This window comes from Perognathus longimembris, chromosome 2 (assembly GCF_023159225.1).
Source record: "Perognathus longimembris pacificus isolate PPM17 chromosome 2, ASM2315922v1, whole genome shotgun sequence".
Lineage (NCBI taxonomy): Eukaryota > Metazoa > Chordata > Mammalia > Rodentia > Heteromyidae > Perognathus > Perognathus longimembris.
Genome location: NC_063162.1, coordinates 59,264,423 through 59,336,511, shown reverse-complemented (window position 1 = coordinate 59,336,511; position 72,089 = coordinate 59,264,423).

Genomic DNA, 72,089 nt, shown 5'->3' with positions numbered 1-72,089 from the left:
GAGTGATGGCCTTGCTACCCTAAGAATCATTTTCTACAAAATCAGGACCTGGAGGTGAAGTCCTAGGGTGGCTGGGCCAGGCGGTGGGGAGGAAAGAGGGATTTCCTGTGGGGGTGGGCCAGATCTTCAGCACATGGCAGAATAGGTCAGAGAGGGACATAGACAGAGTTATCTAGGGAGCTCTGGATCCTAGAAACTTGTCTGGAATTCTGAGACCCAATAGACTCAAATGTGCAGAATGAGGTTTTCCAGGGAGTCACCAGATCTGAGCACAGTCTGTACCCCGGATGCCTGATGGTAGGGCAGGCTTGTGCTGTGCACTGGGCCTTTCCTATCAGGTCCCCCCTACTAGGAAACTGATGAAGCATTCGTGTGTGTGTGTGTGTGTGTGTGTGTGTGTGTGTGTAAACACATGCGCAAGAGCGCAAGCACATGTGTACATGTGCTCAGGCTAGCATTGGGGCTTAAATTCCCTTTACATTTTTGCTCAAGGCTGGCACTCTACCACAGCTCCATCTTGGAGATAAGAATTTCACAGACTTTCCTGTCTACACTAGCTTTGAACTGCAATCCTCAGGTGTCAGCCTCCTGAGTAACCAGGTTTACAGGTGTGAGCCCTCAATACCCAGATGGTCTCACGTTCATGTTGTCTTGCACAATAGAATGAGGAGGTTCACACTCATGAAGCTGATTCTTGGGGACACAGCAGGGACACCTACCTGTAACTCCTGCCCATCATGCTTGCTGCGAGCTGGCTCTCCCATCCTTCAGCTCAATCTTTCTTGATATATCTCTCCTTATAAATTAACATATAACCTGCGGACATAGTGGCAAACCCAATTGACTTGTATTTCTCAGCTATTGCATTTTGCAGCCAGTGAGAATTCATGGAAATCCACTTAATGAGGGAAATGACTACAGGCAAGTACTAATGACCGCCGCATAGCAGCTACAGCTCATGTCCAAATGCATCTTGTTAAACTCACTGGGTCACATCCCTAGTGAATAAAGCCAAGGTGACTGAGACACATGGGGGGAGGGGAAGAAAGGAGGAGGAGAAGAAAGATCGCTCTTTGGGGGTAATAACGTAGAGGAGGGCTCAATTTTATGAAGCTTTTTTATCAGCTATTCAGCTACTGCTTCAGATGCAAACACACATGCACACCCACACACAAACTTACATATTCACAGCTCTGCAACTCACTCAAATACATGCTTGTAGACACATTCTCAAAGATACACACAGAGGGATTTGCTTTCGACATCCACCCAAAGTATTCATGCTCTGGATGTCTCCATGGCTCTGCCTTTGTTTTTCCTGCCTTATGCTTCCTGTTCCTGCCACACTAAGCTAACACCATGTCTCTAATTGATGATATTATTTATTACCTATCTGACACATTTTTTCTCCCCAAAATATTTATGAAAATACAAAGTTCTAAGTATAGTCTAAGCCAAGCACCAGTGGCTCATGCTTAGAATCCTAGTTACTCAGGAGGGTGAGATTTGAGGATTATAGTTCTAGGCCAGCCCAAGCAGGAAAGTCTGAGAGACTCTTATTACCAAGCAACTGCCAAAAAGCTGGAAGTGGAGGTGTGGCTTAAAAGGTAGAGTGCTATCCTTGACTGAAAAGCTATGGAGAGCACCAAGGCCCTGGTTTCCAGCCTTAGTGCCATCAAACACACACACACACACACACACACACATACACACACACACACACACACAGAGTATAGTAAAATACATATATGTCTGCTCTCTATACAGATCCAATCATCATTTACATTTGGTCATATTTTCATACACCATCTATCTATTCATTAATGTTTAGTGAACCAGTTGTACACATCAAACCTCTTTACGTTAAACAACTCAGCTTACATGGACATTTTCTCCATGTAACTGTCACATTCATTATCATACCTAAGAACAGCACTGCAATAGCTCATTTACAAAGTTCCCTAGCTATTCCAAAGTGATTTTTTTTTCAAATTTTTATTATCAATCTGATGTACAGAGAGGTTACAGTTTCATACGTTAGGCATTGGATACATTTCTTGTACTATTTTTTACCTTGTCCCTCATACCCCCTCCCCCCTCCCCCTTACCCTTTCCCCCCTGAGGTGTTCAGTTCACTTACACCAAACAGTTTTGCAAGTATTGCTTTTGTAGTTGTTTTTCTTTTTAAAAAAAAAATAATAATGTGATTGGATTCCACGTTGCATTCTCTCTCTGTCTCTCTGTCTCTCTGTCTGTCTGTCTGTCTGTCTCTCTCTCTCTCTGTCTGTCTGTCAGTACTGGCGCTTGAACTCAGGATCTCTCACTCAACTTTTCTCCCTCAAGGCTAGTGTTCTACAACTTGAACCACATCTCCAATTCCAGCTTTTTGCTGGTTAATCAGATTTGTCTGCCCTGGGCTCGCTTTGAATCTCAGTTCTCTGATTTCAATCTCCAGATTAGCTGAAATTACAGGCATGAGCCACAAGTGCCCGACTTGGCTCATGTTTTCAATCCCTTTTATAGGCAGATGGATGTAAGTGATGAGTGAGTGATACTGTTGAAGAACTTTCTAGAATGCCTGTTGTGATTTCACTTGTCACTTTGAAAAGGTACATGCAAACATAAAGGTGATGTTTTCATGTGCTAGACATTGTAGAAGTAGTAGCCCCCTGTGCTGGTCTGCCTGGGCTATCTGGAGTTGAGAAAAAGAGGAGGAACCAGGGCCGAGTTCCCTGTGGGGCAGTGAGCACTGGCCATGTGAAGCTTAGTCAGGCAGTGGAGCCCAGCCAGGGTCCGGCCAGTGTCTGGGCGGATAGAGGCTGGAGGGAGGACCAGGGTGGTGATCATGCTTGGCCAGGCTCCTGCTGGCCACTCTGCAGGTTCAGAAAATGGACTTCTCAGGGTACCTGGAATTTACCAGACATAAGGGATTGGCGTCAAATAAACAAGCTCTTGAGATACAGATAACAACAATAATAAAGATGTGCTCCCAAGCCAATGAGAACTCCTTTGCGCCAAGGAGAGGGCTAAGCACTCCGTGTGAATTATCACCCTTCATACTCTCCACAGCCACATGGGGTGGATACTATTTTTATCCTCATTGTACAGACGGGGACATGTCCCATGAGATTGCTAGTCAGCTGCCCAAGTTCATAGCTAGTACATGATGAACCATTATTGAAACCTGGCCCGTCTCACCGGACCCTGAGCTCCTTGTCCCAGCATTCTGTTTCTCATTAATTGTTACCATAAATGTTCAGGCCAAATCCTCAGAGAGTCATCCTCTGGTTTATCTTTAAGCACTCTGCAAGTCATTCATCAGCAAACCTCACGAGTTTTACATTGAAAATCTATTCTCCCCATGTTCACTTATTGCCATCTTCCAAACTACCACTCTAACCACCAGAATGAACTAAGTTGGCTACAGAGACAAATAGCTCTCAACAAATAGCTTTCCTACATCAGTGAGGAATTCTGATCTGTGTTATTCTCTTTCAGATAGACACCTTGACACATTTTTAAAAAATGTGATGTCACCATAAAAGGAATAAATACAGCCAAGGCATCAGTATTAGTTCATGCCTGTAATCCTAGCTTCTGAAACTGAGAGAATAGTAGTTCAAGATCAGCCCTGGCAGAGAGTTTATGATAGCCCCTTCTCAACCCATAGCTGAGCACAGTGACAAGTGGGAGGCTGAGTCTAGGAGGCCAATGAGATTCCGTCTTCACAGAGGGAAGGTGGATACAGTGGTGTACACTGGAAAGGCTAGCCATGTTGGGATGCTTAGAGTGGATGGACCATGGTTCAAGTGTGCACCTAGTGGGGTGCACAACCCTATCTCAAAAATAACCAGTAAAAAACAAGGATGGAGGTGTGGCTCTGGGATAGATCACCAGACTAGCAAGCCTGAGGCCTTGAGTTCAAACCCCAGGATGGAAGGAAGGAAGGAAGGAAGGAAGGAAGGAAGGAAGGAAGGAAGGAAGGAAGGAAGAAGACAGAGAGAAAATTATATACTAGCTCAGAGGTCTCTACTTGTTATAATTTCTTAGCTGACACAAATCATTTGGCCACATCTAAATTCACAGTGGTGGGAAGACCTGAAGATGTAGATGAGAAACTGCAGCCACGTTGGGCCAGGTAAACTCTGCTAACTCATTCTCTCTACCTTTTACCTTGTGGGCATCTCAATCCAAGTTGACCACAGTGCCCCCTCCTCTAAGGGGAGGACATTTAGGCCTCATCTCTAAAGAGAACAAAATAGTGTTCAAAATTACCTTATATTTGAAGGATGTAATTTCTACATTTGAGGTCAGGGACAATAGTGCTAGTATTCTGCTCTGTGTGTGTATGTGTGTGTGTATTTGTGTGTGGGGGTGTGGGGGTGTGTGAATATTTCCAGCATTCTGGTCATCTCTGTGAGGCAAATTCTGAATATCCCTTCAATCCTGAAGGACCATCTTCTGTAACTTTGAAGCTAAATAGAGTTTCTGAAAAGGAAGTTACAGCCAATTGAGAAATCTCAGTGGAGCGTGAAGAGCAGAGGGCTCCGGGTAGAGGGGGTGCTTCGGGGCCTGGCTGATCAGGAGTCTCTCAGCTCCAGGGAGGCCACACAGGCCACAGGTGAGGCTGCCTGGCACCGTGTGTGCTGGAGACCACAGCTCAGAAAATGCTAGCCTTTTTGCTCCTCCTTGCTGTAAGTACAATTCCTCTTGATCAATGTAGGTGAATACACTAAGGAAGATTTGGAAAAACAAAAACACAGATTTTACTTAGCAAAGATGCTGGGGAGGGGTGGGCAGGAATGGCAGTGGGTCAAAACAAGTGATGGCTGGGTGGGGGCCATGGAGGAGGGTGTGTCCCCCTTCTTCTCTGAACTCAGTAACTCCTTGGCTCCTCCCTATGTTTCCTGAATGTGCTAAAAGAGCTGGGGCCTGATACCTCCTAGCTTGGCCCTCTGCCATTTATATTCTTGGCTGTCTGCTCCATGCTGTTGCTCTAGGCCCTTCTGAAGGAGTCAAGACTCCCTCTGCCCCACCTCAAATGACCTCCCTGGTCTCTCATTGACAGAGTCCCAGCTGGGCTTATTTGTACTTCAGGCCATTTGCAATTGACACTGTGGATCATCTTTCCTCCTCCTACATGGGCCTATCCTGTGTCTAACCAGAAGGCCTTCCAATAGTTTTTCAGAGACTGGAACTTTTAGTCTTTCTGCTTTGGGTCATACTCATTCCACCTGCTTCCAGATTGGAACCGTCCTCCCTGCCCTATTCTTTATTACCTTTCCCATGCTGCTGCTCCTAGTTCCTGTGAGCCCCACAGCCAGCATTAGTACCTCCACCTGAGAAGTCTGCTTGGTGCTCCTTGAGAGCTCTGTAGAGAAGGACTTGTCTGGGTCACTGTTGCTCCTCTGCTCTGTGCCACTCCTTCAAGATGCCTGGGGCAGAGGAAGGACTAATCACTGTTTATCCTATGACTACATGCTCTGAGATGAGAGATGGGGTCTCTAAGTTAAGGAGACATGAATAATGGTTAAGGATCAGGTATGGTCTTTCCTTAAGGCCTGGCATCATGGAGGTGAGGGTGAAAGTCAACAGGGTAGACTGAAACATGGCCATGATTGGGGTAAATGATTGGAGTTACTAACAAGGGCTAGTGAGAGGATCATCTGGATTCCTGTGCCAAGCTTGCTGTATATGGCTGAGCAGTGATGTTTACTGGAAATCCAGGGGAGCTCATGAATATTCATATCTCTTGCAATGGTATGAGCTGCAGAGTGGAAGGTGAAGGTACAATCTGGCCTGGGGGGTAAGGTGAGCACAGCCTTTGATGGAAGCAGGAATAGGAACCTGCCTCTGTCCCCAGGGGGATCTTTTATATCCCCACTAGTGGGCTTGTGACTGGACACTCATTTGGGCCACCTGTGCCACCTGTTGGCAAAATGGCTATGTGATAGCACATGACCATCCTCCTCTGTATGTCTGTGAGGCCTGCTCCTTGCCTGGGCCAGTGTAGCAGGCTCTCTTCTTTGTCCTGTATCTAGGCCCTCAGCCACGCCAGATTCATCCTCATCACACATATGCCCAGCCCCAGACACATGGGGATCCTCCCTCTCTGCACCCGCCCTCTCAAGGGGGCTGAGAGCAGAAGCCCCTGTGGTTTGTTTGTTCCCTGGAAATCTTCCTCAGACACCATTCTGAGGAGGTCCCAGGCAGCTGGCAGGCTGCCTGGCTCCTTTCCCTAGTGCAGGCTGCCACTCTGCCAAGCACCTAGCCCACTGGGGTTTGGGAAGAAAGGCCCAGCAGGTCCCTGGAGTCTCTCAAAGGCTGCCGCTCCCATTCACTAGCCGAACACAATGCTTTCATCCTTCAAGTCCTATTGAACTTCAGGGGCTGCTGTATAGTGGGAAGAAAAGAATGGTCACTAAAATCACCACAGGGGTGGCACAGAAGGGAATGGATGGATGAGCAGAGCTTTGGAAACCAGGTGTGGGGTGGGGTGGGCCAGGGCAGGGGCGGGGTCCACTGCCTCTGTTGGTTGGGCCTAGTATCATCCACTACTCCTGCTCCGGAAGGCGCATTGTCGGCACTCCGCCCCCTGGTGGGAAGGGAGGCAAACAGCAGAAGGGACCTGCAAGAGCCAGGTAAAGGTCAGGGGAGAGAAATATCACCACGTGGCAAAGTCAATCTACATCAGGGTAGAGCCTGAGTAAGGGCATCACGACACAGTTGTGGCAGAAGAGAGCTCGCGGTTCCACTACAAGTCGAATGGAGTCCTCTCTATTCTTTTAGGTGTTACAGAAGATTGACTCAGACTCATACTTGCTACACAGGCACTCTAAAATTTAAGCCATATTCCCAGTCCTTTTGCTTTTTAGTTTGCTTTTCAATTGGGGTCTCATGTTTCTGCCTGGATTGATCTTGAACTGTTATCCTCCTATCTCTGCCTTCTGAGTAGGTGGAATTGCAGACCTATGCTCCTGAGCCCAGCTTCCTCTTGTTCTTCTCTACCACAGCCACATTCTGTTATAGCAACTTAGGGTCCGCCCGTGATCATCTCAACTCACGCAACTGCCCACCTCACATCAGACTCCTAAGTCTATCATTGGCATCTTTGTCTACTCAGCTTTCTCCCACTTCTCCTCATTTCTCGGCACATCTATCAAGAGCTTCCCTAGCTTTCCTGGCCTCTGGATCTTTCTCTGTACATGGATCTCCCATGTGGCTTGCAGAAAGTTCTCTCCAAGTAGGGGGCTGCTCACATGTCCCTGTACTTCACTCCCCTGGGCTCCTGCCTGCCAGTTACAGATGACCCTGTTCCTTAACTTGGTGGCTTTTCAGCTCCAGACTCATTGTGACAAACTTCTCCCCATTCTGGGATTGCACTGTGCCCCTTACAGCTTTTCATCCTGTGCACAAGCTGTTTCCTGTTTCTGGAATATTCTTCTTCTCTTTTGACTTGAGCAAAGGCTGCGGTGTTGGGGAAGAGGTCTGGTTCTCCCGCAGAGCTTGGGCTGGATCTTGCTCTCCAGCAAGCCCCAGACTCCGTCATGTGCAAAGCCCCTGGAAGATATGAGCTTTGTGCTGGATTCCATCCATCACTGGTCAGTTTCATTCCATTCTGACGACTGGAACATGATAATTAGATTAGATCAAAAGATAGTCTTCATTTATATGGAACAGTCACATCATGTACTTGTTTTAAATAAAATGCATTTCCAGGTTTTTCATAGGATGTACATTTTCTTTTTGCTTGATAATTTTCTTTATTTGTATGTGCCAGTACTGGGACTTGAACTCAGGGCCTGGACACTGTGCCTGAGCTTTTTCTACTCAAGATTGATGCCCTGCCACTTGAGCCACAGCTCAACTTCCTGCTTTTTGGTAGTCAATTGGAGCTGAGGGTCTCATGGACTTTCTTGTCTGGACAGGATCTAGATCACTAAGATATAGATCTGAGGATCCTAGCTAGGATTGTAGATGTGAGCCACCAGCTCCCAGCTTTGCTGGATAATTTTCTATTCTGCTTGTGTTCATAAATGTAGATTATATGTAGGTATGTCTCTTTACCTTGGTAAGTCTTGAACTTCTTTTTCTTTAAGAAAAGAATAACAACACTATCATCATAAGATTTGGGTGGATAAAGCCAGTAAATATATGGAGATACTTAGGGCAGGCCAGCATTTGTTGTCCTATCCTCTTGTCCTACATCACCGAGGCTTCTTTGCTTTGACATACAGCATGGTCACTGGCTCCTGGCTGACACTCTGGCCTGTTTACATGCACATATTGTATTCATTTATTTTTCTTCGGCAAAGCATATACTTCTGTTCCAGTATTGCCTCAGTAGAGCAAGGATGTATATGTATTTCACTGTAACAGGGTAATGAAGCAAAAAATAAAGACTTCATCACCTCACTGTCTTTCTGGGCAATTTCTCTCCTTCCTTTGCTCCTTCGGATGGAGGATGTGGGGACATCAATGCCAGCTGCCTGCCTCCCACTGGGGAGACAGTGCAGCTTTCTGAGTGTTTCCAGCTGGGCTAGTTGAGACAGCCAAAGTTATTCTCCAACTTGTCACCAGAGATTCTTGAGTGAACTTATTTCCCCTTTGTGATAGAACTGTGGCATCTTCCACAGCTCTCAGCTAATGACTGAGATTCAGCAACTCCAGGCAATCTTAGAGAGAAAATGGGGGAGGACCCTTACCCCCTACCCCAGGTCATGGGAAGGGTGGAAGGTTAACGGTCTGGGAGGTTCACTAGGAAATGATTTCTTTGGGTACTGAGTGGCTGGTGTCTCTGTTCATTCAGGGAGGAAGTGCCCTTTTGTGGCCAATGCATAATTTTCTCATGGGCCTAAATAACCATCCTGCCAGGGTGAAGAGCCAGCCCTTAGGAAGCCACATACAAGAAGTGCCAGGGCCCTGGAAAAGGAGGTACTGTAGCCACAAAAGTAGACAGAAAACAAGTGGCTGGGAGCACCAGTGTCCCCCACCTTTGCTGCCAGCTACATCTTCTGCTTCTAACTCCTTGTTGTAGTCAGGATTTTAGTCTGTGTGTGAGGTTTTGTCTGTAGCATGTGTTGCTGTTTGGAGGTGGTGGAACCTTTAAGAGGCAGGGCCTAGTAGGAGGAAGTTCGGGAATTGGGGAGTGTACCCTTGCAGGGGATATTGGGATCGGGTCTATTCCTGTTTCTCTTTGTTTCTTAACCACTACAGGGTGAGCAGCTTTGCTCTATCACATGCTCCTGCCATGATTTTCTGCCCAACTATCCACAGACCCCAAAGTCATTTGACCAAACAACTATAGACTGAAATTTCAAAACTTAAGATCAGAAGCAGGCACCAGTGGCCTGCAATCCCAGCTACTCAGGAGGCTGAGATCCAAAGATCAAGGTTCAAAGCCAGCCCAAGCAGGAAAGTCCAGGAGACTCTTGTCTCCAACTAACCAGCAAGAAGCTAGAAGTGGAGCTACGGTTTAAATGGTAGAATACCAGCCTTGAACAACAACAAAGAAAATTAAAAAAACAAAAAACAAAAAACAGGAAAGCTTAGGGACAGTGCCCAGCCCCGAGTTCAAGCCCCAGAACTGGCACAAATATTTATTATGATAAGCAGAAAAAAAATCATTTTGTTGTTTTAAGTTGATTATTTCAGTTAATTTGTACCAATGACATAAAGCTGATTAAAACTTATCCCTAGATGTATCTCTGAGCCCCACTTCCATTTCGAAGGTTGGCAGGCTGTTGGCCTCTAAAGACTGTCACAGAGATTAAATGATTCACTGTGAAACAATGTACCTGGGACCTTGTAGACCCCAAGGGAATGGGATTGTTTCTCCCTCCTTGGGCATATACCAGCTGAGTAAGCAAGAGGCAGGCCTGAGGGAGACTCATACACTCAACCCTGATGGATTCTAGCAAGGTGAAAGAACTTCCATGAAGAACACTGCGACAAGGACAAGATTCCAGTAGTAGTAGAACAAGGGTTTGCGCCACAATAGCAGATCACAGATGCAGAATGGTGGACCATCACTGCACCTGAAATGCCTCCCATTTCCACCCATATCCCAGAAACTTCCAGGTCTCCAACACCAATGACTATATGTGTATTCAGGGACTTGCTGAGTATGCATTTTATACCTGTGGGTGATAATTAAAATAACATTTGTTAGAAAATGGCTCCTATAATTATCTACTTCTGCCTAGCAAACTAATCAGTTAATTACCCAGCAAATCTAATTTTGACATTTATATTCAGGGTGTGATTGTTATTCTCAAATAATCTCCTCTTCTGAGCATTTCAAGAAAGAAGGCTAATTGGATGCAGGCTAACTGGATGCAAGTGGAACCTTCTGCTCCCTGGTGTGGGGCCAAGCAAGGGGGATGTTTGTAGTTGATTTGGCCAGACTACCTGCCCAGAGAAAGGAGGGGCACCGGTCGTGGTCCTAAGGGGTGGCTCCAGCCCCCCGGTCCTGAGGACACATGTGTTTGTAGGACATGCAGTGTAGGCCCTGCCATTTGTCTTATGCACCCCCTGCCCTCTTCCTAGGAACAGCCTTTGTCCTCCGCATTTCTGTTTCCCCTTCTGAGGACACAAGATCTTGTCCCAGAAGAGGGATGATGAAGATCTAATGGAAACCAGAATTGGTGGGAAGAAACTCAGACAGCTTTCCAGCTCCTGTCTCCTTCTCAAGCAGAGACTGGAACTCCAGGCCAGGGAGCCCTGGGGGTGCTGGCTTCTTGGTGGGATGGGGTCTTCTCAGGTCAGATGGAGATGTTTAGATGAGAGAAGCTGTGAAGGAATGGGCCTGTGAGTTCCCACTTCCCTTGTTGGAGGGAGAGTGCTTCCAATCATCTCTCAAGTGTGGTGGCATCTAGTTAGAGAAACATTGGAGAGGGATCAGGAAAGCCTACAAAATGCCAGTGTTTGATTTCTCTAAGAGGAAGGATGGACTTAGGCAAAGTGAATACAGTACTCTGAAAGCTGCACTCCCACTAGAATGGAGAGCTCAACAGCAAAGCATTACAACTAGAGCTTCATGGATCCCTGCTTGTCATCTAAAAACTAGAGGATACTTCTGACCCTTGAGAGTCTCCCCATTCAGAAAGTGAGCTGAACTCAGACCCAAGACCCTCAATGAAGCTAAGAGAATGACCAATATGCTCTCTCTATCAGGGCCACACAGTGAGTCAGTTGCACCTGGCTTTGTAAATCTACAGCCCTATGCCCTATAGCTCCAGGAGAGAAGAGTTCTCAAGTTATTTTACCTATACAGTTTCAGAGCATATACAAGAACTGGACAAAGTTGTTCATGTCTTACTGTACTTGTTTCTGGGTGTGGATTTGTGTGTGTGCACGCTAGTACTAGGGCTTGCACTCAGGGTGTGGGTGCTGTCCCTGAGCTTTTATGCTCAAGGCAAGTGTTCTACTACTTGAGCTACAACTCTAATTCCAGACTTTTGGTGATTAATTGGAAAAATAAGAGTCTCATTTTGGCTTCCTGAGTAGCTAGGATTACAGATGTGAGCCACCAGCACCTGGCTGTCCATATCATTTTATAATTTAAAATTGTTTTATTTATAATTTAAAGAATGCAAATGTTCATCATGTGGACCTTTGAAAAAGTGTATTTTTTGCTTTTTACATAGCCCCCTTTCATATCAAGACACAGAACATTTACAATGCCTGGAAGTTTCCCCCATGTTCATATCTCCTCTTTATTCTGACTTTGATCTTCATGAGTTAATTTACCTGAACTCAATCCATATGGAATTGTACAGAATGTGCCTATTTTCTTCCTGTCCTTTTTTTTCACTCATGAAAATAGTAGTATGCATTAACAATTATCAGCAATGTTCATTTTGTTTTCTTTTAAAAACTGTTACATGGAAAAGATCACAATAGCCCAATAGTTATGCCCTTATGAACACATAAGATGATGCAAAGTGAAATGAACTCCACATTATGGAAACAAATGTTATATCATTGTTGTAATTATTTTTAGCATGACATGTGAAACTGTACCTTTTTGTTTGTTTCTCTCCTATTCCCTTTCGGTGATTGTACCTCCTCTATCACTGTATCTCATCTGAGTACCCTGGATACTGTATATACATGTATTAAAACTAGAGAAGGGAAAGGGAATATCAAAATCGAGAGACAAAGGATAAAAATACAAATGATACCAAAAGCAATACTTACAAAACCATTTGGTGTAAACCAACTGTACTATTGGGGGGGAAATGGAAAGGGGGAGGGAGAGGCAGGGGAAAATGAGGGAGGAGGAAACAAGTTGAATAAGAAATGTACTCACTGCCTTACATATGAAACTGTAACCCTTCTGTACTTCACTTTGACAATAAAGGGGAAAAATTGTTACATGGAACCCTTTGTAGGAAACACCACATGCATCTCTTCATTTTCTTGCTGAGAGCTGTCCATATTAAACACATGCAGAGTTTAGAACCAGTGAGGCATCTATATAAACATCCTTTAGCAGGAACAGGAAGGGACAGAGATAGTAGAAAGGGAGGGAGGGAGATTCCTAAAAGTTAGATGAAAAAGATATCAAAGATAATTCAGCATGGTGCCAATGACTCACACCTGTAATCTTAGCTACTCAGGAAGCTGAGACCTGAGGATTACAGTTTGAAGCCAGCAGGAAAATTCCATGAGACTCTTCTCATTAATTAGCCATCAAAAAGTTGCAAGTTTATTCTGTGTCCCAACTGGTAAAGAGCCATCCTTGAGTAAAAAAAGCTAAGAGAAAAAGCCGTGTGTGTGTGTGTGTGTGTGTGTGTGAGAGAGAGAGAGAGAGAGAGAGAGAGAGAGAGAGAGAGAGAGGATGCAAACCAAGAAAAAGAACATATTTTTCTAGCAAAGCTTGCAGAGCTCTTCATGGGTGCCAGGCTCTATGCTCTGCACTAATACACAGTTTCCTGACAGTCATTGTGCCCAGTGGTACTAGGTACCATCATGAACTCTATTCACACATAAGGTATAGATGCAGAGGAAAACTAACCTGTCCAAGAGAGAGACAGCTAGTAGTTCAAACTATGAAATTAAAACCTAGAATCCATTATTTTTAGCTGGCAGTGTATCCTGGACTCAATTCCCAGCACTGAAAAGCCAAATAGAAGAAAAAGAAAATTTTAAACTACCAAAAATCATATGAACAACATTCATTTGAAAGATAAACATATTTATTTATATGCTTTATAGGAAGAGCACAGAAAAGCAGCATTGGCCCACAAACATCTAGGTATACAAATGTAGGTATACACATAGATACATACACAGATACACACCCAAGTCAGGTAACAGTGTTGATGCCTTTTATCAAGCAAATCTTAAAGAAAATTGAATGAGACAAGAGTTGGCATTTATTAAACCAGTCACCATATTGTGAAAATTATGCATTATTATCCATGTATTTAAAAGGTAAAGTCACTTGGAAGGCTAAGTCCTGAAGATCAAGGTTTAATGACAGCCTGGGCAGGAAAGTCCATGAGACTCTTATCTCCAATTAATCACTAAAAAGCCAGAAGTGGAGTTGTAGCTCAACTGGGAGAGCACCAGCCCTGAGCAAAACAATCCTTAGGGTCAGTTCCCAAGCCCTGAGTTCAAGCCCCAGGACTGGCACTAAAAAAAATTTAAAAGGAAGTCATTATGAATATATGGAAGTGGTTACTGGTGCTTTTTATGTTTCAGAGGATGAATTTATCCTAATACTCTTATTTATTCACACGTGCATAGGTTTCTGTGTGTATACATATATATTTTATATGAGCATATATAACTATGTATATATGTATCTGGGTAGGTAGGCATGTAATGCAGAAAGATTTATTTTATTTTGGGTATTTTTTCCTAATTTATACCTTCAAATATTTAAAATAATTTCAAATACTAGAATCCTTAGATTTGAGCCTCCCGAGTAGCTGAAATTACAGGTGTGAGCTACCAGCTCCTAAATTCTCATTGCCCTTATTATCTTCTCTCTTCTATTTTATCTGCTTTTATGCATGTATTGATTATGTATCAATAGTGTTTCTTTAAAACAATACCAGGAAGCGGGAAATTGATTAGAGGAGGAAATATGGGAGAACCAATATCTTTCCAAGAGAAGTTCTCTAAAGTAAGGACAGAGAAAGAGCAGAAGTGTGGTTAATTAAGGAATAGTAAAACACAACTCTTCAGATAGAAAGTAGTTGAAGAAAAGATGGGGGAAAGAGCTAGGGAGCTTCCAATAGAGTACTGAAAGAAGAAATAAACCAATTGTAAGGAAGAATGAAGTAAGCCTCAGACTCTCTACCAGAACAAGGAGGAAAAGGTGTAAAATGCAGACAGGTTTTCAATGCTTTACAGAAAAATCACCATCGACTTCTAAAGCTGTCAGGCATGAGAATGGGAGGAAGAGCATCTCAGGCTTGTGAGGACTCATGCACCCTATCTGAAAAAAAGCACATCACATTCTAAAAGGATACATTCAGGTTTTTGTTTTAAAATTAGGAAACCGTAACGGCAGAAATTCTGAAAAGACCCCGGAGCAGCAGGCCCCCAGAGCAAATGCATTTGATCCAAATATGATTAAAAGCTAAAATATCTTATGGACATTATTTAGAAGGCAAGTGATCTCCTTGCCATCAAGAAAAATTAAAAGCAGTAAGATAGTCTAGACGAAACAAAATGCTCTAAAAATAGACATGGCACAAATATGAGACAAGTGAAAATTTGGCATAATCTTAGCAGTCACTGGAATTTAAGAAGTGAATCTATTTGAGTTTAAACCTTGAATAGAACTTAGTAGATGAGCAAACATCCACGAAAACACTCTCATCTCTATTTCTCTAATAAAATACATTAATGAACTGTAGGAAATTGCCATGAATTTTTTGTAGGTAAAAGAAGATTAAATATAAGGAAGTTCATATGACTTAACTGAATAATAGTCATTATCAAAAAACTCTATTCATTTTTTAAATTTTCAGAATCAACTTATAAATGAAACACAGAGGATACAATTGTAGTTTCAGAGCAACTATAAATGGTAAAAGCTTTGAAAATACATTAAGTCATGGTATATTTATGAAGTAGAAGAATGACATAGTTCAGAGCACAGTTATTTATTTGGTAATACTGATTATATTTAATGAATAAAGAAACAGAAAAATTACTATGAGATTAAAACAAATATATAAGTATACAAATATTGAGAGCTGCATTTTTTTCACTATATGGAGTTGCAAGTATAAGTTAAGATAAAGAAAATATTCCTGTTCCATTTTATGTGAGTTTGAAATATCATCATAAACTCATGATTTTATGTATATTCACCCATCCATCCATTCATCCTGCTAGGTCTTTCTGCTGAAAAGACAGTGTGCCAGCCATTTCCAGCCTATCCAGTAACCTAGATCTTGGTTTCTGCATACTGTCTGCTGCTAAAAGGTCAGCTCTTTGGAGAAATGGCTGCAGTTTCAGATCAGGGGAAGGAAGATTACAAGACCGGCCTAGAGGACCTTGTTATGTAAAAAAGTAAAAAAAAAAAAAATAGTGGAGATATGTCCAAAGATACAGAAGCCAACTTTCAGGGCATTTCATTGACCATATTTCATTGATATGATATTGATATTGATTGCATTGATATTTCATATCTCACTGACCACAATTTTAATCATTATGAATAACAGTGAAAAAATAAATCTATGAAGGTATGGTAATATGAGAGAGGTTGCTTATATCCACGAAAATATACAAGAATAACATTACTATGCAATTATCCTAAACCATGAAGAAACCTAATGTCATTGATAATAGAACAGATAAATAATTGTAGTCTACTTATATAATAAATTCTGTGTAGAAGTCATTCTCTGTAGTAATTCTCTGTAGTACCCTTCTGGTGGGTAGCTCCCCCCAGAGAGGAGACCCCTGCCAACATCTCATGTTAGCCAGGGTCTGTCCCCTCTTCTTTGCTCAGCTCTCCTGGATTCCCTGGTGAGTGGATCTCTGTCCTACACGATTATGGCTAGAACAGACCGACAATTCCACAGGTATCTCTTATCAACCAGGGTGGCTGCTCCTACGTTTTCCTCTATGTTGGAAACACTAATGCTCAGGCCTCTTTCCTGGCACTGATTTTAAATGGCCCAAGTGAGTCTGTGATTCAGCCAGAAGGAATGAATTATTAAAAAGGTACAAAAGTTGGAGATAAAGAGAGTTCAATTTTCCCAAACTCAACAGACAATGTCATATTGGACATGGCACTCTCTAATCCTGGCACAACACTGAGACAATGTCAACCACAACAATTTGGAATCTACCAATCTACAATGTAGACTCTACCAAGCTACCTTTCACCAATTTCAGTTCAACTTTCCATCATAACTAAGATTTGTTAATGTCATATGTTTAGTGACAATATCAATCAACAGCTAGTTATTTATTGAGTGTTTGCAATGTGTTAGCCACTGTTCAAATATTTTACATGTATTTGCTTCTCATGTCAAATCCGGTTTCAAATGAAGCCAGCCTCAGTAATAACTAACATTTGTGTTGGGTTGAATCATGTAAAATCCTTGCCATTTGAGCATTTTTTCTGTCCTACAAAACGGCAGTTTCACATGGTTCAGTCCAGTATCACATTGCATGGCCAGTGCCAGCCCTGTTAGTGTTGACTCAGTGAGTCTGGACAGAGGCCCAGGGGTCAGGCATAGGGGGGAGGGTCTAGGCCTATTCTGCAGCTAGAGAGCCTCAGCTACTAAAAATGAACATGGAGGTCTACAATTCTCATCCCACCACCTGAAAATGTTTATAGAAAAAAATCTGTACTAACAGGAAGTATATAGTTTCCTGGAAGGGGAAGGGAGAAGGGACTCTTCATTTCAGAGTATGGAGGGGGTAGTGCCTGAGGGCTATGGGAGCTCCCACTTAATGACTGATTTAGAATTTGCTCCAAAGGCAGGAAGGGCAGCACTTCACAAGGTTCCTGCAAGTGTTGACTGGGGTTGTCTTATCTATCCTGTGCTCTTGGGAAAGATGACTTTGTCTGAGCATCATGCTGACTCCTGAAGGAGAGGGCCACCCACCACAGAGCTCCAAGCTTTATGTCAGCTGTGGCTCTTAAGGAACATAGCCCCTGGATCAGGGGAGGTGGCCTTCAGTGGACATGTATGAGTGATGAACACAGGAAAGGGAGAGAGAGAGAGAGGCTGGGGAGTTGGCTGCCTACCCAGTATTCATTGTGCTCTGGTTTTGTTTTTCCTTTTGAGACAGGGGCTCACATGCTGGTCTTGAATTTATGATTCTCTTCTCTGTCTCTGGACTGCTAGGATTATAGGAATGGTGCCACATACCTGCTTTATTGCACTCTCTTTCTTAATAGCCACATCCTTATTTATTTATTTATTTATTCATTCATCCATTTATTTATTTATTGGCACAGTGATGTGCCCAGTTGAAAACTGCATCTTTCCATCTCTCTGTAAGCAGGAAGAGTACATGGAGACAGAAGTACTGGCTGCTGTGTGTGACTCTGGGAACACTTCTCACATGGCTTTGTCTTCTTATGAGGCATGCAGGCTAGGAGCTTTACCTACCAAACCTCCCTCCGTGGATCATCTCAACTAAAGCCTGGCTGGGTGCTTCAGTGTTGGACTTTTGGAAGGAAGGGTCGTCTCCTTCACATGCCTCTTGGTCAGTGGGCACCCAGAGTATCCTCCCCTTGTAGGGGTTCAGCCCTGAGGTCCTGCCTAGCGTCAGTCTGTTTGCCTGCTATGGGCCAGATGATTATACTACCTCAAATTTAGAAGTTTGAAGCAAATCCCTAGGGCGATGGCTTAGGAGTGGGGTCTCTGCAAGGTGATTTGTTTATGAGGTTGGGGTTATCATGAGTGGAATTACAAAGGAGTGTAGCATTCCATCTGCCAGTGGAGGACACAACAGCAAGTCCACGCATCTACTGGGGAGGAGGGCGGGGGGAGCCAGCCCTCCCTGGACACTGGGCCTGCCCATGCCTTGGTCTTGAACTTCTCAAACTCTAACACCAAAATAAATGAAATAAATATTGCTCATTTCTAGACCACTTAGTGCATTGCATTTTGTTACAGCAGCTCAAACTAAGACTTGACTCCAGTTCAAAGGCCACTGAGGAAATGCTCACTTTATTTACACCTCTGAAATAATATGATTGATTTCTTGTCTTTGGGACACATTTAGTCCCCTTGAGAACAAAGATGCTTCATAATAAGCAGATATCCCCTCTCCTGCACTAAATAGCCTTTTCTGCTTTCTACTCTGAACACCAATATGTCATTGCCAAGATGAGGAAGCAAAGCTGACAATGTCATCCTTGTCCTTTCCCCAAAGGTGATGTTTAGATTGATGGAGAACATAGTGTCATCTGTTCCCTCATTTTTACCTGTTCCCTCCCTCCCCTCTCCTCCCAGATCGAATGGTTCACTCTCCTCCGTGGCCTGTGTAGCCAGTGTGCTCCTTTGCTGCACTTTTTCACCATTTTCCTTCATTCTGTGCCCTCCCCCCACACTCCCCCGGATGTGCATGTAAATATACCTCATGTGAATAAGGTAAAGAATACAGAGTCATCGGCAAATGAAAAAACAAATTAAGAAAGAAGTCCTTTATATCTTTGGAGTTCATCTCAGTATATGTATTATTTTATATACATCTGAAGAGGCACTTGGGTCAGAATCACTTTGATTGTCTCCTAAGACTATCCTCTTTTGGTCTCACCTTATGTGAGTACCTGGAGTTCTGTATAATTTTGCATTTTAGATCTAACTTCCCCAGATCAGGGAGAACATGTGCTGTTTATCTGTCTAGTCTTGGCTTACCTCACTTAACATGATTTGTTCTAGTTCCATCCATTTCCCTGCAAATGACATTACTTTATTCCTTCTAATGGCTGTGTAAAATTCCATTGAATATAGGGACCACATTTTTTGGACCTGCTTATCTATAGTGGGACATCTGCTTTGTTTCCATATCTTGGCTATTGTGAAAAGTGCAGCAACGAACATGGATGTCAGCACAATTTTTAATATTATTTTCATGTTATAGGTAACAATGGTTCAATCCTTCATATTGACTATGCATCATAGGTTGATATATCCATGCATGCTATGGAAGTATAGCAATTCCATTTTCTGGAAAGCCAAAGTGTAATTTATAAGAAGCATTCTGGCATAGCATGAAGACATTGTAGTTGGCATGTTCTGGCTATGCAACCACAGACTCATCACCCGACCTCCCTGGACCTCAGCTTCCTCTTCTGTAGGACAGGAGTCATAATAGAACCTTCATTGTCTGGGTTTGCCAGTGTTTGATGGCAGATTTGACAAGTGCCACCACTGGGAGTATATCTTTTTACAAATCTGTTTGAACTATGGGTGAACTTTCTGTTGACTGTGGCCCCATGTGGAGCCATGATAGCTGAGATTTTCTCAGAGTCCGGCAGTGACAGATAATGGAAGCAGAGCTATAGTTCCTCCAGGGCAGCTGCCAGCAGGCAATGCCCTCTGCCATGATCACAGATTGACCAATTTCTCCCTAGGAGGAGAAGGTACAATTTTTAGACTGATCTCAGATCTCAGAGATGTTGCAGCTGGAAAATTGATTACCAAGTGAACAGGGAGTTTCATAAAGGTGATGGTGAAGTGATTCTAACAGGAAGGTGAACCCCAGATTCTCAACAGGAACTGAGAAAACAGGAAAGATGCTCAGACCCCTCTTGGGAAGGTAAGAGAAGGTGTTAGGGATTCAACCAAAAAGGCTCTTCCTCCTAGCAGAGTTGAGTCAGATAATCTTGCAGATGGAGAGGTTCTTCTCCAAGCCAGGGTCAGAGAGACCCTAGGGAAGATTATATTCCGCAAATATAGCCAAAGCTGTATGTCTAGTCCTGCAAAGTCACTAGCACTCTTCATTAACAAGTGGCATCAATGACCTCTTTCCTTGAACCAAGCTTTGACTAATAGAATATGGAGGACATGACACTATATAAAATTCATGGTTGGCTTGTAAAAAATGTCATGTTTCCTCCAAGTTCTCTGGAGTCACTGCTTTGTGAATCCAACAATCAAGCTGGGAGGAAGTCAAAGCAGCCTCTGGAGAGATTCACCCAAAAATGTATGCCAGGCTGCTGTCATTTGGGTCTGGAATGTCTTCAAATTTCCATGTGGTAAGGGCTTGGTCTCCAAATTGGCACTGTTGAAAGCTATGGAACCCTTAGAAAGTAGGACCATTGGGAAGAGTTTAGGACATTGGAAGATATCCTCCTGTGATTATGAAATACACCTCCACTCTTCTTCCATTTGCTTCCTGGCTATGACATGAGCTATTTGGATCTACCATGGGCTCCTGACCTTAAGCACATCAGATTTCCTAAAGCCTGGGGCCTATTGACCTTGAACTAAAATGCCCCAAATTGTGAGCCAAATAACCCTTTTCTATTTATAAACTAATGACCTCAAGTATTTCATTATAATCATGGAAATCTGGCTAACACACAGGCCCACAGCCCCAGCTGAACTACTGCCAATAGCCATCACCAATGAACTTTCACTGGAGTTATGGGGAATTTTGATTGCAGAAGTAGATAAAACACACAGCTTTTGAGGGAAGCAGTTCAAGTCGAAGCTAGGACAGAAGTGGGTCAAGATGGCAGGTTAGAAATTTCTTCCATTGGACTTCATAAATGAAGAGAGTCAGGGTAAGAAAGAAAGACTATATTATGAATAAAGAACATTGAGAACCATGATAGAAGGATAGGATATCTAAAACACATTAAGAAACAAGCAGCAGAGAAAAGTAGGAAACAGCTTGCAGCTTCAAACCCATCTTCCTGGAGGAAGGAGACACCGAAGCCACAATCACAAGGCTGTCAAGGTGGCCCTAGTGATAGTCCTGCAGAATCAGCTGTGGGATAGCCCCACACTTCCACAAGCCTTAAATAGCATCTGGGGGTTTGCTAAGCCACTCACCGGCCCAGCATTGCAAGCTAGGATTGAAGAAGAAAGACATTTTGTCACTCCCTCTACCTTGGAGTGCTATAGCTAGATAACATCTTGACAAGAGGTCTGTTGTTAAATATTGAGCTACTCTGGGGACCTGAAAATAAGAACCAATCATATAGTTTAGGAAGAATGAAAAACACTGCATAGTGTGTGTCTGAGTGAGAAACCTCCTCAGCAGGCTTGTGGTGAAAGGGAAGATCTGATAGGTGCCCCCTGAGAAGCAGGGACTCAGGTGGTAACAGACATGGTGGTGGTTGATCTCAAACTCTTTGATGACTAAATAGAAACCCATTATCCCAGGTTCACCCTGGAAACAGCTGAGTCTGTGGTGTGCAGGTCCCTTAGCCTCTTCTCCTGGCTGTGTGGGGTTAGCTACTGGGTGGAACTCAAAGGTCTGAATTCAGACCCTGTGGGTCACTCAGTTGTCTCAGCCTCTTCCTTGCACAGTGTGGTTAAATGATGGACCAAATCTGAAAGCACTAAGTCCCTCAGTTGTTCAGTGTAGAAGTCACAAATTTACAGAAGTCATCCAGATATAGGATGACCAAACTATTAAGAACCAAACAGATAAGACAGGAAAGAACCTCTCCATGTCATTTCAGAACAAGTAAAGAATATAGAAGGCAGAGAAAATGTGAAGTCATATATAAAGGCAAACTCATTGGAATAATAAACTTTCCCTGCATAAATCCCAAAGGCCAGGAGATTGTAGAGTTATATATTTCAAGCCCTAAAAGATTGAAAACAATGGCCAACCAAAATTACTCTATCTAGTAAAACTACTCTTCATAACTGGAGGAGAAATAAAAACCCTTCATGATCAATAAAAGCTAAAGGAATTTGTGACTACTCAACTAGCACCTCAGAAGATTCTTAAAGGAATCTTACACACAGAAGAAAATATCAAACACAACCATTCTTGGTAACCAGTAAGAAAACATCAGTAAGAAAAAATCTCACTTGATGAGTAGATAAGAAAAAGATGGTTAGCCAGGTCCTGGTGGTTCACACCTATCATTCTGGCTACTCATGAGGCTAAGATCTGAGGATTATGGTTTAAAACCATCCTGGGCAGAAATGTCTGTGAGACTCCTATCTCCAACTAAATAGCAAAAATTCAGGACTGGATAAGTAACTCAAATAGGAGAAAACCAGCCTTGAGTGAAAAAACAAAGCAAGAGAGTTCAAGCCCCTGTACTGCCACAGACTAATAGTAGTAATAGTCATCATCATCATAATAATAATAATTATAATAATAAAATATAATGATAATTAGGAAAGAATAAAACATTACAGAAACAACCAAATGTCAACAGTAAAAATTCAGGGAGATATCACATCAATAAACTAATAATACCCTTTGAGCTCTTTACAAAAAGAACAAGCTAGGCACTGGTGGCTCAAGAAGCTGAAATTTGAGGGTTGTGATTCAAGACAGTCCAGACAGGAAAATTCATGAGACTCTTATCTCCAGTAAACTAGCCCCCCCCCCCCCGCAAAGCCAAAAGTATAGCTATGGCTCAAGTGGTAGAATATTAGCTTAGAACAAAGGAAACTAGGGGAAATAGCCCAAGCTCAGAGTTCAAGCCTCAAGACAAGACTGGCACACACACACACACACACACACACACACACACACACACACACACTCCCCTGGGGTGGGTGCCGTAGTTCTAGTGAACTAGAGAGATCTTTTTGTTTCATAAACCTCAGGAAAAGTCAGACTACTGGCCTCTGGCTATACTTGAACACATGCTAGGAAACAAATGGTGATGGTTGTAGTCATAGCTGTTCAGGATGCTGATTGAGGTTTAGCGTCTCCAGGCTCCTGCACAGTCTTCTGAGGGGCCTTTGGTTTCCGGTGTATTTTCTGTAGCTGAGCAGGAGTGGATTTGTGAAAGGTCAGATCTGATGGTCATTAGCACCTGGGAGCCTTTTTGGCCCTGCAGATTACCAGGTGGGGAGGCTGATTGTATGCATTCATTTAAACTGGGGCAGAATGACTCTGCCCCTGAACTCAGAGCCCATTTAGCATTCTGGTCACAGATGTTTGGACTGACCTGCCATGATGCCTCTCAGAAGAGAGACCTGACCTCTGAGGTCACCACCTACCCACCTGCTCCATTTGTATCATTGGTGAGAGTACAGTTGCCCTTGGAGAGAGGCCCTTCTGAATCAACAGTCCAACTACCAGCCCCTGAGGAACACTTAGCCACCTTCCTGTAGACTCAGTTTTCCCATTTGAAAATTGATTGATGATTCCTCTCAAGGGTCCTTGGATGATATAATGGGATTATTCAACAGATGGATAAAACCTGCACATGCTAAGGAGGGAACCAGATCTCCATTGCTTGGGAATCTATAGCAAACATATCCCACTAAACTTCCAAAGTAAGAGTGCTGGTTCTCTGCTACAGCTTGAATGTGTCCTCCCTAAGATTTGTGTTTCTAATTTTAGTCCTCAAATTCTTCTATCAACAAATGGCTTTTGGAAGATGATTAGGATTCATGGAGGTCCTGAGTGTGGATCCCCACGTATTCACTAAAGTTACGCAAAGCTTTGGGGGCTTTATAAAGAGAGACTGGAGCTGGTCCATTTGTTCTCCCACTGTGTGATGGCCCGTCAGCATTATGATGCAGCAAGAAGGATTCCATCAGATGCTAACAAAATATCACCAACCCTTGGTCATCTTAGACTCCAGAAATAAAAACATATTTTCTCTTCTTTACTAATTACCCAGTCTCAGGTATTTTGTTATAGCAATAGAAAATATTAGGAATAGTCTCCATTGATCAGAGACACAACTGGCCATATGATCAGACAGAAATGACTTATGAGCTGAAAGATACAGACAAAGCATAGCTTTCCCCACACAGCATAAACCACTGTTCTGTTTCACACTTGCACATACAGCAGAGTCAGAAATTAGCACCTTCCTACATGTTTAATGGGCTCCCCTTGCTCTTGAAATTGGCATTATAAAGAGGATTTTTTTTCTGGGTCCAAAATGTGTCCTTCTCTTGCAGCCCCAATTCCCCAGCATCTCAGCAGGAAATCTGCAACGCCTGGGATCATATGTCATGTTCCCTGATGCTTCCTGTGACCAGCTTCCAGCAGGATCCTTGGCCTTCCCTTGGAATGTTCAGGCCAAGTATTTCAATGCGATAACCCCTCTCCAATGCCCTCCATCTCCAATGAGCTCGTGTCCTGCCCCGAATTCTTAGGCCTTTGCCTCCCTGAAAGAATGAAAGGTTTGATGACTCCATGGCCTCTAATCCTACCCCAACCCCCACCACCTGGGTCCCCATCACCACCCTCTGAGCAGAGTTGAGTTATGAATTTTGTTTTTATGAAGTGTGGCTATTCTCAGTAAGCTTTTCCATCATTCCTCTGACATTTGAAAGCACTTTTGTTCAGGATATGTGGACTGGTTTATAGTGGCTTGTTGCGGTCAAAACTGTGGTTTTCTTATATTCTTAATCAGGAGGCTAATCCCACAAGGAAACTGGAAAGTAGGCTGATACTTTGTTTTTCCTGCAGCACTGAAAATGAAGCCAAAGAGATATAGCTGTTATTTGGACCAGGTGGGGCAGCTCCCAAATGGTAGGCTGGAGGCCCAAGCAGGTGCCCAGAGCAGGGTTGAGGGCTTCCCTGTGAGGGACTATGGCTCCATGCTGGGCACTGCTTGGGTGCACCTGCATTGTCTCTTTGGTCTCATTTACTCTTCAAATAAACCATGGGTGTGTGTCTTCTTTATTTCACTGTTTAGTGAAGGGATCAAAATGTAAACCCTTTTGTACATGAAGGGAAATATGAGGCTTATACGTCCAATCTATTTAATCTCTTTAAGTCACTAAAGTTGTTCTACGACAGTAATTGTCTATGCTGTTGCCCTTTTCTCAGGACAGGAAATTGTACTAAATTCTTACTGAGTAAGTTCTGACTTCCCAACATCTGAGAAACGGTCAGAATCCCAAATTCAGTAAAGATTTCTACAGACACAGAGCTTGTCCCAAGAGTAACTTTTTTGCCTAAAACTTATCTTTTGGTTCTTTCAAATTCCCTATTTCTTTGAAGAAACAACTCAGTAAGAATTTTTGATCTGTTGATCCTGATGATCATCTTCAAAGTCAAATTACCAACACAATTCAGCACAGGTACTCAGACATTTCCATGGTGAAACTGGAAACTTGGCAAAGCCCCCTGGCTTTGTGTTTCTAGGATTAGAAGTCAGGACAGAGCTTGGCATTGCCTTTTTCTTTGTATAATTATAATTATGAGAAGGGTCTCCTTTTGATTTTTAAAAAAGGAAGCAATTCACTAGTGGATCATGTCTGTAATCCTAACTATTCTGAGGATCATGGTTCAAAGCCAGCCTGGCCAGGAAAGTCCATGAGCCTCTTACTTCTGAATAGCCACCAAAAAGTTAGATGTAGAGCTATGGCTCAAGTGGTAGAGCACTAGCTTTGAGCAAAAAAGCTCAGTGACAGTGGCCAATTTTCCTGAATTTAAGCCCCAGGCATAAAAAGAGAAATAAAGAAAAGATCTAGTTTGGGAGAGCTAGGGTCCTATGGAGAATCAATCTTCCAGAACAAGATAGAAATCCACTTGCTAAACTGGAGCATAGGATTAGCAAATACAACCCCAATCTCAGCCTAAGCATGGAGTTGGAGCTATCTAAATGCCTATAGCTTGAATTCCAACTAGAGTGTAGAAGGAAGCTGAAGTAGAAAGGCTGAATGGGCAAAAGATTCCTTACTTCAGGCTCTCCTTCTCACTGGGTGTGGTTACTTAACACCAGGATTATTTGGGCATAAAACCAGAGTTCAACAGGGCTGTAGTTATTCCTTATTGGCCAAGTCTTTCCAAAAGGAAGAATACTATAAAACTATTGTGTGGATTGCCTTTTAGTATTTCTGCACTCCCGGTATCTATCATACAACCATTTCTTCCACAAACTCTCTCTTGTGGCTGGAGATTCCTCATGCTCTTCTCTCTTGAGCCTTCTCCATTTAGTACTCAGGGGAGCTCTGCAAGGTAGAACACCTATTCCTAACTAATGAATAGAGAAACAGAAGCTTTGGGAGGTTAGGTGATTTGCACAAGAGAAGACAAAGGAAATACAAGTTAAAAAAATTCATTGTTAGAAAACTGGGTGAGACTCTAAGATTCTGAGCTCTCTTACTCTATTTCCCAGCAGATTAATGGTAGTGTTCTAGCAGAGGCCCCAGAGTCACATATGAGGTCTTTTCTTGTCATTAGTTGAGTAAGTAAATACATAAAGGAATAAAGTAAGTGTGTCTTGTAAAAGATCCACTTTTCTGTGCTTGCTTATCTCCATTAATCTCAAAGACTATGATGTATTTCATGAGAAACCTATCCAAGCTGGAACCCCAATATTTTTCCACTTGAATTCATGATGTAGTTTAAATGTGTCCCAAAGTTTTTGTATTTGGAACTTAATAGTCAATGCTATCTTGTTGGGAAGTGGGCTCTGCCTTCACAGATATGCTCATGTCTGTACCTCAGAAGTGTATTAGGTATCCCAAGAGTGGATTTGTTACAAAAGCAAGAACAGCCTTCCCTTGCCTGTTCCCTCTCACCCTCTGTTGCCTTTCTGTTTTCTTCCATGGGATGATATAGCATGTAGGCCCCACCAAATACCAGCACCATGCTCATAGATATCTCAGCCTCTAGATCCATGAGCCCATTATCTTTTATTCTTTGTCAATAACCCAGTCTGGCGCATTCCACTGTCACAGCAGAAAATTGACTAAGACAATTGTTTCCTCATCACAGTTAATCCAAGTGCATCTACCCACAGACTTCAGGAAACCAGACCATCATGGCCCTAGCCACTCAGCTCCATGTGGGCCTTCTTGTCATCCTCCCTGGTGGGCATCTCAGCCACTCTGTCTCTGCCTCTCCTCGTGCTATTGTCACTCAGTGGCTTCAGGTTGTTCTACCTGCTTCCTCAAGGAGTTTAATGTAATGGAAAAACCCACAGAAAAACAAGATTCTTGCCAGCAGCATGGTAAAGGCCATCGATATCTAAGCAAGGGGCTCTGCACACAATTAAGTATGTTCAGTGGAACCTGTAGGCAGCCAAGTAGTTCCCACAATATGCAGAGAGAGAGAGAGAGAGAGAATTCAATTCTATGCATAATAGTCTATATTCTCTGCCACAAATAATAAACATTGTAAATAACCAGAGAAGGCAAGACCCAAATTTACTAACCACATGAAATCTAAAGATAATCTCCTAAATATCAATCAGGCAAGAGGAAATGCAAGGAAAGTAAGAGAACAGTTAAGAAAATTAAACTACAGACACACTAATAAGTTTGTGGACACAGGCCAAACCATTCTGAGAAAATGTAATTTCTTTACATGGTAATTTTAATAAAAATGTTAAGAGATTTTTATAACCTAAAAAGTTAACAAAGGCACAGCAATGCTGATACATAGCAAAAGAATAAAAAATGAATTACAAAATACAGAGAGATTGGAAAATATGTGACATGGGTTAATTCTTCGAAAATATATAGTTACCAATTGACAAGCTACAAAAACATTATTAAGAAAGTCTTAACAAGGAGACCGAATTCCTATAATCCTTGCTACTCAGGAGGCTAAGATCTGAGGATCACAATTCAAAGCCAGATTAAACAGGAAAGTTCCACTAATTCACTAAAAAGCCAGAAGTGGATTTGTAGTTCAAGTGGTAGAGTACCAGTCTCGAGAAAAATATCTAAAAGATAGCACCTAGACCAAGTTCAAGCCCGAGTATTGGAGTGGGGAGCAGAGCAAGAAAGAGAGAGAGACAGACAGACAGAGACAGAGAGAGAAATTTGAAGCTGACCAACTCAGAAACTAAAAAGTCTGGTGAAACACTGACAAGAGTTTAAGGATTTGAGGCTACTGTATCTACTTGGAGAAAGTTTAGTAACACTGATGAATTTGGGAATCAGACTCTTGGATTCAAATTTCTTTGTTGCATTTTCTTATTATTATTTATATTTCCCCCTGTAAAATAAGAATGATGACAAACTATCTCTCACAGTTTTCCCAAAGTTTGAAAGTTAATTAGCATAATTTATGGGCTCATTATGAGGGCTCATAGACTAGCTACTACCCCCAAGCCACACTCGTCACCATAGCTTACTGAAGTCCAGGCAGCCTGGATGATTTTTATTCTCATTGTAGAAAGAAAGAAACCACAGTGGAAAAAACATGAAGGTTACTCTCAGAAGGGCACATTGTTAGGACATTGGAGATATACTCCCGGAAGCAGAGACAGCAGAGGAAGCTGTGTCTGGAGAGTCTTTAGCAAGTGCTGACACCCAGGAGTGGAAGCTGTGGGGAGACACAGTCAGTTCAATGAGGGGAGTGGTTTAAATGCTTGTGCTTTGAACAATTATTGTCCATTTCCTTGGGTATCTTTATCTTTCCATCTCAGCTTCCCAGTTTGAAAGTTACTGTAGTTCAAGTACAGTTTGTTTCCCCTAAACTCAAGTTGAGGCAGCAGAATTAAGAGGTGAGGCCTAGGTGGGGTGTCATGGAGGGCGAGCTTATTAATTAGTTAATCATTTCTCAAGGCAGTATCTTGGGAGTTCAGCACTCTCTCTCTATCTTCTGTATTGCCATTTTGGACTTCCTCTTTGTACCACCAATTGGAGCAACATGAGTCCCTCACAAGGGGCCAAGCAGAGGTTGGTTAGCTTCCTAGCTTCCAAAACCATGATCTTAACAAATGTCTTTTTGTTTCTAGAGACACTCACCTAGAGACAACTTCTGTGCCTCTAAGAGAAAGTGCATTGCCATCAGGAAAGAGGGGAACTTCCTCTGAAGGCTGGAAAAGCCTTAGGTAGTGACACGGGTGTGGAGGGGGCATGTGTGAGGGGCATCACCAGAGTGCATGATGAGAATGAGGAGACCTGACTGTGTAGGAAGGGTCTGGGGAGCCTTGAGGAGGCACCAGGAGACAGGGAGCATGTGACTGCTCCGGGACACCCCAGAGTCTTACCAAGCTTCTTGTGCCCTAGAAGACCCTGCAGAGGTGCAGCAGGCTCCTGTGCCTCCCCACCCCTGGGAGGACCAAGGGAGGCTGATGGCAGCTGAGCACCAGCACCAGGGATGATGGGGTTAAAGAAGGCCCCTGAGGACCCAAGATCAAGGACCAGATGACAATGTCTCCCCTTGACAGATAGTTGAATGGATAGAGTCAACCCAAGTTTCCTTCAAGTAAAAATGCCATCACTTTTTAATGGAAATAGAAATAGAAAACAACAACAACAACAATAAAAACCACAAGAATTGGGAAAGATGGGACTCTAAGGGACTGAACTTAACTCTCGCCTAAATTTAGTAGCGTGACACTTTCACATAGAAATTGAATAGAGGGCAAGATGAAGAGGAAAGGGACAAATGTAAGAAGAGAGGAAGTGGGGAGAATGTAGTCCTAAAATTCAATGCATAAGTGATACTCACAAGACATTATGTTGGAAATGGACTGCACAACTTGGGGGGATTAAAGGGAGAGAGAGGGAAGGGGCAACAAGTTTGACAAGAAATGTGCTTACTTCCTTACCTATGTAACTATAACCCCTCTGTACATCACCTTGACAATAAAATTAAAAATTTAAAAATTCAGTGTATAGCTTACAAAATTAAGAAAAGTGAGGGAAAGGATGGTTGGGAAGGATGGGTGAGAATGTTGAAAGGGACAGCACTGATCAAGACGTGCTGTATTCATAAACTGCTTTGTTGAATGGTAACTGCTTTGTACAGTTACTTGAAGATGAATTCAGTGCGTCTGGCTCAATGCCACCCCTTTCAACCTTCTTTCCTATCCCTCCCAGCCCACTCTTCCTTCACTTTTCTTAATTTCTAGGTTATGTATTGATTTTTTAAACCATTTAACCAAACAGTTTATGTTTGCAAAAGAAATTAAATAGGAATAGATTAGTAGACAATGTCTGCTATGCTAGGGAACTCATCCCTGCCTCCCCTACCCTCACTTGTTAGCAGCATTAAAGGTCACTGGAACATTCTGGCAAGGACTAGATGAATATTTGGTGAGGAGGTTTTGAAGAAATACCCATGCTGGTAGGAGACTGGCTCACCGAGAGCACCTGTGGCTGCATGAACTCGGACAGGTAGGAAGGTAACTTCTATCAGGAGGAGTTTAGGGGAACCTAAGATGTTTCCTCCTGCTGCCTGAACATCATGGCTTCTAGCTCTCTCCTGAGGCAGAGAGTCATCAAACATGTGAAATTGGTGAGAGAGGTTTCTGGGTAAATGTTGGGGACTCAGTTTTGGCCTTGGTGGGGAAAGGGCGCCAAGAGCGAGCTGCTGCCCTTCCCCCAGCCCTGGGACAGTGTGGGAGGGAGCCCCTCCCACCTTCCGGCCTCAACCGGAAAAGAAGCCCCCTGCCCCTGGGAGGCGATCACGTGCGTGCCACCATGATAGGGTTGTCCAGCCCACAAAGGAAGTTTCATGACATCACCTGATGGGCAGCCCAGCTTAGCCAACGGCCCAAGTCCTTCGCATTCTCGCCATTACCGATATATAAACCCCCCTCCCAATTAAATCCTTTGAGACTCATTCAACCATCACAGCATCTCCCTGATGCCTTCTTCCGCCTCCGCTCCTGACATGTGAGGGGATGGGGGGGAGGGGAGGCTTCAGCAACCTTTCCTCAACTTAGCGTATTTCCATAAGAGTACTCCTTGGCCTTCTGCTGGTGGAAGGCAAGGCCGAGTGCTCTTTCATAGATTTTTGGGGTTCAAGCATTTTCTCCAGGAGATCAGGGAGAAAGGGATCTGTCAGATTCCAACAGGTAAAGGAGATGAGGAGCCTGTGTGGATGTTGGGGTGAGTGAGAGCGGGAGGCAGTGCTGTGGCTCCCCCAATACAAGAAGGCTGTGTTTGAGGAAGAACAGATATGCTGTGGAGGCCATGCACCAAATAATGGGCCATGAGGAATGGGAGTGAGGGGACGGGGCGGCCCAGTCATGGGTACCAGCCACGGTACCTGCTGGACAGGCATGTGGGGTGTAGAGTTTGGGAATGATTGTGTAAACAGAAGCACAGAGACCTGGAATGTGTTCGTGGGTTTGGAAGGAATCAGGTGTGGGATTACAGTCCACTTAGGGTGTCCATGGAAATTTAATTTACTTGATGAATTATTTTTTAAATAATTATCTATCTTGGATTTCTGTGAGTTTTTCCAATCTTGGGATAACTTGTTTTTTCAATGAATGTTTCACACTTCTTTCTTTGACTTCCTCTCTCATACTCTTTCTCTCCCACCAAACACACACACACACACACACACACACACACACACACACACACACACACCCCTATCCTATATATGGAACTCTTGTTGGATGTGGAGATTCTTAGCCTATTCGCCTGGTTTACTAACTTCTATTTCACATTTTCCTTCTCATGATTATTCTCTTTACTGGGGTATAAAAACTTTCAGTTTGATTTTCTAAACCATAGTTTCTCTTTGAATCCTGTTATTCCTTCTGCCATCACGTTTTTCTTTTCAATGACTAAAATTTTCACTTCCATATCTCTAATTTGATACGCAGTCTCCAATTCTTAATTTTTAATAAATTTCTTCTTCTGTCTCTTAGGACAAAAGAAAAGACTTTATGGTTTATTTTTATTTCACTTTGTCCAAAAATTAGTGTTGACTGGGTATAAAATATACATAATATGTATAAATTTAAAGGTCTATCTAAAGTGGAGGTTAGTGACTCATGCCATAATCACAGCTACTCATTCAGGAGGCTGAGATCTGAGGATCATAGTTCAAACCCAGCCAGGCTAGGAAGGCCATAAGACTCTTATCTCCAATTAATCAACAAAAAGATATTCGTGAAGCTGTGACTCAAGTGGTAGAGCAACAGCCTTGCATGAAAAAGCTAACAAACAGAGCCCAGATCCTGAGTTCAAGTTTCAGTACCACACCAAAAGGAAAAAAAGAAAGAAAATTCTGTCTACAGTTATTTGTTAAATTTTCTTACACAATTGAAGTTTTTCTTTTCGCTTGATGAAAATGCTTTTATACAAATCGGACAGCTAGATAAACATCAGATCATGTGAAAATTAATTAATTTGATCAGTTTTGTCCTAAAAGCAATAGTTTTCAGCCAATTTCAGGATGATACCTTCGGCATGTTATAAAACTGAGCCACTTTCCAAGTTAACACATATTTAATCAATCCTTAATAAAGGCACATTTTAAGGTCAATTTTAAATAAGTGACTTAAAAGTTATTTTCTGATTACTTTCGTATTTCCATTTCTTTTAGAGGTGGTCGCTTCCATTTGTGGAACTTACGAGCTATCATTCAGTGTTTATACATCCTTGTTTGGTTCATATGTTTGGCTTTTGAGCTCATCTTTTTAAAAAATTTATTTATTAATTGAATACAATGTTTTTTGACAAGGTGTTGGGCAAAAAGGGGACAGTTACATAGTAGGGCAGTGTGTACATTTCTTGTGATATCTTACGCCCTGTTTTTGTCTCCCTTCTCTAGGTCAGGTAGACATATATATAATACACAATGTTTCAAGAACATATACAGTATTCACATGGCCAAGCCAAAGAAAATTCGCCTAGGGCTTTAAATGTAATGTCAATATTAGACAATATGTCGACAGTAGACTTATATGAAAGTACATACATAGCTTTTGAGCTATTGTATTCCACTGAGAGGTCAATTTTTGACCTTTATATGTTGAGTAGTTGTTTGGTTTTAGTTACATACTGTTGGGTCGCTGCCCCAATTCTGTGGGAAATACCATTTGACAAGCAGTTTTTGGTTTCACAGACCTGGTCTCCACTGTCTCTCCACCTCCCTTTCTTAACAGTCATATATCAGGCAGATCATGGCCCCTTTTTTTCTGTGTTCTAAGCTTGTCTCGCTCAACATTATTTGTTCAAGTTCTGACCATTTCCCTGTGAATAACAATATTTCACAATTCCTAATCGCTATGTAGTATTCCATTGTGTATAGGTACCATATTTTTTGGATCCATTCATCTGTGGAGGGGCATCTGGCTTGTTTCCATATTTTGGCTATTGTGAATTGTGCCGTGACAAACATGGAAGTACAAATGTCTTTTTGATATCTTGGGACCTGCTGTTCAGGATAGATGCCTAGGAGTGGTATGGCTGGGTCATAGGGTAGGTCTATATTGAGCTTTTTGAGAAACCTCCATACTGTTCTCCAAAGTGGTTGTACTAATTTGCACTCCCACCAACAATGGAGAAGGGTTCCTCTTTCCCCGCACCCCCTCCAGCATTTGTTGTTGCCTGAGTTTTTGAGCTCATATTGTCACGGGTTTTATTTTTGCAATCATTATTTAAAATTTTTTCTTTGCAAATTCTGTTGTTATTATAAGGTGTTCTCCAGATTCTGCCAGGCTCCTTGTCTGCATGGCTGAACAAAGTCCTATAAAAGGGTCCATGTTTCAGACTCTGAACATGTGACAATTTGAAAAGAAAAACCAAGTTGCCCAATTCCAAGGTTCCTTACCATTTATAATGACCAGGCCAATGGGGATACAACTTAGAGTTGTGCAATAAAAAGACACTGCTGGTGGTCCACTTCCAACCTTGTAACTTCTGTTTTTGTCTTCTGCCCCTGTGGACCACTATCTTATGCTCTGAGGGTAAATCACTGGAGAATGCTCCAAAGCTCATGCAATTTTCTGTCACATTGGGCTGCAACCTAGTGTGGTTATAGGATGCTATAGAGAACAAATAAGCTCTTGAAAGTCTGGCATTGAAGGTATTTCTAGGATCAACTGGAAATGGATTCTTTACATTTTTCCATGTTCATGGGAATGTGAGTGGCAAGACAAGTGATGAGAGCAGACTAGCTGGGCCTTTATTGCCTCCAGATTGCCCCCAAATTCACTACAATGGCTGGAACTCCAGTTCTGAGAGAACATCAGAGGCTGGGCTAAGCACAGAGAGAAACATTTCTGATTTTTGCTGTTCATTTTTACCACTATAGAGGCAGACAGGCCATTTGCCTCCAGTCAGAACTCTCTCTGGATTTCAATAGCTCTGGGTCATGTTATATGGTTTATTGGATGTGATTTTCCAAAACCACGCTTCAATTTAAGTTTGCATCTCTGTCAGGCAGCCTACTGGGGTTGGGGGGGGGGAGAAGACAGAAAGACAGACAGAGACAGAGAGGGAGAGAGAGAAAGAGAGAGAGAGAGAGAAAGACACAGAAAGACACAGAAGGCAACTGAGTTGAAGACTTAGTGACCATACCCATAACCTTTTGCACATTTTGTCTCTAACAGATGACCACATCAGTTCAGTAACCTTTGAAATATTTGATGTTGGCTCCGTGAGTTCCCAGGGCCACTGGTCTACAAGAAGTTGGTGTTTGGAATCTTTCTTGTAAAAACTCAGAGAAAACATCTCAAGGTTGTCATAGGAAGTTGTTGGGCTCCAGCTATAGCTTTAAGGGGCGGTCCAGAGAGACCTGCCTCTTCTCCCGCCCTGGGGCCTCATGGCTGTTAGCCACTCTTACCCTCTTCTGGAACTGGAAAGGGTGGCTCTAACCAGCCCCGCCTCCCGCCTCAGACTGCATGTGCGCCAAGATGGCGGCAGGCGGAACCCAGGGGGTGGTCCTGTGGGATGTGACGACCACCCATAGAGGAAGTCTCATGATGTCACTGTGATGGACAGCTCATAATCAGCCTATCGCCATGCCTAGTTAGCCACTCCAAATCCCTCCCCTTCCTGCCGCCATTACTGCTATATAAACCCCACCCTGAATTAAAATCTTTGGATTTTCCTGCGATGTGATCCCCGAAAAGCCTGGCATCCTGAGTCCATTATTTAAACGTAAGGGGACTGGGTGGGCATATTCGCGACTACACACTGTCCATAGCTTCTCACACTAGGGCACTCCCCAGCTACTCCACCCGCAGGACGGGAGAGGACGCGCGAGGGAGCGAGGGCCCTGCAGGAACTGGCTTCTTGTTCAACTGATTATACCTTTGAGAAATCAAAACTATGTTTTCTACTACACCTGAGCTATAGCATAGTTGGGTTGCTCGGTTGCTTCCCTCCATGCCTAGCATGGTGCCTGGCTCATGGATAGTCCTCAACTAGTATGGAGATATATTACTCATAACGATGGATATTTGTCATCATCCTAGGACAGCAAAAGGAAGAACAGCAAAATGATACATCTCCAGTGCCAGAACATGACAATCTTCAAGGATACCGGGCTTCAAAGTAGTCGGAACTACTTTTCTAAATGACTTAGGTCTGAGGAACTTCAAAGAGACTTGGCTAAGCAAAACTCTTCTTAATTTTTAAATCCTGATCTATTTTCAGAGAAATGCAAGCGCCTGTTTCTGATTCCCTGATACTTGACCTGTCAAATGCTGTTTTTTAAGAGGTGTTTGTTCTCCAAAAACCCATCTGACTTGTTAGAAGTTTTGCATTCTTTGACATAAAATTGGTTCTGATCCGCTTCCTCATTTCTCACTTTGACTTCAGTGTTGTCTTCATCTTCTTGAAGATCACTGAACTCCTGAGCAGGGCTGCCTGCCTCTCCTTTCTCTTTTAGAAGGACCTACACAGGGGCTGCCAACAAAGATGCTGTGGTTGGTTGTTATCAGATCCCCAAACATGTCTTAGAGGTTTGAACACTCTTCTCAGAGGTTAGCAAATAAAACCTTGTAAAAATATAGCATTTGTGTTTCTTTGATTTTTATGAAGTCTATATGTTTGAAATGCAGCATGATAAACGAATGCATTTCTCCATGGTTCCCTTGATCTAGCCTGCTGTAGGAGGATATGCATTTATTCTCATGAAGTCTAAAATGACAAATTGTCCACTCAAATTATGTGTTAAAATTAGACTTACATGCGATGTCATATATAGATATTAAGTGTAAAACTGAGGCATATTGACAAATGTCTTTTTTTTTTTTTTTTTTTTTTTTGGGCCAGTCCTGGGCCTTGGACTCAGGGCCTGAGCACTGTCCCTGGCTTCTTCCCGCTCAAGGCTAGCACTCTGCCACTTGAGCCACAGCGCCGCTTCTGGCCATTTTCTGCATATGTGGTGCTGGGGAATTGAACCTAGGGCCTCATGTATCCGAGGCAGGCACTCTTGCCCCTAGGCTATATCCCCAGCCCAAATGTCTACTCTTACATAACCAAACACCAAAACAAGACATGGAGTATTTCCATCACTCAGAAATTGTGTGTGTGTGTGTGTGTGTGTGTGTGTGTGTGTGTGTGTGTGTGTCTCCTGGGTCTTGAACTCAGGACCTAAGTATTATCCCTGAGCTTTTCTGCTCAAGGCTAGAGCTCTACCACGTAAGCCACAGTGCCACTTCTGAGTTTTTTGCAGTTAATTGGAAATAAGAGTCTCACAGACTTTCCTGGCTTTGAACTACATTCCTCAGATCTCAGCCTCCTGAGTAGCTAGGATTATGGATGTGAACCACTGGTACCAGGAGACTCAGAAATTTTGTTTATAACCCTTCTAGTTAATTCCCATGTCCATGAACCAAGTGCAGTTCTGATTTGTACCTGTGGTGGGCACTGTGGTGGGCAGCTTCTAAGCTGGCCCTGATCTCTGCATGGTATTGATGTCAGTGATCCTTTCCGCTGGAGCATGGGGAATGCCAAGGGCCTTACTGTCCATTCTAAGGTTGCTTGCAAAGCTGGAGACTTCTGTCTTCCTTGTCACCACACCCCAGCACTGGAGGAATTCAACTGCCATTAGAGAGATCCATAAAAATATACTCAAAGAAACAAAAATATTTCCAACAAATAGCTACCAAGCACCTGAGACCTGGCAATGGCCACATGAGAGAGCTGGGGACAGATCATCTCCTGCCAAGCACTGGCCAATCTCTTGAAGGAGCCTGAAGGAAACATTTAATCAAAGGCACCCAGAGAAGTTGCCCCTACTTTCTGACTCTCAGAAATGGTGAGATAATACACCTTTGCTCTTTTGAGCCAATAGCTTTGAGCATCCTTTGTTGTGCCAGAAGTACCATCATCATGAATTGATTTTGTTTTCTGAACGTCAGACAAATGAAGTCATAGTACATTTTTTCATACTTGGATTTCTTTATTGAACATCATATCTACAAGATTCATTCATGTTGTATACATAAAAACTGCTTATTGCATGAATATAGAACAATTTATCCATTCTCCTGCTGATAAACATTTGTTTCCAATTTTATGCTTTCTTGAATAAAATTGAATAACATTCTTATACAAGTCTTTCTATGAATTTACAATTTACTTTTTTCCATAGGTAAAAATCAAGGGATACAATGTTGAATCATTATTGGTTGACCTTAGAGGACCTTAACAATAGATTCCAAAGGCTGTACCTTTCAGAACTTATTTTTTGACATGCCTATTCAAGGAATATTTTTACTGACTTTTTGTTTCCTCCTAAAATTCTTTTTTTTTTTTGTTTAATGTCAGTCAAGGGGCTTGAACTCGGGGCCTGGGCACTGTCCCTGAGCTTTTTCTTGCTCAAAGCTAATGCTCTATCACTTTGAGCCTCAGCTCCACTTCCGGTTTTCTGGTGGTTAATTGGAGATGAGAGTCACATGGACTTTCTTATCCAGGCTGACTTCAAACTGTGATCCTCAGATCTCAGCCTCCTGAATACCTAGGGTTACCGGTGTGAGCTATCAGCATCTAGCTTCTTTAAAAAAAAAATTGAGTTTCCTTTTGTGAACACTTAGAACACACACACACACGCATACACACACACTTTCTTTTTTCTTTTTAATATAAGCTTTCAAAGTTACAAATTACCCAGAGAACACTTTACACTTTATTTTAGTCCATAAATGTTGATATGTTAAATTCTCAGGTATCATTTAGCTTAATATACACATATATTATTTATTTATATTTTACTACCATATATGCTACTTTTTTCATGCTGGCATTAGAGCCTGTGCACTGATTCTTAGTTTTTTCACTGAAGGCAGAAGCTCTACCTCTTCAGCCACACCACTACTTCTAGATTTTTAGTGGTTAATTTTAGGTAAGATTCTCATATCCTTTTCTGGATATTCTGTCATTGAACTGGGATCCTCAGGTATCAGATTCTCAAGGAGCTAGGATGATAGCTATAAGCTACCAGCACCTGGCTCACTGTTTTACTTCTGATTTCTAAACTACTTTTTACTTATTTTGACATTTCCATGTTTATCTGTGAGTGCTTCCACATGTTCATGACAGCACCTTGCACAGCCTCAACTGTTTAATCTCTATAGGAAGCATCTTGGGTTCTTGTCCTGTTGATAGTTATTATTCACCAGTATGGGCCACCTTTCTCTGCTTCTTTAATAATGAGTTCTATATTCCAGCTTTTTTCCATTTGTAATAATTTTCACCTAATGTTTGATAACATATTATATCGGGGCTGGGGATATAGCCTAGTGGCAAGAGTGCCTGCCTCGGATACACGAGGCCCTAGGTTCGATTCCCCAGCACCACATATACAGAAAACGGCCAGAAGGGGCGCTGTGGCTCAAGTGGCAGAGTGCTAGCCTTGAGCGGGAAGAAGCCAGGGACAGTGCTCAGGCCCTGAGTCCAAGGCCCAGGACTGGCCAAAAAAAAAAAAGATAACATATTATAAGATGCTGGAGTTGTGTTTGTTTTATATCATAAAATACTGAGTTTTGTTTGGCAGACAATTAAGCTACCAGTCAATAATTTTCTATTCTCTATTTGGAAGGAGCTAAACATTATTCATTTATTTGTTGCTTGTCTCTATTTGGAAAGAACTAAATGTTACTTTATTTGTTACTTTCATTATTATTCTTAATTAATTCCAGGGAAAGTCCTTTACTCTAGACTATAGGCTTGCCTTTTAGGCATAGGCTTTGGGGTCTCAGCAAGTCTCTGAGGCAGTCAGAGTTATCTGTGGCTAGAAGTCTGAAGTCTCCCATTCCTGGGTGCTCTTTACTGAGCCTTCAATGCCGTAGCACATGATCTTTGGTAGATCTCTGGAGTCTCATTTTGCCTGTGTGTTGTCATGCAAACCTATAAGGAAGCTCAGCGAAGATTTCTGGGACTAATTGGGAACTCTTTTTGCTTTAGGATCCTGCCCTCCAAATGCTTGATATAGCAATAGCCTGTTTCTGATGAAATCTCCAAATTTTCTTCCTCAGCTAAGTGTTGGGGGACTCAGTTTTGGCCTTGGTGGGAGAAGGGCGCCAAGAGCGAGACGCTGCCCTTCCCCCAGCCCTGGGACAGTGTAACAGCGAGTCCCTCCCACCTTCCGGCCTCAACCGGAAGAGAAGACCCCGCCCCTGCGGGAGGCATACAGGTGTGTGCCACCATGATAGGGATTATCCAGCCCACAAAGGAAGTTTCATGACATCACCTGATGGGCAGCCCGGTTTAGCCAATGGCCCAAGTCCTTCCCATTCCCGCCATTACCGCTATATAAACCCCCTTCCCAATTAAATCCTTTGAGACCCATTCAACCATCCAACCGTCTCCCCGATATCTTTGTCCTGCGGCTCCTGACACATTATGGGGGGGCTGAGGAAGGGATTTCGGCATCCCACTTCAGCTTAGAGCAGTCGGGTAAGGACACGCCTTACTCCTTCTGCTGGTATGAGGGGTAGGGCGGAGCTTCTTCCATAGAATCGAGGTTCAGGCATTCCCCCAGGAGATGGGGGGAAGGGGTCCTCAGAGGCCCCGACAGCTAAGTGAAACATTTTCTGCTTGAACTTCACTCTCACCTCTTTTCCTGGCAGCTACAAGTCTCATTCAGGCAAAAATCCAGACTGAACATGGAGCTCACTTCATGTGACTCCCTTCTCTTAAAGATCACAGGCCCACACTTTCTTTGGTTCAATTCTTGAAATTTTTCCTCATGTATTTTGTATAGCTTTAAAGATCTTTTCAACAGGAGGACAAATCTAAAACCAGTTACTCTGTGAAGGCAAGGATCATTAATCCTGATCAATTAATTTTACATTTTCTTTCACTGCTTCAATAATTTTTGTGTCTAGCCATTTTTACTCATCTTTCAGCTTAGGCTCCTTGGTATTTACTTGTGCAGAACAGTCACTCTAGCTCAGATGTAAGCCATTGGAGAGGTAGCCAATCCTGCTAGCCTTTGGAAAAATTATTTGGTGTAAACCTGATTTCAAATTCTGGCTTAGTAACTTAAAATCTTTTTCTTTTATGCCAGTTAACAAAGCAGTTTATAAATATAATATATCTTGATCAGTCACTCCTTTCAACATTCTCACCCATCCTTACCCTATCCAACCCTTCTTTCCCTTCTTAATTTTGTAGGATATACAATGGATTCTTGTCTGTATTACCTCCCTCTTCTCCTCTTCATTTGTCTACACCTTTCCCCTTGACCTCACCCACTCCTTTTGAGTACCTTATTCCTGATATTTCTGCTTTGGGGATGAGTGTAATGCTGGCTTCATAGAAAGAATTTGGTAGTGATCCTTCCTTTTTTAATTTTATTAAAGACTTTAAGGTGCATTGGTGTTAGTTCTTCTCTGAGGGCCTTACAGAATTTGGCAATAAATTTAATAATGAGAAGATTGAGACTGTAATCAGGATGGCAACTCCATTTGCAATAGCCTCAGAAAATCTTAGGAATTAACTACTTAATCAAAGATGTGAAGGATCTCTATAGTGAAAACTTTAAAAATTTAAAGAAGGAAATTGAAGAAGACTTAAGGAAGTGAAAATAGCAATATATTGCCCAAAGCAACATGCAGACTCAATGCAATACTCATCAAAATCCCAACATCAATCTTCAATGAGAATGTGAGGGCAATCCAGAATTTCATATGAAATAAAAAGGCCCCAAATAGCAAAAGTCACTTAAAATCTTAAGGCTTTGGAACAATTAACCAATCACTTTGTTCCAGTTTCTATAGCAAAAAATGGAATCTATAATCAAAATATTTATGCTAATGTGGAGAGATAACATTTATGAAATTCTAACTCTGTGGTAGCAGTTCTTCTAAGTGATACAGATTTTTAGGCAACTGGTAACCATAAAAATAATAACATATGTAATGGTCAAGTGATTCAATAGACTAGGAAGAGAAAAGTCTAGATCCTTGGTCTCATATGGTGCCTGAGAGTCCCAATAACTTGTCTTTTCCAGGGTGTTACCACTTCATGCTTGGTCCTCTGCCTCATGGTACCATTTTGTCCTTGTCAACAGCAGGTCATATTCCCCATTCCATCCAAAGTTGGATGACTGACTTCTAGGTAGGAGAAAACTAATGGCTGTGGGTGTGATTTGCTACATTTCTACATGACTATGTTGACCATATGATAAGACCCACTACACATTCTCGGTAATATTTGCATTACTATAATAATATTTGATTAAATGTTTGAATAATAAGAATTTGAATCAATAAAGAAGTTGTTGAAATCAGGACTTAGTTGTTTCATGGGACATGGAATTTCATTTTCTTGGTACTCAGCAGAAAGTAGCAGTTCTCATGGCTAGGACTGTTGAATAAGCCTTAAACCTTGTACAAGTCTCTGGACAAATAATCTTCAAATCCCAGACTGCCATAGCTTGGGCATTTATTCCTTCCTCAATGCCAGAAGTTGAAATCCTAATGCATAAGGGGGGTTACTAAGAGAATGGAACTTTGTAAAGTTATTAGAGCATGAAGACATGGGTGTGAATTCATGTCCTTTTGAAAATTCATGTTGCAATCCTAACCTAATGTGATGGTAGTTGAGGCCTTCGTTAATTAATTAAGTTTAGATTGTAAGGTCAGAATCTTGTAAAATAGATGCCCTAGAGTTCCTTTCCTCTTTTCCACCACATGAGGGAACAACAAGAAGGGCGTCCATGAACATGGAAGTGATCCCTCACTAGACACCCAGTCTTCATACCTTGACCTTGTGCTCCCAGCCTCCAGAAGAGAGAGAAATAAATATATGTTTTATACTTCTCACACAGCCTACAGCAGTCAGTAACAGCCAGATGAAGCCCACTACACCTTTACTTATTCACTCAACTTGTTCGTCCATGTTGAGGAAGGCTAGGAGTTCTGTCCTTGTAATTTGTCAGGGCTTAAGGTTGTCAAGGCTACTTGATATGAATTTTTATAATCACTGAGATTGCAGGAAAGAACAAAGAACTCTCTGCTGGCTTTAAGAGCTTTTCCTGTTTCATTGGCCGAGAGAGTAATTTACTTTGCATGTACCTTTAAATAGGTAGGAAGCAAATGCTAGAACATACTTGGGTAGAATGGAGCCAACATATTTATGAACCACCCTAATGACTACCATATCTTTTAATGATTTTCACCAAACCATCTGGGGCCTTTTTTAGGCACATTTTCATTTAGCAAAACCTAATATTCACATGTTCTTTGACCAAGAACCACCATGGCTATAAACTGGCTATTTGTCTCTTAAACATACAGTCTATGTTTTCTCCTTAATATTCTCATAACTAGTAAGAATGTCATTTCAGTTGGGGCTCATGCCAACTCCATCTTTTCTAACAAAGATTTTATTTTTAAGGTCATGAAGTTACACGTTAGCTCACATTTTAAAAAAAGATGCATCAAATATAAAAAGTATATGTTTTTGTCAGAAAAATCAAGACAGTATGCTTTTATTGGTTCTCATTACTCTGGAAACTTTCTTAGATTAGCTAATAGTTACAAGGCCATGTAAACTTTAATTTGTTTGTATATTAGTTCAAGAAACATCTTATACCACTAGTAAGTGTCTTCAACTTTGCTCACATTGCTGGTGTGACAGAAGGATAGCAGAAAGGTTAAGTCCTCCACATATGGAAGTACAATATGCTCACACAGTCATGAGCAAGTTTTTCCACCAAAAAGAGCCAGAGTAAACTGCAAACCATGCAGTGAGAAAGGAACTGATGTGAAGGTGTGTGGAAAATGAACTTCAACTGTTAGCTTTTAGTTTGTTATTTTAGTAGTATCACTGCACAAAAATCCCAGATCCTTGTTTGTTAAAATATGAATTGCGAGCATGTCCCAGTTTAGCATTCCTGGAATATGTGTCATTTGAGAAAAGTATTGTCTTTGTCAGTCTCATGCTATACAGTTATATACATCATTAATGAAAGGTTTTAGAGATAACTTGAAAGTAATTCATTGTTAAAGCATGCTAGAGCCATGGACTCTGTAAATTTTATGTCAAGGCTAAAGCTGACTTAAATTCTAATTCCCAATAGATTTATGCATAATTTAATCATCATACTATAATGAGGAAGAAAATGTGAAGGTCATGTGAAGGTTATTTGAATGTCCCAATGCTTCTGCTCATGACTGTGAGCCAACATCATTTCAAACACAATAAAATTCAGTGTCCTTCCTCATTGTACTGATTTCTTTACAAAAACTGCTCTTCCCATCTCAGAAATGCTCACTTCTTCATATCACCATGAAAGCTACCTTCTGTCTGCTTTCCTTCTCAGCTTCTGTAACAAATGAGAAGCCATTATCCTCCATGCAGTTGCTGGCTTTGTTTTTGTGTCTATTAGTGAGAGGAGCTGCTCAGGGACTAGATCTCATCTTTATTCCATGTAAATTCTCTCTGTTCTAGGAAGTTAAGCTAAAACCTTATAACAGACAAAATTAGAGATTGTGGCCTGGACAAGATGGGCATAGATCTTTGTTTCTCATGTGCAGCCCATAAATACAGAGTGAAGAGGTAATTGAGGTAACGCAGCAAGGTGGGAAGAGATAGACAACCCTGGCTAGAGGTGGAAGGAGACTGGAGGAGGGAATGAGGGATGGAGGGAGGAAACCTACATGGAGGACTGAGGATGTGGCTCAAGTGGCTCAAGCATCAACCTAGTAAGAACAGAGTTTGTACTGCCAACAAAAATTATTAAGAAATTTTTAAAGAAAGAGAGAAACGCATACAAGATGCAAACTGGGATAGAAACAACCCCAAACCATCAACACCAAGATCCAAAAGTCACAAATACTTCACAAGACAGGAAAAACTCCTAAAACCCATGAAGGATGGCGTTCCATAGAAAACAAATCACAAGGAAGTATGGAAGGAGATGGATCCCTTCCCAAAGTGGAAGCCAAGTTCATGAATTATAGGAAGACCTACTTCCGAGTGACTGTCCAGGAGGCTATTTAAGATCTCTGGCAATGGAGGACTTCCTCTAGAAAATCATTTAAACATGCTGTTGGTGTTTTCTGTCTTATCTGATTTCTGTTACAATTGATGTCTAACTGTTATTATTTATAACATGAAGTGAGAGCCTCTCCTACTAAGTTTGGTAAATATTATAGTTTCCTGCTTTATGGTCCAAAGTTCCTGTTTAGATTTTAAATATGGAACACCACTAGTGTGTGTGTGTGTGTGTGTGTGTGTGTGTGTGTGTGTGTGTGTGCCAGTACTTTGGCTTGAACTCAGGGCCTTCCATTCTTGCTTGGCTTTTTTGCTTAAGGCCAGTGCTCTATCACTTGTGCCTCAGATCCACTTCTAACTTATTGGCCTTGCATTTTTCTTCACAGGCTGAGTTTGAACAGAGATCCTCAGATCTCAGCCTCCTGAGTAGCTAGGCTTATAGACACAAGCTACCGGTGCCCATTGGAAGTGAATGCTTTGCTTGGTTTAAAGTACATGTGGAACATGGTAGTGTGGCATAATAGTAGTCATCGACAGACCTGGAAACAATGGGGACAGAACTACACATGTGAAATAGACTCAGATTGCAACAAAGTAAGAAGAAGGGAGAATGATGAACAGTGCTTGAAGGAACTGTGGGATAATAACTAAAGATTCACTGCTCATGTCATAGCAGTCTTAGAAGGGGAGAGGAATGGGAATTAGCCAGAAGGAGTATTTGAAGAAATAACAGCTGAAATTTTTCTAAATTTATCACAGGTTTCAAAAGCTGAGAAAACTCAAAATATGATAAATTCAAAGAAATTCATGCCAAGACACATCATAATTAAAGTTTGGAAAATAAAAGTGGAAATAAAATCATGAAGCAGCCAGAAAGAAAGAGGCCCCGTAGGGAACCATCAATTTGTGTAACATGGGATCCTCATCTGAGATGTGGCAGCCAGAGGAAGTGACGCTATACTGGTAAGCACAGGAGGAAACAAACTGGCAGCTGTGAGGTTCCTGTCCAGAGAACACACCCTTCAGGGATGAAGGGGAAAGCAGATACAGTCTCAGACAAAGGAAAACTGAAGAGGTTGTTAGCAGCAGGTCTACCTTAAAAGAATGGCCAGTGAAGTTCTTGAAGCAGAAAGGGAGTAATAAATAAAGGAATTTTGGAATAGCAGGAAGTAGGATCCTAGCAATCCTAGCAGAAATATTAGTATATCCATTAGTCTTCATGAGTTTTGTAAGTCATATGGATGATTGAAGTAAACGTTATAGCATTATCTGATACTCTCAAGACATTTAAAAGTGAATAATGTAATCCAGTGAGAGTAAGGCTTCAACGCTCACTTAAAATGGCAAAACATTCAAACCAGTAGACTATGATAGGGTGTATAAGGATATTTTGCTATCCTGAGCAACCACTAAGAAAATTACAACATGGGATGTGCTTGTCAGAAGTACAAGTAAATCAGCCTGTAACCATTAAGTCACAAGAAAAGAAAAGAGAAGCAGAGAGAAAGAATAAAAGTAGTAGTCCTAAATTCTAACATATAAGTGATTTCATATTCTAACACATAATTAATACATTCAATATAAATAGCCTCTATGTGTTAGAGTAGAATTTGATATAGTGGATTTAAAAAGCAGCTTAGCTGTATGTTTTTTAATTAGAAACTCATTTTAAATTTAATGACTTAGAGAAATTGAAAGCAGAAGTGGAAAAAAAGAAGGGCTGGTTAGTTCAATATCAATAAAATGAACTTTAGAGCAAAGAAATTGACTAGAGAAAAAGAGAAACATTGTGTCATGATAAAAGGATCAATCTAGGAGGGCCTAACAATTATATAAGTAAAAAAAACAAACCTACTATGGACTAGCATCTACCAGGTACCTTCATAAAACACCTTCAAGGCTGATATTCTCCATTTACTTGAGAGATGACTGTGTTATTCAAAGATTTCTGCTCTTCATTATTCCCTTCCTCCTGTTGTGGGTTTACTTTGGTCCTTCTCTCATTTCTGGAGGTAGAAACTTACCTTACTTTCTAGACCTTTCTCTTAATATAAGGATTTATTGCTTCAAGTTGAGTCTCAAAATATGTAAAGTGAATATTGATAGAGGTACAAAAAGAAATAGACAGACTTATAACTAAAAGTTGTAGCCAGGTGCCGGCGGCTCATGCTTGTAATCCTACTCAAGAGGCTGAGATATGAGGATTATAGTTCAAAGCTAGCCCAAGCAAGAAAATCCATGAGACTCTTATATCTAATTAATCACCAAAAAGCCCGAAGTTTTAGCTCAAGTTTAGACATTAGTCTTGAGCAGAAAAGCTCAGGGACAATACCTAGACCCCGAGTTCAAGCCCCAGGAACCTCTCTCTCTCTCTCTCTTACATACATACACACACACACACACACACACACACACACACACACACACTCACACACACACACGAAATTGGCAGCATTCTTCTTTCATGAACTGAGATACTGGACAGAAAGTCAGCAAGCACATGGGGGGTCTGACCAGAACAGTAATACAGCTCTTCACCCAACACCAGCAGAATATACCTTGTTTTACTACGTGTAATGGTCATGAAAAAGTCACTAAGATAGAGCATTCTGTGCACCATAAAATGTCTTCAACAAATTCAAAAGGCTTGAAGTTGCACAGAGCATATTCTCTGATTATAATTAAATCAAATAGAAATGAGTAACAAAAAGGAAAAAAAGAAACTTTAAAAAATGGAAATGAAATAACCCATACATCAAAAGAAAAGTCTCAAAGGAAACAAAAAAAAAAGAAAGGATACTGAAAATTAAAAAGAGAAGTGAATGAAAATGACAATACAATATATGCCTGGTCTCTAGGGCAGCTTGACGTAATAAATCCTGATTTTAAGAGAAAGGTCTAGGAAGTAAGGTAAGTTTCTACCTCCAGAAATGAGAGAAGGATCAAAGTAAACCCCTGACAGGAGGAAGGAAATAATGAAGAGCAGAAATCTTTGAACAACATAGTCGTCTCTCAAGTAAATGGAAAAAATCAGCCTTGAAGGTGTTTTATGAGGGTACTCGGTAGATGCTAGTCCACAGTAGGCTTTTGGTTTTTTTACTTATAAAACTCACTTCTTCCACTTCTTGTCCTTGCTGGTTCAGTGGCATGCCCTTAGCAATGGCTATGTCCTGAACGGGGATACTGCTCTCCTCCTGCCTATAGGAGGCCGGCTCTGTGAGTCCAGGCTGTGTGTTCACGATTTTGAGGGCCTGAGCAGGACTCTTTGCCACACTGAAGTTCCTTCCTTCCTTATAAGGCATCAAAAGAGAGGGTACACTCCTCAAGCAGCTCTCCCACAAGTACAGGTTGCTTCAGAAGCAACCTACTGCATCTCATGGAAAACTCTGTTTTGCAATCAAAATGTAAATTCCACAACAGCCTTTCCTACCCCACATGGCTCTGACTTAGGATAAAATCTCAGTGGTCTTAAAAGTACAGTGTTAGCCGGGCACTTGTGGCTCACTTCTGCAATCTTAGCTGTTCAAGATGCTGAGATCTGAGGATTGCAGTTCAAAGCCACCTCCAAGCAGAAAATTCCATGAGACTCTTATCTCTGAATAACCTCCAAAAAGCTGGAGATAGAGCCATGATTCAAGTGATAAAGCACTAGCCTTGAGCAAAAAATGCTCAGGGATAGTGCGTAGTACCTGAGTTCAAGCCCTTCAACTGGCATAATATAATTTTTTGATTCTTGAGTTCTGAGAAAGAATGGGGAAGGCAGGGGATATGAGAGTTCTTAAGTGAAGTGAGCCAGACCCAAAGAAACATGGACTCTATGGTCTCCCTTATTGGGAATAATTAGTACAGGTTTAGGCAAGCCATAGCAGAGCATCACAAGGCCCAATAGCTATACCCTTATGAACACATAAGATGATGCTAAGTGAAATGAACTCCATGTTATGGAAACAATTGTTATATCACAGTTGTAACTACTTTCCACGTCCTATGTGTATGTGTAGTTTCTATTATTGATGATGTTCTTGTATCACCTTCCTATGGTTGTACCTACACTATCTCTGTAATCTTATTTGAGTATATTGGAAACCGTGTTTACTGGTATTGGAAGTAGGAAATTCAAAGGGAATACCAAATTTGAGAGACACAGGGTAAAAAAAGGAGAAATAACTACAAAAGCAATACTTGCAAAACTGTTTGGTGTAAGTGAACTGAACACCTCGGGGTGGGGGGGAGGAAAGGGGGGGAGGGAGGGGGGCATGAGGGACAAGGTAACAAACAGTACAAGAAATGTATCCAATGCCTAACGTATGAAACTGTAACCTCTTTGTACATCAGTTTGATAATAAAAATTTGAAAAAAAAAAAAAGATCAAGAGCAGATCAACAGAATTTCTGGGTTATAAATGGATGCCAGTGGTTCACACTTGTAGGCCTAGCTACTTAAGAGTCTGAGAGCTAGAGAACCGCAAGTACATTCATACAAGTTTACAAGGATCCATCTCCAAAAAAGAACCAGCAAAAAGTAGGGCTGGAGGATGGCTTGAGTTCAGCACCAGCTGAACAAGCCAGTCAAGCAAATGATTGGCCCTGAGTTCAAATCTTGGTACTGGCAGAAAAAAAATTGGGTCATGAAGTTTATGGACAGAAGTAGATAAAGTCTCAGTAAGGCTTCTTGGGCAAAAGAAAATATAATGAAAAGAAAAGCACACAGAGATAGATGTATGCAGATGCTGGCTGCTGGCTGCTTTTCCCTGCCTAGCAGGAGCTGGCATTGAGCCCTGCACCTGACACATGTGTGGTCTAGCCTCCTAGACCCTATGATTTCCCCACTATAGAAGGAATTCCTACAATCCCAGTACAATTTTGGTGCCATGGCCTCTCCTTCCATTGTTCTAGAAAAGGTACTGCCATGGTGGAGGGCAGGAACCACATACTATCCCTGCCTCTGCCCCTTTTTTCTGTGTTCACACCCTAGTGAGGCTCATGGCTGTGCATAGAGGATGAGTGCAGAATGGAATTTACCCCAGGCTCATGTTCTACCTACTGGAGATGCTTGAGAAACACTCATGAGAATAGCAACTCTCACCTCTATTTTGTGTCAGACTCTGTTGCTAGTACCCTGCTTGTATCAAATCACTCTCCTCACTGCATCTCTGTGGGCACACAACATGCTTGTCTCTCTGATAGATAGCACAACTGAGGCCCAGAGAAATTAGTAGGATCACTGGGCATGACCCCAAATATTGACCCGACAGTCCATCCCTAGCTTGTAGGTCAAGTGGCCTCTGGGCCCCAGCAATCCCTTTGTCCCCTGGAATCTAGTGTCAAGGGATTGGGGAAAAACAGCCTGGCCAAAGCCCATGGGAGGAGAGGCCATGCTGGGCAGGTTGCCTTAGACTGTGGAAGGACTGGAGATGAGAGGAGACTGGGCCTTTTCATCCTGACCTATTTCATGTCTGAATATCTCCCCTGACACACTCCAGATGCAGGAAGTGGTTGAAGTGAACATTATTCAAAGCCATCTCAGGTAAATAATGTGATAGTAAAACAGAAGGGAATGAAGGTTAAGTGCTGGGGGGATGTGTGCTTCATTGCTCTCACCAAGCTGTGCATGGGCTGTCCTTCACTAGGAATTTGGAGACTTTCTCCTGGGGTTTGCTGTTGGCCATATGTACTTATAATGAAAGAATCTTCACATTTCCAAGACATGACATACCGGGCATGCAGACCAAGTAGGATTCCCTCTTGAGAAAACTTGTGTGTTTTTAAGGTAGTACTTAATCAGAGGACGTGTTTGATGCACAATATCCTACAAATAATAATTCCATGTAAGAGGCTCAACCAAACAAGAATCCTCTCATGACAGGATTGTGTTTATCTCATCCTTTACCCCAATGTCTCTGTAGGAAGTAGTTCTAAGTATCACTTGTCTCATGATAACTGGGAGTTCTTTACTTTGGAAAAGGACTTTGTGATTAATTAACAGCTGTCTCCTGATCTACTAGATGATACAGGGACCCAATGCCCCACGGAGGTTCAACACCATGGAGTATCAGGCCCATGGCAGCAGAAGTCAGCCTTCAGCAGTGAAAGAGGAGGCTCATACGAAGAGAAGAACAATGGAGATGTAAATGCGTATTTCAATTTTTTTATAGATTTCTAACACCTGAGAAGAGCAGATTTCATGTCCTAAGATAATTATGGCACATATAGGAAGTCATTGTTTCTTGGTTCTTCTTTCTATATACATTCTAGATTCATGGCATTCAGATAAGACAGGAGGCTAAGGCCATCCTGATCAGGGTCCCAGTGAGTGAAAGCAACTCCAGGAGGGGTGATAGTGGGTGGAATCACACACATCTGTTGCAGAAACATGTCCAGAGTACATGCATTTGTGATGTGTGCCTCATCTGCTTGTTGAAGTAGGACTTGCCTTGTAAACTAAAACTCATCATTCAAAACCAAAGTGCCATGATGGAGCAAACCTGCCTTCTGGCCATTTGGGCCAGAGAGCAGAGAGGAGAATGTAGTCACAACTAGTTCCATAGAGAGAAGTAGGGCAATGTGGGCAGGTCCTCAGCGATGATTCATGAGCCTTGATTTAATGTGGGAAGGGTGGTCTCCAGGTGGGGCCACAGGAGGACTTGGGAGGGGAGAGAGAGATCAAGGGGTGGCAGTGTGGAGTGTAGATGCTGCCTATCTGGGATGGGGTCATTGGTGGATGTGGAGGGAAGGGCTGAAGGAGGAAGGGCTTAGGGAATCACTCAGAGATTTCAACTGTTTCACTGTAGGTCAGATAAACTTGGAAGGAGAAGAATTCCGAGGGGGAGCGGGGGAGGCAGAAAGTAGGCCTGGGACAGGGATGAGAACAGAGACTAGGCCATGCTTCAGCAGAGAGTAGAGAAGCATAAATAAAGGAGACGCATAGGAGAGCAACAGAGATAGATGAGTGAGTTTGAACTCAGCACCCTGCCTGCTATCTGCTATTGGGGAGAAAACCTGAGATAACACAGTTGCTCAGGGCTTGTTCACTCAATAGCAGGACCTGAAAAAGTTATACAAATAGCCATGGGCCCTCAACTCCTTACAGCCTTTGGCTCCATTCTTTGAGAGTAGAAAAAAGCAAGTCATCTTCAGGGCAAGAAGGAAAGGCTGTCTGTGAGAGGGATCAGTCCTTGCCGAAGGACTGATAAGACAAGAGAGTGCAAAGGAAATATACCAGGTGTCACCTCACCTGGTAAAGCCTAGTGAGGCCTCGTGGGGCCTAGTAAGGGCTAGCAGGTCCAAGTGGGGCCTAGTGAAGCCTAATAAGACTAGTTGGGCCTAGTGAGGCTACTGGGGCTGAGTGAGGCCTAGTGAAACCTAGTGAAGCCTAGTAAGACATAACTGGGCCTAGTAGGGTCTAGTGAGGCCCAGTAGAGCCTAGTGGGGCCTAGTGAGGCCTTGTGAACCTAGCAAAAACAGTGAAGCCTTGTGGGGCCTAGTTGGGCCTAGTAAGACCTAGTAGGGCCTTGTAGGACCTAATGAAGCCTAATAACCCACTTGGGGCCTAGTAGAGACTTGTGGGGCCTGAAGCCTATTAAAGCCAAGTGGGGCCTAGTAAAACCTATTGAGGCCTAGTGGAGCCTAATGAAGCCTCATGAGGCCTAGCTTAGTGAGGCCTACTAGGGCCTAGTGAAGTCTAGTAAGGCTGCTAAGGGAGGACTAGTGGGCCTAATGGGACCTGTGGGGCCTAGCCAGGCCTAGTGGAGCCTAGTGGAGCCTAGTAAAGGCAGTAGGGACCAATGGGATCTATTGCGGACAAGCCGGGCTTAGTAATGCCTAATGAACCCTAGTGAGGCCTAGTGAGGCCTAGTGAAGCCTAGTGAGGCCTACTAAGATCTAGTGAGGCCGTGTGTGTGTGTGGGGGGGTGTCTAATAGAGCCTAGTGAGGTCTAGTAAGGACTAATGGGGGCTAGTGGGGCCTAGTTAGGCTGAAGGAGGCCTAGTCAGGTTTACTGGGGCCTAGTAGGGCCTAGTGAGGCCTGGGGGGGGGGGGGTACTGAGGCCTAGTAAGGCTAATAAAATAGGTGGGACCTAGTGAGGCCTAGTGGGGTCTAGTGTTGCCTAGTAGGGCCTAGTGAGACCTAGGGACTGTACTGGAGTGTAGTAAGGCCTAATAAAAATAAGGAGGACTAGTAAGACCTAGTAAGGCCTAGAGGGGTCTAATGAAGCAAGGGAAACTTGTGGTGCCTATTGAACCCAGTAAGACCTAGAGGAGCCATGTGGGGTCTAGCATGGCTTAGTAAAGCCTAGAGGTGTTGCAAACCATCTTGAACCCCTTGTCCCGCTGCAGCCAGGAACAAGGCTGGGAGCAAAGCAATGATGGAGACTGGACCATGGAATTGATTTGCGGGATACCAGGGGACCTGCTGCCTCTCTCCAGCATCAGATGTCGGTGGTCCCATGGACAAGGTTTTTATTCATTATCAGACAAAAGTATATGCAGGAACATGGCTACATCATAGGGACTACTTCAATAAGGGCAGAAAGGTGGCTGTATCAAAGACACAAGGGTGTCAGTTGGGGGGGAATAATTCTAGGATTGGCAATTACCAGTAAATAAGAAAACAGCCAATTTGCATAGACCACCTGCCGACTCCAAGGTCTTGTGATATTTGGGATTAGCAGGAGGGTGAAGACTGTGGCCATTGTAGTGCTAAGCACAGTAGGTCTTGACACAGCTGCCCTCAGCCTTCCGAGGGACAGAGAATGGAGTTCTAATTCTCTAAGGCCGACCTTATGGCTTTGCGTTTACTGTTTCCCACATAGGGGTCTTTGTGGGCCTAGCAGATCTAGAAAGGCCTAGTAGGTCTAGGGGCATTGTTGGGGCCTAATGGGACCTAGTGAGGCCAAAGGAGCCCAGTAAAGCCCAATGAATCTACTGGGCCTAGTGAAGTCCTTGTGGAGTCTAGTGGGTCCTAGTGGACCTAGTATAATCTAGGAGCACTAGTGAAACCTAGAAAGGCCTAGTGGAATGTAGTAAGGTCTAGCCTGGCCGAGTAGGACTTAAAGGAGAACTAGGAGCCTAAGGAGAACTAGGAGCACTGGTGGGGCTTAGTGAGCCTATTGAGGCCTAGTGGAGACTACATAGGCCTAAGAGGCCTAGTGGAACCTAGTAAAACCTAGGACTAGTGAAACCTAGGAGAACTAGTGTCATAGTGCAGCCTAGTGAGGTCTACTGAACCTAAGTCCAGTGGGGCCAACTGAGGCCTAGGTGGCCCAGTTTGCTTAGTGAGGCTCAGTGGGGCCTAGAGGGCCTAATGAGGTATAAGGGAGCCTAGAGAAACTATTGAGGCTGAGTAGGGCTTAGTACAACCTAGGAGGACAAGTGAGACCTACTGAGGCCTAATGAGGACAAGTGGGGCCTACTAAACCCAATAGGGGCTGGTGGGGCCTAGTGGACCTAGTGTAATCTAGGAGCACTAGTGAAACCTAGAAAGGCCTAATGAAATGAAGTAAGGTCTAGCCAGGCCAAGTGGGACTTAAAGGGCATAGTAAGGCCTACTGATGCTTAAGGGGTCTAGTGAGGCCTAGGGGACATAGTGAGATCCACTAAGGCCTAGTAGTGTTGTGCCAAGTCGCAAGACCACCACCAAAAAGACCACCGAGACTCAGACATTTCCGAAATGCAAAAGCAAGGCAAGGCTTTATTTAAGCGAGCTGCAACTCGGGCCTCGTCCTACCCACCGACACAGCGGAGGTTAGGAGGAAGCCCCGAGCTGTGATTACACAGGGCTTATAAAGGCAAAGAACAAGGTTACAACAATCAGGTGTGCAAGCAAGATTAGGACACAGGTACAAATCTGATTGGCTCAGGGTTTAATTCTAAAATGGGGTTCACGTGTCTGGCACTTCATTTCCTCCTTTTTCTTTTTGGTACCTTGGGAGCCAATCATGGCTCCATTCTGTCCATTTCAATGGCTTGCATGTCTAGGGGATGATATAGAGGTAAGGCATGGGCCAATAGGGCCCAATGTAGTAACCAAAGGGCCTGTCACCATTTCTTACAAGAATAGTCTCTGTACCTCTGTTTTGCATGTCTCTAGTTTATCCTGCCTCATCTTCCCAAAAACAACTCTGGTCCCTTGATTTTAAAGGGGGGCTGATGGGTGAAGATCATCCATCTTCTGTAACTTCTTCAGGTTGACTCAGGGGTGTAGACCTTACCTAGCCAGGAACCTATAACCTTAGTCTACTTTACCAAGGGACTGCAGGATTACTGCAAACTGAAAATTAACTTTTAGCTATACAGACTTACCATTTGCTGTATAGTGTTTAGTATACAAATGTAAGCAACAAAATACATAAAATTCTCAGCTATGCTCTAAGGGTCGGGTGGCTATACCCGTATTCCTGAGCAAGCCCAAAACCACCTAAGATAAGGGGGTCACCTCACTTTGGAGTGAGCTGCCAAAATAACATCAATACTAGCCAGGGTAGTAAGGAAAGAAGGCAAAAAGAAAATTATAACAATATTCAGTCTAACTTTCTTTTCTTGAGGCGAAGGCGAAGCGGCTGAGTTGGGTGCTTGGAGACCTCCCATGTTCCATCACGGTAGTTGTCATCCAGGGCAAAGGGGTCAGCTGGCCTGGCGTGGAAGCAATGAACCCAAGTGGCGATGCCGTCTAGGGTCCCTTCCACCGTGGTTAATCTGTTGATTGGGGGCATTGGCAAGCTGACAGGTCTTGCAATTTTTAACAATATACCTTTGCAGGCCTTTAACAGATCTCAATAAGGACACAATCTCAGGTCTACAAGCTTTCTTTACTAAACAGATGTATGAACTTAAAATTCTCACTGCCAGTCAGGGCTTTGAGTAAATGCGGGGGGGCGGGGTGAGATTTTAATCTATCCTCTCATTTGACAAACTTACCCTTACTAACCACTATCACAGATGACTGGCAAATTCCTGCCCAGTAGACAGACATGGGCATTGGAAAGGCATGCTTATGAACTATTCTTCTAGGACTTCCCGGCTTTAACTTTTGAAAGGCCAACAGTAGTGACTCTAGGATCTGACACCATCTCTGCCATCCAAGCAGTGGCTTACTGCCGCTGGATGCTCCATCACTTTTGTCCCAGGAGGAGTGACTTTCGACTTGGACTCAGGGCCTGAGTGCTGTCCCTCAGCTCTCCAGCTCAAGACTAGCACCGTACCACTTTTGAGCTCCACATCACTCCATTCCCAGCACTCTGCTGGCTGATTGGAGACAAGTCTCTCACAGGGACCTTTCTTTGCCCAGGCTGGCTTTGAACCGCAGATTCAGATCAATGAGTCTTATAAGGGGCCACTTTACTCCAATTATAAGCAACAAGGTGGTCCATACAGAAGTAGTTTTTAAGCATGCTCTCTTACCTGGAACTTATTAAGGGTCAGTATTAGATCTTGACAAACTTGTAGGAATCACCTGTGCTTCTCTGTGGGCCTGCTGGAAACTGTTACAAAAAAACCTACAAAGAAGCTGGAATGGCAATTAAACATTTTGGTAGCCATAATTCTCCTTTTCTCACTTTGCAATAATTATTTAGGACAATTTTACTTTCAAATTTCTTATCTAGAAATGTATTCTTGATTTCCAAAGCCTTTTTAACACTAACACAACACTTTAGCTTTTATCTGCATCGGAAAAACTGAAGCTCACAGGCAATCTGAAACCCTTTGCTTACTGGCTGCTTGTTTCAAAAGAGCCTCTTTTTTTTTTTCTTCAGTCCCAGTTACTGCATGGCATGAAGACCTTTGAATTTAAACTTAGTTTTGCATCATACTGCAGTCTTGAACATGTTCACACTCACACATGCACACACACATACATTTTCAAAAGATCTTAAAGCACGCTGAATAAGCATCGGCCGTACATTTTAAGACAAAAACTTTTAACAAATGATTTTAGCATTCTCCAGCCTCATTTTCCAGGGCTTGATAGTTTCAGTAAAACATTTTTAGTCTTCGTAAAACATTTTAGCGCACCAAACAATTTTCTGCTTAAGAAGGCTGGGTGGGGGTCCCCCTAGAGTTCTTTTTTTGTGGACATTCTCACTCATTGACTGATTGTGGGCTGTCACCTGTACATCTTTCCAGTGAGCTAAAGTCAAGTCCAGGGGAGTGGAAGGAACGTTCCCCATCATCCGTTTGTCAGTCAGGCACAGTGCAAGAAAGAAACACACAAAAATAATCACAGGCACAAAGACCAGACAACACTTACAGACAGACTTAGAGAGCCGCGGCTTACAGGTTTGACTGTGTCTCTCCTGCCCCTGTGAGGAGGCAGACCACACAGTCTCACTGTGTCTCTCCTGCCCCTGTGAGGGGGCAGACCACACAGTCTCACTGTGTCTCTCCTGCCCCTGTGAGGGGGCAGACCACACAGTCTTGAGGCTGTCTCTCTCCCATTCCTGTGTAGGAGTGGACCAGACAACCCCAAATATAGAGTGGACTAGACGGACACCTATTAGAAGGGCCTCTCGGTCCAGTCCTTCAGGTTCAGAGTGGTAGTGGGAAGCCTGAACCCCCTGTAGAGTGCTTGAGGTGTCCTCCAAGTCCCCCAGGACTGCCCATACGAGCATGTCCACTCTGGCTTGTCCTTCACTACCTACAGGTTCAGATTCAAGCGGCTGGCCTAAACAGAAAACAAAACTACAAATCACACAGACACAGACACACAGAATGAACTGCCCTATTTTCTTAGCTTCGGAGTCTGGGGTCTCGGGGGGTCTCTGGGGCCATCCCGAACGAGCCCCCAAATGTTGTGCCAAGTCAAAAGACCACCACCAAAAAGACCACCGAGACTCAGACATTTCTGAAATGCAAAAGCAAGGCAAGGCTTTATTTAAGCGAGCTGCAACTCGGGCCTCGTCTTACCCACCGACACAGCGGAGGTTACGAGGAAGCCCCGAGCTGTGATTACACAGGGCTTATAAAGGCAAAGAACAAGGTTACCACAATCAGGTGTGCAAGCAAGATTAGGACACAGGTACAAATCTGATTGGCTCAGGGTTTAATTCTAAAATGGGGTTCACGTGTCTGGCACTTCAGTAGGACTTAGCGATGTAGCATATAGTGGGTCTTAGTGAGTTCAAGGACCCTATTAAGGCCTGGTGGAGTCTTTGAAGCCTCATGGAGCTTAGTGGGGCCAAGTGGAGCCTAGGGGGAAACAGGAACCTAGTGGAACTAGTGGGGCCCAGTAGGCCTAATAGGGCTTAGTAAAGCCTAAGGCATCTACTGGGGACTAGTGGAAGCTAGAGGGCTAGTAGGGCCTAGTTAGACCTAGAGGGCTTAGTAGGACCTTGTATAACAAAGGACAAGTGGGGCTTAGTGTAGCCTAGAGGACTAGTGGGAGACTTAGTGAGGCCTAGTGGTGTGGGGCACGACCGCCTGGATGCCTTGCATCTTAAGAGGCCGTCCTAACAGGCCTGCCTCTTCTCCCAGCCCTGAGGCCACATGGATAGCCCCACCTGCCTTCTCCAGGTCCAGAACCTGAAAGGTGGCGAAGGCGGCTCTAACCAGCCCTGCCTCCTGCCTCAGACAGCGTGTGCGCCAAGATAGCTGTGGGTGATGAACTCAGAGGTGGTCCTGGGGGCCATGATGACCACCCTTAGGGGAAGTCCCATGACGTCACTCCTGATGGACAGCTCAGGCATCAAATCCCAGCCCCTACGTAGGTGCACGTACCCCTCCCCTTCTGCTGCCCTCTGACCCATGTAAAAGAACAGCTCATTGCCGCCATTAAACAAGTCTTAGCTCTGACTGGCTCCCTGATTGTCTGTGGGTCCTCCAACAAAAGGGGGGCTGGGGTGGCAGTTCGTAGGCCCTTTCCTCTTCCTGGCCCGTCCGGGTGGGGTGTGTTTTCCCGTCTCTCCTGCAGGACAGGAAAGCCCAGGAGGCTAAAAACCTCCGACATAGTGGGGCTGAAATGTAGCCCAGGGGGACTAGTGGGGCCCAGTGAAAACTCATAGGACCTAGTGATGTCTAGTGGAGCCTAGTAAGGCCTAGTGGATTCTAGTGAGGCCTAGGACTCCTAGTGGTACCTAGTGAAGCCAAGTAGGCCTAGTGGGGTGTAGTGGGCATAAAGAGCCTAGTGCGGCCTAGTGGGACCTGTTGAGGTCAAGTGAAGCCTAGTACGGCCTAGTGAGGCCTAGGGTACCAGTGGGGCCTAGTGAGTTGTTGTGATACCCAATGGGTCATATTGGAGACTAGTGAAGGCTAAGGGGCCTAATGGAGCCTAGTGGGATCTGGTGAAACCTAGAAGGCCTTGGGAAGTCTAGTGAGGTCAAGTGAAGCCTGGTAGGGTTTAGTGACAACTAGCTAAGCTTAGAGGGACCTAGGGAACATAGTGAGGCCTAGTGAGACCTTGGCAGTCCTAGTGGGACCTAGAGGGCATAGTGAAACCTAATAAGGCCTAGCCTGGCCTAGGGGTACTTAGGGGACATAGTAAGGCCTATTGGAGCCTAGTGAGTTGTAAGGAAGGGACTTAGTGAGGACCAGTGAGATCGAGTTGGGCCTAATGGGATCTATGGGGCCTAGTGAAACCTAAGGGGACCTAGGGAGGTGATTTGAGTGTTAGTAGGTCCAAGTGAGGCCAAAGGAGTCTGGTAAGGCCTAGTGAGCCTTTGTGGACTAGTAGGGCCTAGGGGACTTAGTGGTGCCTAGTGGGGCCCAGTGAGGCCAAAGGTGCCTAGTAAGGCCTAAATGAAGTCTTTGTGGCCTAATTTGGCCAAGAAGTCCTATTGGAAGCTAGGAAAACTAGGGACCTAGTTAGACCTAGGGGGCCTAGTGGGGTCTAGTAGGCCTAGTTAGGTCTAGAGGGCCTAGTGGGGCCTTGTATTGAAGTGCCAGACTTTGAAGTCAGACCCCACTTTACCATGCGAACCCCACTTTACCACATGAACCTGAGGTAAGCAGGCCCTGTGAGCAAACCCAGGACAAGCTTATTAGGGCCCAGCCAGTCTAGAACTCTAACCGCTGGGAATGCTTAACTCTGACTGCCCCCAGAATGCCTCAAGCCCTGAGCCAATCAGATTTGTACCTGTGTCCTAATCTTGCTTGCTTGAACACCTGATTGTTGTAACTTTGTGTTTTGCCTTTATAAGCCCTGTGTAATCGCAGCTCGAGGCTCCCTCCTAACCTCCGCTGTGTCAGTGGGTAGGACGAGGCCCGAGTTGCAGTTCGCTTGAATAAAGCCTTGCCTTGCTTTTGAATTTCGGAATGTCTGAGTCTCAGTGGCCTTCTTGGTGGTTGTTTTGCGACTTAGCACAACAGTATAGCCTAGAAGGACTAGTGGGGTCTACTGAGACCTAGTTGGAACTAGCTGGCCTCAAGGTCCTAGTGGAAGCTAAGGGAACTAGTGGGGTTTAATTAGGCCTCGCGGGCCTAATTGAGTATAATGTAGCCTAGGCGGCCTAGTGTAGCCTAGAGGGACTAGTGAGAACCACTGAGGCCTAATGGTGCCTAGGTAGGTCTAGGAGTCCTAGTGGAGGACTGGTAGGGCCTAACTAGACCTAGGGGGTCTAAATGGGATCTAGTGGGTCTAGTTATATGTAAAGGGCACAGTTGGACCTAGTGGGGTCCAGTGAAGCCTAGTGGGGTCTAGGGGACCTAGTGTTATCTAGTAGGGCCTAATCAGGCCTACTAAGGCCTAATATGATCTAGTGGGTTCTAGTGAAGCCTAAGGGGCCTAGTGGTGTCCAGTGAGTCCAGGTAAGGCCTAATAGAGCCTAGTGAGTATAAAGGGCCTAGTGAATATTAGTGGGGTCTTTGAAGACTAGTGAGGCCTAATGGGGCTTAGGCCTAGTAGGGCCTAATTAGGCCAGGGAAGGTCTAATGAGGCCTAGTGAGTTATAATTAAATGTAAGGGACTTAGTGGGATCTAGTGTAGTAGTGAGGACTACTAAGGTCTAGTAGAGCCTAGTGGACCTAAGGGGCACAGTGGTGCATAGTAAGGGCATGGAAGGCCTAGTAGGCCTAGTGAGGCCTAGAGGAGTATAGTGATTCCTAGTATGGCTTGTGGGGCCAAGTGAGGCCTAGTGAAGCCTAGTGGGGGCTAAGGTACCAAGTGGGACATAGTTGAGCACAGTGAGGTCTAGTGCAGCCTAGTCAGGCCTAGTGATGCCTCCCCGAGAGGCATAGTGGGATATACTGAGGCCTAGCAAGACCTAGGGACTTAGAGGGCTTAATAAGGTCCAGTAGGGCCTAACTGGGCCTAGAGGTACCTAGGAAGCCTAGTAAAACCTAGTGGTGCCTAGGAAGGCCTAGGGGACCTACTTGAGTCTTGTGAGGCATGGGGAGCCTAGTAGTATTTAGTGAGGATTACTAAGGCCTAGTAGGGCTTAGTGGAACCTAATGGGATAGTAGGGCCTTACTGGTACCTAACTGAGCCTAGTGGAACATAGTAAGTCTAGTGTGTCCTAGTGAGGACTAGGAGGCCTAATGATACCTCCTGAGGCCTACTAGGGCCTAGTGATGCCTCGAGAGGCTTAGGGTACCAAGTGAGTTCTCATGGGGCCTAGCAAGGTCTAGGCCTACCAAGTGGGGTATAGTTGGGCCTAGTGAGGCCTAGGGGACCAAGTGGGGCCTAGTGAGATCTAGGGCATCAAGTGGGGCCTAGTAGGTCCTAATGAGGCATTGTGGTACCCAGTGTTCTCCTAGTGGGGCCTAGGGGTCATAGTGGAGCCTAATGAGCTATAGTAAGACATAGTGGGTCCTAATGGGTCCTAGTGAGTCCTAATAGTGCCTAGTGGTACCTAGTGAAGCCTAGAAGGCCTGGTGGAGCCTAGTGAGGCCCTGCAAAGCCTTAAGTAGGGTCTAATGATTCCTAGGGACCTAGTATGGCCTATTGTGGTATAGTGAGGCCTAGTGGGGCCTAGATGGCCTAGAGGGCCTGGGGGGCCTAATGAAGCCTAATAAGGTCTAGTGGGGCCCTGTAAGGCCTTAAGTAGGGTCTAATGATTCCTAGAGACCTAGTAAGGCCTACTGAGGCCTAGCTGGGCCTAGTGGGACCAATTTTAGCCTAGCTGGACTACTGTGGCCTAATGAGGTTCAGTGGAGTATAATGAGGCCTAATGAGGCATAGGGGGACTGTAGAAGCCTAGCAGGGTCTAAATGACCTAGGGAGGGCTAAGGGCCGTAATGAGTTCTGGTGGGGCCTGATAGCGTTTAGTGTGACCTAAGTGGATCATAGTAGGGTCTAGCAGGGCTAGTGGTCCCAACGGTGACTAGTGAGGCCTAGTGAGGCCTCCTACTGTCTGGTGGATTGTAATGAGGCCTAATGTGGCTTCATGTTGTCCTGTATAGCCGAATAAGTCCCAGTATGGTCTAGTGGGGCCAGATGGCACCTAGTGCAGCCTAGTGGGGCTTAGTGAAGCCTAGTACAGCCTAATTGGACCTAGTGAGTCTTAGTTAAGCCTAGTGAAGATGAAACTATTAGAGCCTGGTGATTCCTGGTGGGGCTTGGTGAAGCCTTAGTTGAGCATACTGAGGTTAGGAAAGTCCTGGTAGGTCTTAGGCATAGTAAAGTTCTGATTAAGCTGGTAAAGCCTAGTGTGACTCTGATAAAAGGCCTACTGAGGCTTATTGAGGCCTAATCAGGCTTGGTGAAGACCTGGTAAGCTCTAGTGTGGCTAGTAAGGCCCTGTATGGCCTGATCAAGTCTAATAAGGCTCTAGTAAGGCCTCATAAGGCCTAATTAGGTTTTTTGAGACAAGGGCAGGTAGAGTGAGGCCCTGATAGATGAGATCTGATGATGTTTTGATGAGGCTTGATAAAGATATAGTGAGCTTTGGTGAGATCTGGTGAGGATCTGAGCCCTAGTTCACCTTGATCCATCCTGGTAAGGACTCTGTCTCACTCAGGTGACAATTGGTGAGGATGAATAAGCCCTAGCAGTGCTGTGTAGCTAAGGGAGAGTCTGTCTAATGCCTTTGTCCCTGATCATACCCGGTGCTAGCACAGGTCAGGCACTTGCTGAGAATCAGTGGGGCACAGGAGTAAATGGTCTCCTGGGGCAGGATGGTACACCAGGAAGTGCAGGCCTCACTGGACTCCTGCTGGCCAATCTCTGCTTGTCTAGCTATGGGAGGAGGATCCTAAGCAGCCAACACAGGCCCTTTGTTAATTACTGCCTGACATTTTAATGTTCGCATTTAATTACATTCTCCATCACTTGGTGCAAAAAAACAAACACATATGAAGCCTTGGAGACCTATAAAGACAAATAAGAGGGCTTTTTGTAAAGCCCTTCTGAGTCCCTGCTGAGCTCAAAATGTGTTTTTCTCTTTGAATGTGCCGTTTTGTACAATGGGGTGTTTGAAATCAGGATCTGGGGGCACATTCACATGAACCCCCCAACACACACAGTACACACAGGAGATACCTATAAACCTGCCAACTTGTCACCCACCCCACCTCAGCCCCGATCTCCAGGCCTTTTTTCTTCTAGGAAGCTGTGCCAGCAGACCAGAACAGCACCACCAGTGAATTGAAGAGTTTGAGTTCACAGTCCTGTTCTGCCATCCTTTTCATGTAACCTGAGCAAATGACAATATGTCCTCATCAGCAGGGCGGCGATAACGTCCACAAATGAGTCTTTCACACAGCCCTGGCATATGATACCATCTGGTCTATGCTCAGCCCGTGTACTTTAGTTAAGGGACTACTTACATGCATACCAAATTGTGACATGGCCTTATACATTTTAAATGCTTTCCCCTAGAATGAATTGACCTTCTAGAGAAGAGTATAATGCAATCTTTGGGTTCTTTCCCTGAAGATGGACCTTACCTTCCAGCAGCCAAGCCTGGCTCTCTTCATTTTCATTTCTACTTGCTCTGAAAAACAAAACAAACCAGAAAGGTATAGGCCACTGTGGCCAAGTACATTCTACAAAGTTTGCATTGCAACTATCCTTGAGCCATAGTCTTAGTCCATTTGTGCTGTCCTAACAGGGCAGCAAAGACTATGAAATACATAATAAAGAGAAATTCATTGGCTTATAATTCTAGAGGGTAGAACATCCAAACTAAGGGACTGACATCAAATGAGGGCTTTCTAGTTGTGTCATACTAAAATAGAAGGTTAAAGAGAGGGTAGAGAGAGTAAGCCATTGAACTTGCAGCCTCAAGCCCTTTGATAACTGCAATCATGATGGGGGCGAAACACTTACTTTGTAAGCTCAAGGCCCTAACTTCAATCTCCAGTACTACTGAAAACATAAATAAAAAGCTAGGCACTGGTGGCTCATGCTGGTGGTTTTAGCTACTCAGGAGACTGAGGATTATGGTTTGAAGCCAGCCTGGGAAGGAGAGTCCATAAGGTTCCTTTTTTGTTGTTGTTGTTGTCAGTTGTGGGGCTTAAACTCTGGGCCTGGGCACTGTCCTGAACGCTTTAGCTCAAGGCTAGGGCTCTACCACTTGAGCCACAGTGCCACTTCTAGTTTTCTGCTGGTTAATTGGAGAAATGTGTCTCAGGAACTCTCAGCTGGCTTTGAACTGTGATCCTCAGATCTCAGTCTCCTGAGTAGCTAGGATTACAGGCATGCGCCATTGGTGCCCAGCTCCATCAGACTCTTATCTCCAATAAAACTACAAAAAAGAGCAAGAAGTGGAGCTCTGGCTCAAGTGGTAGGGCTCTAGACTTGAGAACAAAAGCTCAAGAATAGCACACAGTCCCAGAGTTCAAGCTCTAGGACTGGATCAATCAATCCGTCAAATAAATAAATAGCAAGTGTAGTTGTAGGATCCAGTAGACCTCAGGCTAGAGAGGGAGAGATAGGATGTTCTGATGAATCCACAAGGAAGATGTAGCAATTGCTTTGGTGTTTATGGACCAAAAATTGAGTCCACATACTATGCGAAGTAAAAAGCTATCGAAATGAACTGGTCTGTGGTGGCACACACTTGTAACCCTAGCTGCTCAGAAAGCTGAGATCTGATAATTGTGTTTAGAAACCAGTCTAGGCACAAAAGTCCATAAGACTTTTATTTCTAGTAAGCCAGCAAAATGCTAGATGTGGCACTCTGGCTTAAGCCTTAAAAGCCAAGTTTGTCAGTGCAAAACCCTGAGTTCAAGTGCCCATACCAGCATAACAACAACAATGATAATAATATGATAACAATAATAATAATACAGATGAAAGTAAGAAATAGACCAACACCTGACTTGGCTCTCTTCAAGTCTGAGATGTCTGGGAAATTGCCACTGCCACTTATGAGGGGACCCAAGACAACTAAATGCAGTATGTCCTGGATGGATTCCTGAAGAAGAAAAAGGGCATCGGAGAGGAAAAAGGACAATTAAGAAAGTGTGAAGTTGATAATTGACTTATTGCTTGTGAAACACAAGGAAATAACTGGCATGGGAGACATGGGAACTATACTCCAGTTGAACCTTTTTTATAAATCTAAAACTAATCTAAAATTTAAAAGTTTATATTAAAAAACCTGGCCAAACCCCCAAAATGATTATCCTTCTTTCAGATGATCTGTCCAGAAATAAAAGGGCTAGAGTAGTTAGTTAGTGAGGTGGTTCCTTTAATATCATTTCTCTGCTCTGTTTCAGAGCAAGCCATGGGAATCTACTTCTGGACCATCTCCTACAAGACTCCACCCCTCAAATCCAATTAGTTGTCCTCCTCTTCACCTGGACTGAGGTGACAGACTCATGGATCTTTCTGCCTGCTCCCAACCTTACCCCATCTCTTCCTTCCATCGTCCAAACCCAGGGATCACATCATCTTCATTTCATAAATAATATTTCTAAAATGAAGATCTGGTTCGTTTCCTTTTAAAATTATCTTGGTTCTCCATTGACTTAAAGGGAAAGATAGTACCTTTGTACCTTCCAGACTGCTGCCTCTCCACTCTTACACCCTTGTCCATTTTGTTTCCAAGGCACTCTAACCTGTTTCTGTGCCATTTCCCCTCCATAGCCGGCTCTCTGCTTATCCTATGTCCCCTTAAAACTTAGGTCAATAGTTATCTTCTTAACCTAAAGACAAGGTACCAAACCCAAAATCTGGGTCTCCTCTGTGTCCCAATCAGAACCCATATAGCTCCCATCAGAGTCATTAGCCATCTTATAGTATCTATTACCCCTACAATAGCACAGTGCTTTGTACAAGCCTACCATACATCGTGTGTCTTTGTACCAGCAGAACTTCTGGCACTGAGTGATAATGAAGTGTTTGGAGTGGCCAACAATCAAGCTGTGGGCAGAATAATAATCACCAGTGAAGACTAAGAAACAGCTGTCAGAGAACTAGAAAGAAAGCCAGAGAAAAATCTGTCCCAGGAGCCAAGGGGAGGTGTGGAGGAGCCTGGCCGAGCTGACTTGATTGTTAGGTCCATACATGGACTCAGGATAGTTGCATGGGAATAGCCAAAGGCACTCAGGAAAGCCAATATAGAACATTTGTATGTCCTATGACAATAGGACACCCAAATGCATACATACATCCAAGTGTATGTGTACCCTTAATGAGACTTGCCTGCATTATTTGAGTAAGTGGTGTTTGTGTATATGTGTGTGTGTGTGTGTGTATGTGTGTGAGCGTGTGTATATGCTAGTCCTGGGGCTTGAATTCAAGGCCTCCCAGACTTGGTTGGGTTTTTCACTCAAGACTAGTGCTTTACCACTTGAGCCACAGCTCTACTTCTAGCTTTTTTGGTAGTTAATTAGAGATAATAGTCTCACGGACTTTTCTGCCTAGACTGGCTTTGAACCCTGACCCTCAGGTCTCAGTTTCCTGAATAGCTATGATTACAGAGCCACTAATGCTCCACTTCTTGCTTGACTTTTTCATTCAAGGCTGGCACTCTGCCACTTAGGTTATATCCCTACTCTGGAGATAAGAGTCTCATGAATCATTCTGCCTATGTTGGCTTTGAACCATGATCCACAGATCTCAGCCTCCTGAGTGCTAGGACTACAGGTGTGGACCACCACCAACTGACTTAACTAAGTCTTGATAGCCTGCAAAGGCCTGGAGGTAGGCTTGGGACCAGGGCTAAGGGTGACACTGTGTTTTCCTTTTGTCCTGGGCCTAGACATTCTTGTCATTGAAGGGCCACAACAGCCAGAGGCTCACATGTGGATTATTTATATGTGTGCACTGTCCAAGCATCTGACTTTCATTCTCCACTCACAGCTGTGAGAAAATGTGAGGAATCAGAGGAGAGTTGGAGGTTTGTTAACAGGGGGTTTATTTTGGCACTCGGGTGCAATTAAATCCAGTGGGTTAAAAGCTTCTGAATGCACTCTCCCTCTTTTAAACAGGGCACTTTAGGAGAGTGTTTCCACAATGAACAATATTCATCACTAATGTTATATATGCTGCCCTTTACCTCAAACAATGTCTTCTTTCCTTGGAAGCCAAAGCTATTTTCCCTTGATCATAATTGAATCCAAACATCTGTCACCCACAAATGCATGGTTTGGAGGTTGGCTAATGGATATCTGGCTTCCAGAACACACAGAAACATAGTTATTTGCTACAAATTCATACCCCCCACACTTACAATGCACGCACACACGTGTATGCACCCCCCCCCCATGAGTATATTCAAATGCCTTCTGCCAGAAGCTATACTTCTTGGTCATCATTTCATTGGAAAAAAGTAAGACAGCAATGAAGAGAGATATGGAGGAAGAACAGTGAAAAGAGCACAGAGTTAGGGTCCAAAGACCTCCAGTTTGGTCATAACCACGCTTCATTTTACTCAGGACTCTTGGAAATCAGCCTGACCTCTCCAGCTCTAAACTTCCAAAGTTGAGAAAACAACCTCTATCATTTAGCTTTTTGTCATTGTTTGGGTTTTTGTATGTTTGTTTGTTTCCAGTATTGGGCCTTGAACTCAGGACTTGGTGCTTTTACTTGGCATTTTAAATAATGAAAGCACTCTACAATGTGAACCATGCCTCCATCCCCAGCTTTTTTGCTGGTTAATTGGAAATAAGAATCTCATGGACTTTTCTGCATGGGCTAGCTATAAAGATCCTCAGCTTCTAGCCTCTTGAGTAGCTAGGCATGAGCCACTGGTGCCTGGTATCCACTTAACTCCTGTAACCCCTACACAGCCTGCCATGCTTGTGCTTGCCTGGATGGTCACTCTCCCAGCTGGTTCTACTAGAAACTTGTCATCCTTGGGCTGGGGATATGGCCTAGTGGCAAGAGTGCTTGCCTCGTATACATGAGGCCCTGGGTTCAATTCCCCAGCACCACATATACAGAAAATGGCCAGAAGAAGCGCTGTGGCTCAAGTGGCAGAGTGCTAGCCTTGAGCAAAAAAAAAGCCAGGGACAGTGCTCAGGCCCTGAGCCCAAGTCCCAGGACTGGCCAAAAAAAAAGAAACTTGTCATCCTGTAAGGCTCTGCAGATGTGCCACCGCTCCAAGGGAGCCCATCCTGATTGCTAGCTCATTGTCAATTATCCCAGAAACCTTGCAACTGGCTGGATCATAGTTTGCATTGCATTACCTATACCTGCTTACATGCCAGCTTCCCCACAAGACAATCTACCCACCGAAAGCAGGCTATAACTCATCACATCCCTTCCCATTTTTGTGTATTTTTGGGATTTAAACTTGTGGCCTTGGGCTTTCTAAGCAAGTGCTCTGCCAACTGACCCATACTCACAACACTTTGAGCTCTAGTTATTTTTTATACTGTCTCGCAATTATGTCTGATACAAATTGGACTGCAAGCATCTTAGTTACACTTTCCACCTAGCTGGAATGACATACTTCGCTTTCATTGGTTGAGTTCAAGTTCTGTAAATTTTTTGCCCATATTGGCCTTGAATCGTGAAGTAGGTATAAGGAGATGACTTACAACTTAGAGTAGGCTACCACGTTCAACTATTTTGCCTCTTTTTGCTGCTTTCTTCCTGTGTTTTATTGGATTCATGCTTGATTTCTTTTTATTTCCATTGTACTGCTTGGAAGTTAGAGTCTATGAATATTAGATGTGAGCAATTGTCCCTGGGCATTTTTACTTTATAAAAAACCATATATTTTTGAGCAATATCTAAAACTATTCAGAATCTTCATCTTCATCCCTAACAAAAACATGACTTTAACTTGCTCTGAAAGTTCTTCCACCTACTTACTCTATCATTTGTGTTATTGCCTTCTATAGCCTTAGTTCCATATTTGTTATTTCTATCTCATGGTCATCATCTCGCCTAGCACCATTGCCTCACCACCTGTTATCCTAGTCCCTCAGGAAGCTCACACCTGAAGGTCTGGTTCAAAGCCAGCCTCAACAGAAAAAGCCTACGAGCCTTCATCTCTAAATTAACCTGCAAAATGCAAGGCTCAAGTAGTAAAGCTATGACCTTGAAAACTTAAGTGAAAGCACAACACAAGCCCTGGTACTGGAGTGCGTGTGTGTGCACATGCACACGCACACATACACATACACACACAGAGTTAATGATCTCTACCAACACAGTTCTGTTTCAGCTGCCTTTTCTGTTCCCTGCATCCATCCACACCTTCCTGGCTGTCTTGCTGTTGCCTTTAGATCCCCAGAAGCTCTACTATTTGAAGTCCAAGGCTCTTGCTCACAGAAATTTTGCTGGTTCTGTCCTCGGACTGGGACCTGGCTTGCTGTGCTCCCATATGAATGGCTTCCTCTGTTCCTTCCTGCACCCAGAGAACAAGTTCCTTACCGTCAGCATCCCCTGGCAACAGATTGGGTCTGACCTCATCTCAAGTCTGTGCACCCCGAAGCCCAGCCTCCTTGTGGGCTTCATGCAGCCAGCCAGGGTCTGGGCTGTGATCACATTCCCACAGTTGGCCATCTTTGTGGGGCCAGAAGTTATTTCTGCAGCTTCAGCTCTCACAATGTGAGTTCCCTTTCTATCTCTGGTCCACACAGACACTTATTTTGTTTGTGAGTGTAGCTCCAGCTTGTCAATATTTTAAGTATTTATTTTAAACGCCCCATTGTCTTTTTTGTGAGTTTCACAAGTCTATTTTCAAAAATCAAAAGCCAAGCATTGACACTTTTCATACACTGAATCTTATCTTCTTGTTCCTCTGAGAGGAGAAGAGGGAATTGAGAAAACATGTCTAAACACCTGAAAATGGCATCTCACCAGCAACCTGTCCTCCCAACCTGTCTCCTATGCCTCCTCCTTGCTCAGTGAGCATTATCTTCTTTGTGCAGGCTGGGTAGACTTGGTGCCCCTTTCAGTCTTATATACAAAAATATAACAAAAGTTAACAAAAATCCATAACCTGGACCACTTCAACAACAGAAATTTATTTCCTCATGGCTCTGGAGAATATAAGTGTGACATTAAGGTATGGCAGGTCTAGTTTCTCCTGAGGCTTCTTTCCTTTGAACTGTCTTCTTACTGTGTTTCCAGTGGCCTTTTCTCTGTACACAATCCCCTAGTGTCTCCTTATAGAGGATAAAAGTAGTATTGGATTAGGATCCACTTTTGAATTCACTTACTCTTTACCTCTTACCTTTCACTTACTCTTTACCTCTTTTTAATGATAAAAGTAGTACTGGATTAGGATCCACTTTTGAATTCACTTACTCTTTACCTCTTACAGATCCTATCTTCTAATATAGTCCCACCAGCAGATTAGAATATCATATGGATTTCTGGGAGAAACAATTCAGTCTATATCCCTGCTGCTAAAACCCTGTATCAGAACTGAATAGAAGGACTGGGCATTGTAGCGTACACCTCTGCTCCCAGTTAATAGGAGATGGAGGTAGGAGGACCCTAGCCAAAGGCTGGCCAGGGCAAGAGTGAGAGACTGTCTTTGAAAAACAACCTAAAGCAAAATAAGCTGAAGGAATGTGGCTCAAGTTGTAGAACACCTGTCTAGCAAGTACAAGGCCCCAAGTTCAACCCCTAGGACTGAAAAAATAGCTTGGAACAGAAAGAGTGTGACAGGAAGTGTATGCGCCTGATGTTTCTCTTCTTTCAGTGAATGCCGTAGCAAGCATAGCATGATATCCTTTGTGTTAGTGATTCACAACCCATCACTTAGGCACATATCCTCCATCCTCATGGATCTCCACTATCATGAGCTGAGTGTAGGGAAGTGCTGTTTCTCACTCTCATCATGAGGTGAGTGGGTTTGTTCTGCTATGTGCTCCTACTACGATGTGTCATCTCACTATAGGCTCAAATCATCAGAGCAAAGTGAACATTCACTAAGACCTCCAAAATGGTAAGCCAAAAATCGATCCCTTTTTCTGTGTAAATTGATTGTCTCATGAAAAAGTGACTAAGAGAAAAGTCTCCCTTAACCCAGTTGCTAAGATTCAGCCTAAAAAGGAAAGTCTTGAGAACCTAGCTCTTCTGAAGCCAGGGAGAATAAACACATGCTGAGAGGAGCCCCTCTATCCATAGGATCAAAAATACGTGAAGTCTGTGGAAATTGTGTCTTCTTCGTGTGATGATTCTGTAAACCATAGAGTATAGCAACTATTTCCAATAGCATTTACATTGATTTCCTTGAGAGACGAATTAAGGCATATAGGAAGAGGTGTGAAAGTTATATGCAAATGATTTGTCTTTTTTAAATCGCAATCTTGAGCATAAGTGATTATAGTATCTTGGGGACAGGGTGGTCTTGGAGCCAGTCCCCTGTGTATACGGTAAGACAATTCTATCTGCTAACATCTAGCTACCTAAAGATGGCTCTTTCAGAATAGAGTGTGCCCCAAGTTAATGGATGTCCTCAGTGGTACCCAGAAATTCATCTTACTACAATAACTAGGTGGCCATGAAAGGAAGCACTGAGGCAGAATGTCCTCCCTGCTGTCTCTAGGGGAATGTGTTAGGAGTTGGTACAGGTATGTCTATGTGTGTGGGGGTGATAGCAAAGGGAAGCAGAAGTCTACCTGAGTCATTTAACACAGGACCCACCCCACTGGGCATTGCTATGAGGGGCCTAAAGGCCCCCTCTCTGCCTCTAGTCCTTACCCCATGCTTCAACAGAGGACCAGATTCTGGGACTCACTGCCTGTGTCTGATGACAACTACTGTAACAGTATTAAACAACACAAGGATGCTTGAAAGGAAATAGTACTAGGAAAAGTGGTACAGTGGTAATTAGCTTGGCCCTGTGGCTGAGCCACTCTATGTGGGATCTTAGGGCCAGCAGCCTGATTCCTAAGAGGGAAACATGCTTCTTAGAGTGGTTACCCGTTATTTTAAAACTTAAGCATTAGAAGCAATGAAACTTACTTTGCACAGCCAGGTTGAAAATTCCCACTGCAGACAAAGTAATCAAGGTAAAAATATTTATGGATCTAATGCGTGCTTCTGATACCTATTTTGTGCCAGAAAGAGAATTAGGTAGTGAGCACTCATTTGCCTGCCCCCAAGGAGTTCTCTGAGAAGCAGCCTAACCACTTGCTTTACATGACATGTATAATACACACAGTGTGGTGAAGCCTGGTGGGGGGGGGGGATGAACAAGGACTTACTGGGGGAGGGGTCCCTGGGTAGTACTCTGAGGAGTAAGTGCTTGCCAGGCAACCAAAGTAGCTGAAGCTGGGCACAGGTGGCTCACACCTGTTATCCTAGCTTCTCAGGAGGCTGAGATCTGAGGGTCACAGTTGGAAGCCTACCCAGGAAGAAAAGTCCAAGAGATTCTTATCTCTAATCAGCTAGCAAAATGCTAGCAAAATGTGGATGAAAGGAAAGAAGACAGAGGCCTCAACAGGTCAGAATTTAATAATCGCTGAAGAGGGTCACCAAGAGACACCAAACATAGTCAGAGATAAGAGAGGCGAAGGCCATGGGGGTGGGGTGGGAGTCGGGGGGCGGATAGGACTTCAATACAGTCAAGTATGAGAGTTCTGGATTTG